At 37.3% G+C, this 67,604-nt stretch overlaps 2 protein-coding genes, 1 long non-coding RNA gene and 1 other non-coding gene across 5 annotated transcripts; 1 reads left to right on the top strand and 3 right to left on the bottom strand.

Annotated features, from left to right (window-relative positions):
- Window positions 1–1,350: 1,350 nt before the first annotated feature.
- On the bottom strand, window positions 1,351–8,515 carry LOC105039258 (CASP-like protein 2C1). The gene is made up of 3 exons (XM_010915345.4): window positions 8,284–8,515; window positions 8,049–8,187; window positions 1,351–1,858 (listed from the first exon to the last, which is right to left on the bottom strand). Exons 1-3 carry the CDS (start codon window positions 8,433–8,435, stop codon window positions 1,643–1,645), a joined length of 507 nt encoding a protein of 168 aa, XP_010913647.1. The 5' UTR covers window positions 8,436–8,515; the 3' UTR covers window positions 1,351–1,642.
- A 27,354-nt stretch (window positions 8,516–35,869) lies between these two features.
- TRNAR-UCU (transfer RNA arginine (anticodon UCU)) lies at window positions 35,870–35,942 on the top strand. The gene has a single exon. It is a non-coding gene; the product is annotated as a tRNA-Arg (tRNA).
- A 5,204-nt stretch (window positions 35,943–41,146) lies between these two features.
- LOC105039257 (uncharacterized) lies at window positions 41,147–62,865 on the bottom strand. 2 transcript variants are annotated; one of them, XR_012137951.1, is made up of 5 exons: window positions 62,626–62,865; window positions 62,356–62,531; window positions 62,169–62,239; window positions 44,481–44,567; window positions 41,147–41,451 (listed from the first exon to the last, which is right to left on the bottom strand). It is a non-coding gene; the product is annotated as an uncharacterized lncRNA (long non-coding RNA). The 2 variants fall into 2 exon arrangements; XR_012137952.1 differs by lacking the exon at window positions 44,481–44,567.
- Window positions 62,866–65,286: 2,421 nt separating this feature from the next.
- Window positions 65,287–66,370, bottom strand: LOC140854826 (uncharacterized). The gene is made up of 2 exons (XM_073250872.1): window positions 65,835–66,370; window positions 65,287–65,730 (listed from the first exon to the last, which is right to left on the bottom strand). Exons 1-2 carry the CDS (start codon window positions 65,907–65,909, stop codon window positions 65,320–65,322), a joined length of 486 nt encoding a protein of 161 aa, XP_073106973.1. The 5' UTR covers window positions 65,910–66,370; the 3' UTR covers window positions 65,287–65,319.
- Window positions 66,371–67,604: the final 1,234 nt, after the last annotated feature.

The raw sequence follows: 67,604 nt of genomic DNA, 5'->3' as shown, positions 1-67,604 counted from the left end.
GATTCAACTACCAAGATAGCTACTCCCTTCGCTCGAAGCCCAAAGGTCACTTCGAATTCGAGAGTATATATTGTAGAGGAGACCGATCGATCAGGACATCAAGACCAATCCTCTATAAGACACATCCAAGATAATATGGCAAAGTCACACCAAGTATGGATCAGGACCGCCAATTCTACTAGCTATGCAGGTGAAGCCTAGTAAAGCCTGTGCCTAATATCCAGACTAACAACCCAATTTAAAGGAAGTGGAAGAGATTTCTCCTCCAATGAAAAGTCAGTACATAGCCTAATGGCCTACAGAGCTAAGCTCAACAAACCCATAGATTCCAGCTATGAGCAGAACCTCCATATAATAAATGTACTAAAGAGACCCCTAGGTAAGGACAACCAACTAGGGAGAAGAGCAAACTCTAAGAGGAGGAAGGAGAACTCTCTCTCTTCGCTCTCGAGCTCTCACTATCTTTCTTTTCTCTTTACTATTCCTAAAGTTCTAGCTAACTTAAGCATTGGAGGGTCCCTTGCTGAAACACCCCCGACGAGTACGGATTTTCTTTGTATGTACTTTTGATATTGTGAATCTTGAAACGCATCTAGCTCCAGCCACTTCTGCACCTCCCTAGAGTTTTGTGGCAATAAAGCATACCCCAAATAATCATCCCTTTTGCTTAGCAATCAAATAATCTGTTTCTTGAACAATGCATTACTTCCTAAAAATCTAAACTAGAATAATCATAGTATGAAAGAGATAATTATATAATTATGTTTGATTTTTCATATGTATAATATATTCTCTTGATATCCATTTTTCTAGCATCAAATAATTATTTTTAGTGGTGTTCAATTTTTAAAGTCAATATCTTAATTTTTCTTTATAACATAACTAATCTATAAATATGTGCAATGCATATTCGATTTAAAATAGATATAAATAAATTTAACTTTAAAATTTATTTAAAAAATGAGAAAAGATGTAGAAATAAAGTATGTGAAGTAAGCGGCGGAATAAGTAGTTTATCGAATATTAAGATCAGGATAGAGTGCAATTTCTTACTTGGAGCTAAAAGAGGAGCCCCGTCTATGGAGGGATTATGATTATTTTAATAATTTTCTTGAAAATCATCTATATAATCTGAAAAAATTGATAACAATCGATTTGCTTTTGTACGGAGAAATTCAAAGGTTTTTAACCTTCTTCATTTTTTTGGTAAAATGGGATCTGAAATAATTAAAAGGATAGGAGAAATGTATGCAGAGCTGAACAAAAGTAATCAACCAGCGCGATGCCTTATAAAACAAAACAAATAAAAGAAGTTCGTAAATACAAATACGAAAATAACGAGCACGAAAATTGGCGCAGCAAAGATATAAATATAGATTGACCTAATCATTATAACAACCAAGCCAAGTAAACTTGGTTGCATCAGGGATGCCCAATTGTTGTTTAGAATCGATCCATTTTCCAACTCAGATTATTTAAGAACCCAAATACGATTTATCGTTCAACCAAGCCAACCATACTCCAGACCCACAGCACCAAACAAATTATGGTTTCCAACTACTTTATGTCTATGGAATCTGGGTCACATAATTAATGGACAAACGTCTCCGTGTCCATAGAGGGACCCAGGGGCGGAGGAAGGTTAGAGGCGGAAGAGGTGGTAGGCGGAGACGGAGGAGACGACGGCCATGGCGAGGGACGCAGCGATGCCGCAGATGAGGCCGGCGCCGATCTGGTCGCAAAACCGGGTGTAGATGTTGCATAGCTTCTCCCACTGGAGGGCGCGTATCCCCGTCACCGCGATCGTCGACGCCTGCAGCGCCGCCAGAATCCCCCCGAACGTCACATACGTCACCCCCTGCGCGCCCGAACGAACAAAAGGCAAGCCATGAAGGTAAACCGAGGGAGCGTGTAAATGGACGGTTAAATGAGTGACACGTCAGTGGGCCAGGTCCAGCCCATGAACAGTTAGACAGGCCATCCTAGGTGCTTAACCGTAAAGCATGGCCCGCTGACAACCCATTGCACCTTTAAATATTGTTGTGGTTACTTATTTTCCAGAAAATAAATACTTGGTGACAGCGCAAGCAGTTGGCTGTTTATAAAAACACTATGCTACATTTACCAGCAATTCTCAGTGTTAGATGCAAGCAATAGTGTTTACTTTAGAATGTCAAAAATTTTTGCCTATGTTCTCTATCCACTGCCCAGGCAGAAAACCTTCAGTTCCACTCAAGCCTTGGTTCTTTGTGTCTACATTTCTAGAACATATTTATTGGGAAAAAAAAAAAAAATCTAACCATGCACCAGTGGTAAAGCTTGACACGTTCACCATGTCATGGTGAGGGATGAAATAGCAGTCAAACAAAGGATCTGGTTTTGTATTCTCCTCCTTCACCAAAGGGTCCATTTGGTATTGCTGCAGATAATAGAGCTTTTATCGATAGGGATTTAGAAAAGAAAGCATTCACAAGCAAAATTTTATAGTAAAAAATTATTTCTTCTTTGGAAAGGGCCGTGGAACTTTGATATCTATTTGATATATAAGATGAGAAGGTATTTTTAGTTATAAATTATTTATTTTGATATTTTAATCTAAATACATAATAAATAATAATTTTTTTATTTATCATAAAAATAAAGCAATATTTCAGAATATTATTATATTATAATATTATGTATAGTAATATGATATTATTATTTTAACATAATATTACAATATCATTATAATAATCATGACAATAATATATGATTATTGTATTATATTATAAGATATTTTATGATATAATTATTATATTATGTTATTATAAATATTGTTAATATAAAAATTACTTTATATTTTATCTAAATAATATAATAAATAACAGTTATTTCTTTAGGTTGATTAATGACCAACAAAAAAATATCATAATATTAAAACTCAAAATGCTTAATTGCATGATTGTAGCATTAAATAAATATAAACTTAAGTCATTGTGGCAACAGACTACTTTAAATTAATTTTAAAAAAAAAACTCAATGCAGGGACGTGAACCTGGTTCTTTGGAGTAAGCATTTGCAAAAAATTTCTTAATACATCTTAAATAAAATTTTTATCCAAAAATTTCAAATTGAAACTTTTTCTAACAGACTTCTATAACTTTTGGAGAAAATGAATAATTGTTTTAAATTTTTATTAAACATTTCAAGATCACTCAAAAGAAATTCTAGTCTTCCAAAAAATAATTTTTGATCTCCAAGAAGTAATGTTAAATGAGGTCCTAACCTATTTTTCATTATAAGCTATACGTAAGAAATGTGTCTTTATTTAACATTCTCATTTTCAAAAGCTGTATCATGATTAAAGCACACATTGATCATTGAATGATAGCTAAGCTCTCAGTCCATCAGGTGAGTGATCGCATACACATCAGATGTGGATGGGCATTGTACTTTGAGAGGGTGTCTAATGGATTCCATGTCACGTATTGACAATGGGTATTATTACGGTCAAAAGTATGTGGCTTCAATGGATCGGTCTCTATTTTTGTATGTGTAAAATATCATCCCATATAAATCAGAATTCTTATTGACTCTTAATCAATGTAGGACTAATGATGTCCTCTCTTTTACATCACAATATAGCCTCACAGTTAGAGAGACTTTAAATAAGATTGTGGAAAGTATACCATAATCTGTCGAAGTATATTGGCCCCCTACTTGGTGCACCAATGTTGTGATCAAAGGTTTGTGGCTCGGACGGATTGGTTTTCGCTTTCGTATATGTGAAGTATTGTCCGTTTCAATCTCTGACCGTCATGGCATGAGACCTCATAGTTTTGTCCTTCAAAAAATATCTCATAGGAAAGAGAAGGTTCCATCTCATAATCTCATAGGAAAGAGAAGGTTCCATCTCATATAATCTAGTCTCTATTAACTTACAACCAATATGGAACTAATGATACTCTCTCTTATACCCATTATATATATATATATATATATATATATATATATATATATATATTAAGATCTAATTAGGGGTGCAAACGAGTTGAACTGCTCGCAAGCTACTCAAACTCGATTCAACTCAGTTATTATCGAGCTCCAATAGTTCGAATAATTTTTCAAATCGAGCTCGAATAATAAGATATTTTTGAAAGCTCGCGAATCTATTCAAATTTATATATTTTTTTAATAATATTATTTTTATTTATAATATATATTATAATATATATTATTAGTAAGTATTTAAAATTTAATTTCGAGTTTGAATATGTTTCGATTAATATTTGAGTCGAATCGAATCGAATTTTAATTTTATTTATTTTTCATCAAATCAAACTTGAGTTTGAAATATTGAGGCTCAATCAAGTCTGAATTGATTTTTGAATTCGAATATTTTAATTCTAGCCGAGTTTCGAACTATTTGATTCGATTTTGCTCAGCTGTACCCTCAGATCCAATCGTATCAAAGTTAATGAATAAACAGTGATCATACAGTAGTTTACCTAGATCTGACATCCTTAGACTTGCTAGAAGATGATACAGATGAAACAGTTGGGAAATAGGCTACAAACGAACGAATTTATAGCTATATTAAAACCATTACTTTCACTGTTGGATGAACTTAAAGCCACAGGTCCTCGCATTTATTTTGCTTACTTTCATTTATGTACGGAGTATTTATTGTTGATTAATGGACATGTTCATTTATTCATTGTAACATGTGAAATTTGAGCTACCACCAATATTTTATATCTGGCAGCGTTGCCGTTTGGCGAGTGATGGATTATTTAAATTTAGTGAAAATAAAAGGGTGGCCTTCATTTTTTTTTAATAATTAAAAAATATTTAGATATCCTATATAATCTTACTGAGGGTTCTGTATGATTCATGAATTAAACCGTTCATTTAAATAAAATAATATATCAACTAAATATCATCTAGTTCAAATTATATGGAGAGAGACAAAAAATAGATATCTATAGAATTTTTTTCTTAATGCAGTCTAAGGGATAGAATTTTTAGCTGGATTTGGATATATTTTTAGAACAAGATAAAGTGGATGGATCAACATATCCAATTCAGGGTTGGATTGGGCTAATACATGCTAAATAGACTCTTAAGGAATTTAAGATCCTTCCGAATACATACTAAACAGATTCTTACATTTCAATAAACTGTGAAACTGCTTCTACCAAAAAAAATAAACTGTGAAACTGATTAATAACTATTTTGGAACACTAACGAGAAAATTACTTAATCCTAATTTTGTATTGATGAAAATATCTTACAATATACTAATTTATATCAGTCAAGATAATAAGAAGAAAATTAGATTTTATATATCCCATCTGATTCAAGCTGATATCTCGGCTGAATTAGAACTTCGACTCAGATGACCTATTGAAAAATCCCCTAAAATAAAAACCTGAAAAAACAACCAAGTACCTCCAAACCAAAGCTGGCTTGATCCCACGCCGCAACCACTTGCGTTTTTTTCGCAAACAACCACTTGCGCTTTTAAAACATGCATGCAGCGTGGATAGGGAGCAGATGAATAAAATTGCACTGCCGTGCGACGCTAGCTCTCCATAATACGTGCATACAGAGCAATTTATACAGCTTGAGTTGTGCAACGTGAGGTAGATGAAAACCTTTAGAGTTATAGTTACAATCTTATCAAACAGAACCGGCTAATTAGCTAGTAGTTTGAGCTTGACTCAATTTAAAATATTCGAATCCAAAACTCAATTTTCAATCGGATGAATCTTGAATATCTAAATTTAAATTTTATTTAATTGAAAAAAATAATATTCAAAATTGACTCAACCCCACTTGCACGGCAATTGAACTATATCCAAGCTTATGTTTGAACTTTGATTGTAATAAAAAATATAATTATAATATATTATAATATAATATTTTATAATAATAGATTAATAATATACATTATAAATAAAATTAATATTATTAAAAATATTTATATTTGATGAGACCCATAAGATTTCGAATCGAATATTTTATTTTTTAAATTTAATTTAAAAATTTGTCCAATATGACTTTAGTGGCTCATATCTAAGGGTTAGATTTTTTCAGACCGAAAAATTTGGTAGATTTATTTATATATATATATATATATTTTTTTAAATTTTATTTAATATATAAAAAATAAAATATTAAAATTTAAAATTTATATATATATATATTTTTTTTTGATTTTATTTAATATATAAAAAATAAAATATTGGAGCTGGAGCTCAGTGATAACCAAACCAAGTTGAATTTGGATCTGCCAAAGAGCTGCAGGACTTATTTGCATCCCTACATCAGACATGAGAGTAGGGATTTTTTTTTTTTTAAAAAAATCTCAAAATTAATTTTGTGAGGGTCCAGATTGGAAAACCGGATCCAAACCCTTCTTCGATATCTCCGCATTTAAGACGCTGACAAAAATAGAATGGCCCCTCATAAAAGCCTGTCAGTAAGTCTGACCTCGCAATGAATGACTCGTTCTCCTCTGTGCGACCTTTCTTTATCAGTGAAATAAAAGACTGGTGTTTTCCACCTAACTTCCCCAATGTGTACAGAAGCTATATGGACATCTACAGTTGATCAAGTGGAGAAAATATGGTTCAAGTTACAAAACCTAAACAGCGGCAGCTTGCCGCCACTTGCGGGTGAATGGTGATGGAAGGGCTCATGCGCATGCACAGCTCTCTTTAAGCTTTTATCCATTCTTCCATATTTGACTAAGTCATGTTGTGTGTTAATGGAGCTGACATTGATGCATTCAGCATTTATCTATTTGGATGCAGTAGTATCACAAAGCACTCTAGTTTATTCTAGCAAAAAATTATTTCAATTTAAAGCAGTGACAAGCATCCAAAACAATATTGATGACAAATTTAGTTGGTTGTGCATAATCAAGCACTTGCTTGGGTAATTCACTCCTTAATACTTGCGCATGAGGTTAGAAGTTTGATTCCAATTAGACTCAGCCTCGGGATCGGATGGATATTAGATAGAAGATGTCTTTGAGCCCTTCCTAATCTCAACAAAGAGGAAAAAAAAATTGATTGTATGCTTTAAGATATACTTTAGTTCATTGACGGTTACGAAATGAATTATTAGTTAACATCTTTGATAGATGATCAGCAAGCAAACAATAACTTGGGAGGTATAAAATGCATAGGGTTTGAAGGCTAGAAAGTTAGGATAGAGATGAATGTCCATCCCCATAAAAATAAACCTTTCCATTAGGTCTTCTTCTAAGAAATCTGCCTTTTTGAAAATAATTCGATATTTGCCAAAATTTTGCACAAAGGATTAAAAGACTTATAAGATTTTTCTTGTAATATGTAATAAATATAACTTTAAAATTACACATTTAATTTCAGTAAACATGAACATATGTTTAAATATTGATTAAATATGTCTAATGTTGTATCATTGTTGTATTATGATGGAAAATATAAACATATGTATCAACTTTCTTGATTTGATACACAAAGTTGTAGTAGGTAGAAAAATATTGATTTAGAAGTCTCTCTCTCTCTCTCTCTCTCTCTCTCTCTCTCTCTGTGTGTGTGTGTGTGTGTGTGTGTAGATAAGAAAAACGATGGTAGGATATTTGTTATCATAGCTTTGATTATCATGAACTCGCATTATGGACCAAATGGAACAACCCAACGATGTGTACGTATGTCTTCCCTCCATGTATCCTACTTCATGGACATAATTCGAAGACTGAGAGCTCTTTATCAGAAATGATTAAACAAAATAGGATATTCATCATCTTGCTTGATTTCTTTGAGAAGTACCTCTAACTTTCTTAAGAGCAGAAAAATCAGCATGTAATTAATAATTACCGAAAGCAGACTCCCAAAGTCTACCTGTCCTATGAGAAGTCCACTAAATCTACTAAGATAGAGTACTAAACTAATTCTTTTATTCATAACTAAAACGATATTGACCGTCTAAGCATCTGACCGTCTAAGCATCTTCTGATATATACGCATATATAAACCTCTTCCATGGATAATAAAAGAAATCACGATTAATTTTACCTGGTCTAACAAAAAACTAGCCCATGCCATAAACTTGTTGCTCCAACATGGATTCTTCATGAGCCAAGCAAAGACCAAGCACCTGCAGAACTGAAGAAGATGATAACCAGCTGCTACAGAAGTAATGATGGTGGAGATCCTACAAAGAAACACCGATCACAACACGGTTAGATCGTGAGTGAACTTGAAGAGAAGCACAACAAGTAGAACAACCAAATCTTGGCCGATGACCTACCACAGAGCTTCTAGATCCTTAACGGTTGCCTTTCTCCTCACGAAGAAGACTGTTTTAGTCTGTGTATCCATACCAATAAGAATAGCTGCCATGGAAGCCAACACCAAGCAGAATACCCTTAGAAGACTCTCACCTTTCAATAACTTATTCATTCTCAAGAGATCTCAGAGGCAACTCTCTCTCTTTCTCTCTCTCTCTCTCTCTCTCTCTCTCTCTCTCGCTCTTCCGAGATTAATTAGGGGGTGTTTTATAAAGGGAAGATGGAAACGGAGAAGTTGACAGCATTAATTTTTTTTGTTGATAATGAGTTAGGGAAGACCTAACTTAGGACGCTTCCATCAATATAGATAAGGGTACAGTAAATAGTCTATTTTAAGATAGGTGCTGGGAAGAAGTAAAAAAAAATACAGAGCTCTGAAGAGAGCTGAATCTTCAGAGTTTAATACAGGTGATATAAATACGATGAGCTCTCTTGATCGTCTATCTTCCATTTTCCCGTTTGTTTGGCGGTGTAAGGAGCAGATCTCCATCGATAACGTCTGCCCTGCATTCTACCTAGGACAAATATAGGTTAACAACTTGCTTGGTCACAAATTTGAGCTGATATGCATGGAATTCAAAGCATCGTTTATTACGCTCTTTCCAAAGTATCCATTGGGCTGCAGTGATTAGGATATCTAAACCTATCCGTAGAGGGCGAGTGCTTTCATCTGATCGTCATGAGCTCCACAGCTTGAATTGGCTTTGAGGGAGATCTTTAAGATGTAGGTTTTGCGCAAGTGTTGTCCAGACTGATCTCGAGAATGGGCATTGAAGAAGCAGGTGCTCAACCGTTTCAGAATTTGATCCACAAAGAACACAGATGTCCTTACCTTTCCAACCTCGTTTGATAAGATTTGCTTTGGTTAAAATTCTGTCATGGAAATAGAGATAGGCAAAGTATTTGACTTTCTCAGGGACCCTGATTTTCCATACAATGCTGCTGAAAAATGGCCTGATTCCCCCATCTGAAAGAAAATGGTAACATTGTTTTGGAGGGAATGTTCGACTTGGAAACCATTTCCATTCTATTGTGTCAGGTCTGTCCGAAATCTCCAAGGTTGACATGGCTTGCCGCAGTTGTTGTAGCCTCATGTCATAGTGTGTTGGTGCTGAAAGAGGCCAGCAGTCATGATTATAATATAAAATGTAAACTTCTGCTATAGAGATATCCTTTAAACAGCAGAGGTTAAATAAAGAGGGGAACCTATCTTCTTTGGGTTCCAGAAACTGCCACGAGTCTTTTCAAAACGAAGTGTTCAAACCATCATCTAATCGGAATTTGACCAAAGCTTGAAACAGAGGTTTAACCGTCTGAATCGCCTTCCAAAGGGCCGACTGCTGTTATTGCTGGGAGATGCTTAGTGTGAAAGGCCTATGTTGCTGATAGGTTGCTGCGGCTAATGAGTTCCAGATACTGCATGGATTTTTGAACAAATTCCACCACCATTTACGTTGCAACACCTCATTGAGCATGGCAAGATTAGTAATTCCCATGCCTCCTAGTTCCTTAGGCCTACATATCAGGTTCCAACTTAACAAGCATTTGCCATTTTTGGTCGTACCATCATCTGACCATAAAAATGCCCTTCGTATTCTATCTATTCTTCTAATAGTGCAAGATGGTATGCTAAAGTTGGACATCCAGAATGAAATAACTGGTGAAATTACTGAAATAATGCTGCGAAGTTGACAGCATTTATGTAGTAGATCAATTCTCTCAACCACCTACTGCTTCATCTGGTGTCGATTTACCCGGTGAATCTAGCTTGATTTTTAGCTCATCTAACAAGCTTGCTTATCATTGTTTACTTGTTATACTTCCTGCTGCAGCTAACTCCTTATCGCCTGTCACCGGTGAAGAGCACCTACAAAATCAAGTCTTCACAAATCGGAGTTGTGTCCGGCGGAGACCCTCCGATGTCTAAGTCAGAGAGAAGTTGGTGAACAGTAAATAAAATGAGTAGCAGAGTCTTGACCCAAAAATTATCCTTACTCGTTGCTGCTCACTTACCCCCCCTTTTATAGATAATTCTGATGTAACCATCGAGCACGTGGTCCTACTTTTTATGGCACTAAATTATAGAGCTATTATTGTGGAGTTAGTGGGTCGTTAATTTCACTAATTGCCGTGATATGTAGTTGATAACCGTCCACAATGGTTAGGATGTGTTGAACAGATAAGCTGACTATATATCGGTAATACTGATAAGTCAGTAAAAAATCCGAATGTTCATCAGCTGATAACTTTGATATGTCGATGGTTTTCGGTCAAAAGCTTACTAAATCATCAATTGTTGGTCAGTAATAACCGACTTTCGGTCGGTCAACCGATTGTAAGTCGGTGTAGTGTGTTCATTTGGCCGATGTAAAGTCGGAGTCAGAGATCGGTTGTATTGTCCCAACAGTTGCCCCCACTCCCAAATCTAAGGTAGCCTGACATGTATTTCATCACATGGCCAGTCATATTGGATGAAAGGAGTTGTCACATATCATCTCGAGTCCCGACTTGGCTGCAAAATCACTTGAGTACGAGGGTTCTTCGGCCATTTTATCGTTTCTATGGCTACAAAATCATTATTGGACTATTACGTCGATAGGACAATTTGGTACTAGATGTCTGTATCGGACGTCATTTCAGGAAAATGATTCCGCATGGGACGATATGACTCTGATAAGTAGATTTCGGCCACGTGTCCGAATGTCACTGGGTCGGAGCTGTTCACACAGATAATGGTGAGGTGGCACGATTTGGGACAGATGCATCGAACCATCCGATCAATGGTCGGTTCGGATGTTGCCACATATCGTCATCTGATGAGACCCCGATTTGATCGCTTCCATTCTGGTCGTTGAGGGATCCTATATATAGGGTCACTTTCGGTCAGCTTTTCACTTTTCATTTTGTCTTCTTTACCGCAGAAACTCTATCGGAAGATCGCCCCAGCGCCAGACCTTTTTGTTTTTAGCTTTCAGGTTAAGTGTCCTTCCTTCTTGGGTTCTTTTTATTTTCTTTAGTCTTCTTCTCTCGTAGCTAGGACTTCTTCCTCTCGGGATGGTCAGTCGGAGAATTCGGCTAACGACTCCCCCTCGGGTCTGGAAGTGGAGGCTTCTTCATTTTCATAACCGAATGTTGAGTGGCTCCGAAAATAATATCGTATCCCGGAGCAATATCAACTTTTTGTGCCTGGTGCCGATGGTCGGGTAAACTCTCCTCCTTCGGACCAGGTGGCCTTCTATGCTGAGGACCTCCGAGCAGGTCTTCGCTTTTCGATTTTGAAGTTTGTTCGAAATATTTTAGATTATTATAGTCTTTGTCCTGTCCAGCTGGCACCGAATTCGATTCGACTAATAATCAGCTTTGCTTTGTTGTGTCGGTTAGTACCGACTGAACCTCATCCCTCCCTTTTTCGTTGCTTTTCTGTTCTCTGTCCTCACCCAAAGGCCAAAGATTGGTGATTTTTCAACCCAAGGAAGGGTCTATCTTTCATTACCAGTCTTCCATCGTCTATCCATGGATGGAAGAACCAGCTTTTTTTTGTTTCTTCTTCTCTTCCATAGGGCTTCCCATCCCACTGGGGCGATCTAAGGATCGGCCCAAACGATAACAGCCGGATGGAGGCCGGCGATCGAAAAGATTTCCATCGGTTGAAGGATATGACTGTCCCGTCGCAGAGAAAGCTAATGACCAAACAAGTTCTCTACGACGTCGGCCTCAGCTCGGTCACTTCTCTAGGTATAGCACATAGTCGGTCAGTTTCTTTTGATTTTGTTCATTTCTGAACTGTGCTAACCTTTTATTCTGATTGTAGGATGCAGCCGAGGGCGTAAGTATCGACTGTCGATATTTGTCAACATGCTGTCAAGAAGAGAGCAATGGTGTCCGAAGCTGGACCCTCCCGACCATCGAAGAAGGGTCGGGCATCTACATCGATTTTCGAGCCAGTTCTGGCGCTGTTGGCTCTAACAGTGCTTTCCAATGTGCCGTCTGCTGAAGAAAGGGCGGCGAGAGAAGATGGAGCTGCCGCAACAACATCGATAGCTCCACCAACTGAGGTTCGAGCTGAGATGGAGGCCGTGGCCGAACTTGAACAGTTTGCAGTTACGTCGGTCACTCCTTCAGCGGGAGTTTCTTTGGCACAATCAAGTTCAAGCTTCCCTGCAGTTTCAAATGTAGGACCGCCGACAGGAGACTGGGGAAAGGTGCCGATGATGTCGGTGGATGATGCAATATCTGCGGGTCAAACAATTCATTTTGACATCCGACTTTCTGAGGATGAGTCGGCTTTGGCCAATCCGATGTTGGCCAGGTGGCTCATCCAAACCGCTCTTCTCCCGACTGATTAGGAGAACCGAAAGAATAGAACTATGGCCGAGATGTTCTCTTCTGTCTTTGCATTTTGACTTCTTTCTACCCCGACGTTCTCTTCTTTCTACCTGGCGGCTCATCCAATGTCTGCGGGTAAGTCTTCCTTTGCATTTTTCTTTTGATCTGATCCGACTTGTTTTCTGCTTGCAGTTGGTGTATGATATGTTTGACCTGGAGACCGACTATGGGAAGGTTGCTGACTTTCGTCAGACATGGATGAATAAGATGGCGGCCGTCAATGTTGAGAAGGTGGCTGCCCTTAAGCAACTTTGGGCAGCGACCGAGCGGGAGGCAAAGCTTCTGAAGGAAGTCTCTCGCCTGTCCATCGACCTTCAACTATCTGGAGCCAAACTTGATTCGGCTCGTCAAAACATCTCGACTCTTGAATTGCGGATCAAGAGTAAAAAACATTCCATTTACCGGCTTCGACAAGAAAGAGACGGATGCATCCTTGAACTTGAAGCCGAACGTAAATGATATCGGACCAGCCTGAAAAGGTTGGCACTGGCCAATAAAAAATCATCTTCCATAAGAGCCAGTGTAGAATTGGCGAGAGCGGAGGCAGAGTCGGCGAGGGAGGCCCTAAACCGAGCAATCGAGGACTTCAAGAATTCGAAGGAGTTCAAAGAAGAGATCCTCGAAGGTGGATTTACCTCCTACTGCGTCGGATACGAGGACAGTCGGGATGCGATCAGAAAATTATACCCGGATCTTGACTTGAGCAGCATTGTCCCTCCAGCGCCAGAAGATGGAGCTGCCGAAAAAAATATGATGCCGACTCAAGAGAGGACACCGACAGCACCGGAAGTCATCCAAGTCTTTGATGCCACACCAGAACAAGGAGACAAAGATGGCGACCGATGATCGGTGTAATTTTTGCTTTCTTTTTGTAATCAAATATTTGTAATCAAACTTCAGTTCACTTTTGTAATCCTTCTTTTCAATGAAATGAATATAATTTTTTCTAAGTACCAACTCTCTTTTTGTGTGTATAATGTTGTAGAGTAGTTGAATATCGATCGGTAAACCAAACATTCGACAGTAGTTGAGTAATTGTTTAACTTCTGAACATCGATCGATAAGCCGAACATTCGATAGTAGTTGTAGAATCATCAGTTAATCACATATCTATTTGACATACTTGTACGTATTAGGATAAACGGTCATAAGCCGAATACCCTGAGTCTAACTTTCGTCGAGTTAGTACGTCAAGTTATTTGATAATCGATGGCAAGCCAAATATCCTTCGATCGATCGTAGTCGAGTCGGTATAATTTCAATCTAACCTTGATCATATTGGCATAGCATTTCGCTTAGTTAATATTAAGTCAGCATAATAGTCATTCGACTATGATCGGCTTTTACAGTGAAAAATTGAGATATGTTTGGTATAGAGACAGTTGGTATTGTCGCTTTTACAGTGAAAGTCAAAATATAGTCGATGTGTCAGTTTTTACTGTGAAAAATCAAACTATAGTCGATAGTTGATGAATTGACCGTCTATTCATCGATCCATTACTACTTCACAATTGACTGAAACTTGTGATTCTGAAATACAATGTTTCATTTCGAATAGTATACATACAGACAACTTTATTAATAATATATTTTTAAATTATCAACATTTCATGTTCGAAGAATAGCTGATCCTTCAAGAGTTTTCAGCTGATATGTTTTCAGTTGCAATGTCTCGATTATTCTATAAGGTCCTTCCCAGTTCAGAGATAACTTTTCTTGATCGAAAGATCTTGAAACTTCTGCTTTCTTTAAGACCAAATCTCTAGGATAGAAGACCTTTGGTTTAACTTTTGCATTATAATACCGGGCTACTCTTTGTCGATAGGCTGCCATCTGAACTTGAACTTCCTGTTAGACTTCTGGAAGTAGATCTAAATCGGCTCTTCGATATTCTGAATTGCTCGGCTCACAGTATTATTCCACCCTTACTGATGGTAATCTGATCTCGAGTGGGATCATCGCTTCTGTTTCATAAATCAATTTAAATGACAATTCTCCTGTTGGTATGCGAGGAGTCATTCGGTATGCCCATAAGATCGGATATAGCTCTTCCACTCAGAGGCCTTTAGCTTCATTCAGTCTGATTTTGAGTCCATGTAAAATCATTCAGTTGGTCACCTCCACCTCTCCATTGGACTGTGGATGGCCGACTGATGTGAGTTTGTGCATAATATAAAATTTCATATAGAACTCTTTAAAGCTCTGATTGTCGAATTACCGATTATTGTCTGTGATAATGGTGTATGGCAAACCAAATTTATATATGATCGATTTCTGAATGAAGTCTTCCATCTTACTCTCAATAATTTGTGCCAGAGATTCAGCTTCCACCCACTTAGTGAAGTAATCGATGGTGACCACTATGAACTTTCTCTGACTAGATGTCAGAGGAAAATGATCGAGTATGTCGATTCTCCATTGTGCGAAGGACCATGATGCAATAATTGATGTCAACTAACTTGTCGGTTGGTGTTGTATATTTGCATATCTCTAACATGGTTCACACCTTCGAACAAGTTCAGTTGCACCTTTCTTCATGATAGGCCAATAGTATCCTTGTCGTAGAATCTTGTAAGCTAGAGATTTATCCCTTAAATGATTTTTACAAATCCCTTCGTGAACCTCTCTGAGTGCATAGTCGGCATCTGTTGGCCCTAAACACTTCAGTAAGGGAAGAGAGAATGACCTCTTATATAAATGACCATTTATTAAAATGTATTGAAAGGCCATCCATCTGAGTTGCTTGGCTTCTGAGGAATCTATAGAAAGGTTTCATCAGTCAAGTACTGGATGATCGGATCCATCCAGCTTGATTCATCAGAGAGTTGTAGCACTTCCTCAACTTTATCAATGCTCGACTGTTCAAGACATTCGGTGAATGTCCGACCTAATGAGTTGAAAGAAGAGGTTGCGAGTCATGAAAGTACATCGACTCGAGCATTCTCTGTCTTTGGTATATGAAAGATTTTAAAATATTTTAATGTTGAAGTTAGATTTTTCATTTTCTGAAGATACTTTATCATAATAGGGTCTCGGGCTTCAAATTCATCCTTGATCTGTCCAGCAATTAATTGTGAGTCGATGAAGACCCTCAGACTGTCGATATCAAGCTTCTTGATAATTTGTAAGCCGACTAAGAGTGCTTCATATTCGGCTTGATTATTGGAAGCTTTGAAATTGAACCAAAGGGTATATTCAGATATAACCCCTTCGGAGTTGGTGAGGATGAGATCAGTTCCACTACCTTGCATATTTGATGCTCCATCGATATGTAGCACCCATGCCGACGTCAAGTCGGGTTCAAAAGTCGTGGCCTATTTTATTCTGTCATTAGCTTCATCCTCGGATTTATTGTCTGATACTGTACATTCGACGACGAAGTCGACTAGAACTTACACCTTCATTGATGGATGTGGACGATATTGTATATCAAATTCATCAAGTTTTATCGTCCACTTTATCATTTGACTCGATGTGTCGGGTCGGTGCAAGATCACCTTCAATGGTTGGTCTGTCAGGACGATAATTGGATGTGCTTGAAAATACGGACGAAACCATTGTGATGATATAATTAGAGCATAGATTATTTTCTCCGCTCTTGAATACCTCATTTCGGCATTGTGAAGCACCTTGCTGGTGTAGTAGATCGATCGTTGAATTTAATTTTCATCCTCTTGGACAAGCATTGAACTCACTGCCTCCGTTAATGTCACCAAGTAGAGATATAGATTTTGTCCGACCTTTGGTTTTGTAAGCAGAGGTGGAGATGCCAAGTATTTTTTCAAGTCCTCGAAAAACTGTTGGCACTCATCCGACTATATGAAGTCATTTGATTGCCTCAAGGTCTTGAAGAAAGATAAGTATCTTTCTGTCGAACTTGATATAAATCGGCTGAGTGCAGCGATCCTTCTGTTAAGCCACTGTATTTCTTTCTTGGAAGTAAGATGCTTCATGTTGATGATAGTCTTTATTTTCTCAGAATTGACCTCGATTCTTCATTGTGATATAAGAAAATTGAAAAAATTTTTAGAAGTTACTCCGAATGCACACATTGTCGAATTCAACTTCATCTGATGTCGTCGAAGGATGCCGAAGGCTTCTTCTAGGTCCCGAACATAGTTAGTTATTTAAGGACTTTTCAATAGTATGTCATCCACATACACTTTCATATTTTGCCCAATCTGTGTCTTGAAAATTTTGTTGACAAGCCGTTGGTAAATGGCTCCAGTATTTTTCAAACCGAAAGGCATTACTTTATAGTAATAGACGCCTTTGTCGATTACGAAGGCTGTATGCTCTTTATCTTCAAGTGCCATCTGAATCTGATTGTAGTCTATAAAGGCATCCATGAAGCTTAAGAGTCGGTGCCCCGAAGTCGCATCAATCAGTTAATCAATTTTTTATAAGAAAAAACTATCCTTCAGATAAGCTTCATTCAGATTTGTATAGTCGATGCAGATTTTCTATTTTCTATTGGCTTTTCTCACCATCCCAATATTAACGAGCCAATCAAGATAAGTAGCTTCTCTGATGAAGTCAGCTACGAGGAGCTTGTCGACTTCTTTGTCAATGACCTTCTGTCTTTCAGAAGCAAAAAGTTTTTTCTTCTATCTTACCGGTTTGACCTTCAGGCCAATATTGAGCCGATGAGTTATTACTTTCGAAAAAATTTTCGACATATCCGTTGCCAACCAAGCAAAAATATCGATATTTGCTTTGAGTAGATTTATTAATTGTTGTCACTCCGGATCAGGCAACTGTGACCCAATTTGGACCGTCTTCTCAGGGTCTTTTTCTTTTAACGGGATGGAAATCAATTGTTTGGTTGGTTCACCTCTCTCCTCATTCTCTTTTTGGTCCAATTTATCGACGAACAATCTTCAGATTTATTATTTTGTGTAGAAACTAGGAAGCAGCATCGGACAAGTTATTGATCTCCATGCATCTCTCCGACTAGGTCGTCAAAGCCACTGCCCTTAAAGCATTAAGACTAGGTCGTCCGAGTATGACATTATAAGCCAAGGGAACTCGGACAATCGTGAATGTCATAAGAACAGTATTTTGTTGTGGTTCAATTCTTGCAGTTAAGGAGAGTGATTTTTTCTTCCACATTAACAGCATCTCTAGTGAAACTGACCAATGGTGTCGAGACTCTTCTGAGTCGATCGATCAGTAGTCGCATTCGAAAGAAAATCGAATAAAATAAAATATTTGTTGAGCTTCCATTATTTATAAAATTTTTTTTACAACATAATTAGCTATCATCATAGAGGCAACGACAACATCATCATGGAGAGTTTAAATTCTCCGAACATCTTCTTTCGAGAAAGTAATTATATTATCGAGTCATTATTTTTTTACCGACTCTTCTTCGAAAGTTGCCCCCCAATTTGGTCGCTCAAAGATCATGTTGATTACTCCTGCAGTCGATCGATTGTTGATAGTCTCCTCAGTTTGCGGTTGAGATTGTCGGTCAACAGGAGGTTGAGTCGGTTGATCCCTTCAGAACTTTTCAAGATAGCCTCGTCGGATCAGGACTTCTATATCATCCCTGAGCTAGATGCTCTGTTCGATATCGTGATCGTGATCATGATGGAACCGACAGTACTTCTTATCTCAGCTTCTCGATGGTGCTTTCATTGGTGGGGAGTATCATAAGTATTTTGCTTCTTCGATCTCCATCAGGATCTACGCACGAGGAGCAGTGAGAGGAGCATAGGAGTCATACCTACCATAGTTCGACATCGGACTCCATCGTTGGAGTGAAACTCGCTTATTGACAGTCGGCCTACTTAATTCGACTAGAGCTTCATTTTTTTTTGTTTCTTCTTCTGATCTTTTTTATCTGTTTAGCGTCGGTCAGAAGCAGCTTCGTCCTTACGAATGTACTTGTACGCATGTTTCAAAAGTTCAGCATAGGTCCGAAGGAGAGTTTTATCAAGAGAGTAAGTAAATCTGAATCCCCTCAGATCCCTTTTCATGGTCGATATAGCCATGTCTTCGTTGAGATCTCTGGCCTTAAGTATGGTCGCATTGAAATAGACTATAAAATTTTTTAGTGTCTTTGTCTCATCTTGCTTGATTAAGAAGAGACTGTCGGGTGTTCGTGGTGGTCTTCGACTTATGTTGAAGTGGGCCACAAAGGAATATTCGAGCTGTTCGAAAGAATTGATGCTTTCCGACTAAAGCCCAGAATACCAGGCTCGAGCAGCCTTCCGAAGAGTCTCGAAAAATCAATGCATAAGAGAATGTCGGTTGCCTCCTAGATCATCATGAGAGCTTTATAGCTCTCCAAGTGGTCGATGGGGTTGGTGGAGCCATCGTATGACTCCACTTGCGGCATCTTGAATTGAGAAAGAATCGTTTCATCGAGGATGCACCAAGAGAGAGGCTGGGCAGTGTGGAAGTCATAGTCGTTGGAAGAGTTCTGACCTTCCATCTGAAGTCAGGTGAGCTGACGATCAATTTTTTGAAACTTATGTTTATAATCGTTCAGTCGTCGTTGCTGAGAAACTTCAAGGGTAGAACCCTCTGAAGAATTCGAAGAGAAGCAGAAGGCATCCGTGGTCGTTTCTCCTTCTTGATGCTGTATGCACGAGAAGAAAAGGAGAACACCGCAAATAGTGAGTGGCATGATGAGAGTACCGAGAACGTGGTTGTCCGTCTCAATGAAAGTGTCGAGACAGTCACTCCGGAGACGAGGAGGGAGAGCGCTGTGGAGGATAGCAGTTGTGCCTAGACGACACCGACTGAGCCACCGGTTGCTCCACTGCTGCTGCTGTTGTTGGGTTTGTTGCTGCTGGAGGCTTTTGACTACCTCCGTCAACACGTTCATCTGCTACATGAGTGTAGCAATCTGCGCATCCGTGGTGACTACAAGATGCGAGAAACTAGGCTCTGCTACCGAAGGTGGGGGAGGAATATTTTTTTGATGGAAAGAGTGCCTCTCGATCCAGTTGAATGCTGGGCTCTAGTTTTCGGCACGGTTGATCGTATAGTTTCTACTCCCCTTCTTGATGCATCAATCTGTTGCAGCCAACTCCTTATTGTCTGTCGCTAGTGAAGAGCACTTGCAAAATCAAGTCCTCACAAACCAAAGTTGTGTCCGACAGAGACCCTCCGATGCCTAAGTCAGAGAGGAGTTGGTGAACAATAGATAAAATGAGTAGTAGAGTCTTGGCCCAGAAATTGTCCTTACCCGGTGCTGCTCACTTACCCTCCTTTTATAGATAATTCTGATGTAACCGTCAAGCACGTGGTCTCATTTTTTATGACACTAAATTATCGAGCCATTATTGTAGAGTTAGTAAGTCGTTAATTTTCACTAATTGCCTTGACACGTAGTTGATAACTATTCAGAACGGTTAAGATGTGTTGAACAGATAAGCTGACTGTATGTCAGTAATATTGATAAGTCGGTAAAAGATCCGAATGTCCATCGGCTGGTAACTCTGATATACCGATGGTCTTCAGTCGAAGGCTTATTAAGTCATCAGTTGTTGGTCAGTAATAACCGACTCTCGATCGATCAACCGATTGTATGTCGGTGTAGTATGTTCATTCGGTCGATATAGAGTTGGAGTCGGGGGTCCGTTGTATTGTCCCAACACCTCCCATATCTATGGGTAGGTCAATCCTATTGATCCAATCCAAAGAATACCAGTACTCTTCGCGGATAAATTTGGCCATCTTGTTCACAAGCCCTATAAGCCTGTTGGCAATTAGTGCCATATGTAAGGTTAGATGGGTGTCAACAAGTGCGGTGTAGGTTCACTTTGGGCATGCCACGAGTCCCACATCATAAGCCCATTTTCTCCCGTGGAAATCCACTGATTATTATCTGAAAAAATATTTAAAATATTAAAAAAAATTCAACATGCTTTGCAATATATTTTAATATTTTATTACATGCATCGGGAATATTAGGAATATCGATTTTACTATAGTGTTACGGCATTCTCTTTTTTTTTCTTTTTTGGTACAAACGGACAGTCACATTAATCTTGTACGAGAGCAGTCCAATAGGTCAAGATACATAAAATCCCATACAGTCTGTGAACAGGCTTCGTCCTGTCTCCACAGCCAGTTGCCGGAGTGCTCAGCAATAAAAGTCGACACCCAATCAGCTACAGTGTTTGTTTCTCTATAGACATGCCAAACTCTTACTGCAACAGTTTGACAAAGGAAGATTTTGACATCCTGGATAAATGGATGACCATCTAGCTGCCTGGCCTCCCCCTAAATCCATGAAATGATAGTAAAAGAGTCACCTTCTAGGAAAATTCTCCCTATATGAAGCTATTGTCTGGCAAAGATGATACCTGCCCAAGTAGTATGAAGCTCAATAGTCGAGACCGAAAACTCAAAGAGAGAAACCTATCTTCTATGGGTTCCAGAAACAGCCAAAACTCTTTCCAAAACGAAGTGACCATTATCTAGGAGATTTAACCGTTTGAATCGCCTTCCAAAGAGCCGACTGTTATTGCCAGGAGATGCTTAGTGTGAAAGGCCTATGTTGCTGATAGATTGTTGTGGCTAATGAGTTCCAGATACTGCATGGATTTTTGAACAGATTCCACCACCATTTACATTGCAACACCTTATTGAGCAAGATTAGTAATTCCCATGCCTCCTAGTTCCTTAGGCCTGCATACAAGGTTCCACCTGAACAAGCATTTGCTATTTTTGATTGTACCCTTATCTGACCATAAAAATGCCCTTTGTATTCTATCTATTCTTCTAATAATGTAAGATGGTATGCTGAAGTTGGACATCCAGAATGCAATAATGGGCGAAGTTACTGAAATAATGCTGAGAAGTTGACAGCATTGATGTAGTAGATCAATTCTCTCAACAACCCACTGCTTCATCTGGTGTTGAATTGCCTGGTGAATCTAGCTTGATTTTTACCTCATCTAACAAGCTCGCTCATCATTGTTTACTTCTTATACTTCCCATGTCTACGGGCAGGTCAATCCTGTTGATCCAATCCAAAGAATACTGGTACTCTTCACGGATAAATTTGGCCATCTTGTTCACAAGCCCTATGAGCCTGTTGGCAATTAGTGCCATACGTAAGGTTAGATGGGTGTCAGCAGGTGCGGTGTAGGTTCACTTTGGGCATGCCACGAGTCCCATATCATGAGCCCATTTTCTCCGGCGGAAATCCATGCATTATTATTTGAAAAAATATTAAAAACATTAAAAAAATTTCAACAGGCATGCAATATATTTTAATTTTTTATTATATATGCCGGGAATACTAGAAATATCGATTTTACTAGAGTGTCACGGCGTTTTTTTTTTGTTTTTATTTTTTTTTTTGAAAACGAACGATCACACTAATTTTATGCGAGAACAGCCTAATAGATCAAGATACACAAAATCTGCAGACGGACGTCATCCTCTCCATAGCTAGTTGTCGGAGTGCTCTATAACAAAAGTTGTCACACAATCAGCTGCAGTGTTCATCTTTCTATAGACATGTCAGACATCCCGGATAAGTGGATGACCATTTAACTGTCTGGCCTCCCTCTGGATCCATGAAATGACAGCAAAGAGTCATCTTTCAAAAAAATTCTTTCCGCATGAAGTTATTGTTTGGCAAAAGTGACACCTGCCCAAACGGCATGAAGCTCCGCAGTCGATATCGAAAGTTCAAAGAGATGGAAACCACCAGCAGCTAAAAGTCTCTCATCTGGACTATGGATGACAAAGTCTCTCATCGGAGATGAGTATCATTAGTGATTCAAAAAGCTGAAAAACTCACTTGAATTATATAAATCCTGTTTCTGGGGAAAAACTCAATTGCTATCTGATTTGCACCAATTTTTTCTATTTTTATATATCTCTAAAAGAAGAAGAAAGAAGACCGTTATACTTCAATTTTGCCCCTTTTGTGTGTGTGTGTGTGACATACTTCAATTTTTACCAACCAGCCAACGAGAGTGGTATTTGTGCATGGGTTCGCCAAGAATTCTGACCCAGAACGCAATTAACAAAGTCTTATTGCTAATAGTCCACAATATTCATCGTAATCTGTATCTCTTAAATCCTAGAGATTAAAACACATTTCATTTTTGGCATTTGAAGAATCATGAATCATGAGCAGATGAAATCTTCCATAATAATTTGTAGACTTCACCCCTTTTTGTGTGTGTGTGTGTGTGTGACGTACTTTAATTTTTACCAACCAGCCAACGGGAGTGGTATTTGTGCATGGGTTCGCCAGGAATTCTGACCCAGAACGCAGTTAACAAAGTCTTATTCATCGTAATCTGTATCTCTTAAATCCTAGAGATTAAAACACATTTCATTTTTGGCATTTCAAGAATCGTGAATCATGAGCAGATGAAAGCTTCAATAATAATTTGTAGACTCAATGGACAGTATCTATCTACCATGAAGGTTTCATACACAACCAGAATTAGCAAAACATTAGGTGAATTAAAACAAAACTTAAATAGGTGGCTTTCAAGGTTCTTGCTGGTTCCTCAATTAAAGCTCTGTTATCTTCTACATCGCCGTCATGCAGGCTTTAATACAGCTTCTGTTGCTGGACCTTTTACTTTGATCATTTTTTACTGTAGAGTTGATCTATCCAGATACATTTCCAGAGCAAACTCTGCTGCTTCAGAAAAATAGAACGTAAACCACATGGTCAGCAGAGCTTTGTCGGTTCATTGTCCACCGTCTTATCCATAGGGTCGGATATATTGGTAGTACAACAACAACAACAACAAGAACAACAATAGTAGTAATAGTAATAATACTAGTATTAATGATAGTATTGGTGCTAATAATAATAGTAGTTGTGTGTTTACTCATAGGGAAACCTTTCTAATCACGATATCTTCATGATGTCTAGTCTCTATCGTTTCATAATTATTCTAAATAAATAGTGGGTCAAATCTCATAGAGCGGAAAGCTCTCGAGTTCCCATCGATATCTTGTTTATGCACCGTAAACAGCGTGAAATACATGTAAATGACGTAATTTCTGCAGTGAAGTCCACTCCCAATATCCTTTATATAACGTAAACATGGAGAGAACCATCATATAATCCTAATAATCTAGCAGCATTTGCAAATATGCCTCTAATATACATCCTCCCGTCGGTTCCTGTCATAACTTGCTTGCGTCTTTGACATCAAGAACCAAGGATCTCCTTTGAATTATATCTTCATGATAATAATGAACCCATAATTGCGACGTTGCAAATGGTCTCTTTTTCTTTTTTTTGGATACAAATGGATACTCACATTGATCTAGCATGAGTGCACCCCAGAAGATCAAAGAACAAAATATCCTACAGGGCTTAGAGGTAGGTTTGGCTTTGACGCTAGGTCCAGTCACCAATATGCTCGACCACAAAAAAAGCGACCCAATCAGCGGTACTGTTCGTCTTTCGAAAAACATACTGAATAGAAACTGCAATGAGACACGAAAATAACGTCGAATATCATGGAGAAGTGGATGGGCCTCGAACTGTGATGTGTCGCTCCGAATCCAACCTATCACGGTAGCCGAGTCTCCCTCAATCATGATTCTCTCTACTCGCAGCTTCTACCAAGCACAGATAATGCCTGTCCAAGCAACACGAAGCTTAGCAGTTGGGATGGAAGGCTCCAATAGAGGTGATCTCCTTGCCGTCAGCAACCGAGCATTAGGTACACGGATGATAAAGCAAGTATCATCCCTGCCATCTTTAACACTGCCATCAAAATTTATCTTGACACATCCCAAAAGAGGGGGTTCCCAGGAAATGAATATAACCCTCCGGATCATTGTAGGAGCAGCATGGGAGCCCCAGAAGTCGAATGTATTAAGGCGCAGGCCGACAGCATCAAAGTGGCCATACTTGGCGGCCAAGTAGTAGGCCCTCTCTAGCACACGATGAACAGGAGTCACCTCAACATCAAACACCAGACTGTTTCTGGAGAGCTAGATCTGGTAGGTGACATACACCATCCTACCTCCCCGAATATAGGTAGACCTCTCTGCTGTGCTCCGACAGATCGCATCCAGAAAATGGTCCAACCAAGGACCACCGCTCGCCTCCCATAATTGACCACCCACACTCCTCCATATCATTCTCGCTCTCGGGCATCGCAGGAGAGAATGCTTCGTCAACTCATTGTCCAACCCACATTCTGGGTAGGACATCTTGAGCTCCATTCCTCTATCTCAGAGTAAAGTGCATGTCGAAAGATAGTTCCAGACAATCTCCCAGAGAGAGTCGTACCTTAGGGTAGGCTACTACCCTTCAGATTTAGGCAGCCTCAATCCTGGCACTCGCCACAGGCTTGTAGATCTCAAGCAGATCTCTTAAGGGGGCTCTTGGGCAACAAGATCGGCTCCACACCCTCACGTCATGGTTGCGATGGATAGGAATCGAGATGGTGAGAATCCGATCTGCGAGCAGGCCACCAAATAGATGGATGATATCCTGAGCTCTCCAGCTCCTACCGTCAATAGTAATCAGATCATAGAAGCCAAGCTGGTCATCCATCTTAGTGCTGACAAAAATTGGCCACCAGACAAGGGGCAAGCTAAAAATCCAGACATCTTGGCTCACATCCACTAGCCTCCCATTCCAATCAACCATCTGACCTAAGCTAAGGCCACTGAAGCACGAGCATAAATATCCTTTCAAATTAAAGAGCAGCCACGAGTAGCCCGAACCTCAGACCCCTAACTCCATGACCCATATGGAGCCCTCATCACCCTGCTCCACAAACCATCCGATTGAAAAAAAAATCTAATAGCATGCTTGATAAACAGAGCCTCCCTCCTGACAAATAGAGACTGAATCCCAAGGCCTCCATCCTCGACGACGGACAGACCATCTCCTAGGATAGCAAGTGGATTCTATGACTATCGCACCTTGAGCCCCAAAAGAACTATCGGAAGAGCTGCTCCAGTCACCTCAGATAAGAGCTCGACACAATCATGATCGTTAGAAGGTAAATAGGTGCGGTACTCAGGACCGATCTCACGAGCATCGTCCTACCCATTATAGAGAGGGCATTGGCATGCCAACCCTTGAGACGATCGTGGATCCACTGCTCTGTGGGCCTGTGTCAGCCCTCCGAAGGTGCCGCCCAGTGAGAGGAGCACCCAGATAGGTCAAAGCTCCAGTCTGATCCTGGATCCCCAATCTCTTTTGGATCACCTGCTTCACCTGGTTCTTCATCTTGGGATTGAAAATGACCGTGGATTTTTGTAGGTTCACTAACTTGCTCGAAGTTTGATAGTAGGCCTCTACGATAGAGACAAAACACCTCGCATTCTGATTCATAGCCCACCCAATCAAGAGATAGTCATCTGCAAAAAGGAGATGCAATAGATGCTGGACCCTAGGGGCAAACCAGTAGAGCTTTAGCTCCAGCCTTTGAACCGCCATCCTTAATGCTCGAGACAGAGTATCAGCATATAAAATAGCAAATAAGGAGAAAGAGGGCAACCTTGTCGTAACCCAACCGTCGAGTAAAAGAACTTTATTGGAGTACTGTTGATCAAAATGGCAAAACTCGGATGTTCCACACAGTCCATGAATCAATTGATCCATCTATCCTGAAAGTCGAGCTCCTGAAATGTCTGTCGTAGGAAGTGTCAGCTCATCCGGTCATATGCCCGCTCCATGTAGAGCTTGATCGTTGTATGACTTTGGTGATCGGAGCCACGTTGGAGGTAATGCATAAACTTATGGACGATCAGGATGTTGTCTGAGATGCACCAGCCACTGATCAGGATGTTGTCTGAGATGCACCAGCCACTAACAAAGGCTCCCTGTAAGAGGTATCCCAGACAACATCCTGATAGTGCACCGGCCACTAATAAAGGCTCCCTACAAGAGGTATCTCAAACAATCAGCTTCAGCCGTTTGACCAAAATCTTAGCACACACTTTATAAAAAGTATTGTAAAGGCTGATCAGTCTGAAGTACCTCAGATTGGATGCATCAGGATATTTTAGAATGAGAGTAATCAAGATCTTCTTCCACTTAGCCGAGATACCTCTGGAATTGAAGACCGTCTGCACAGCCTCCACCATCTCCCCCTAGACGAGAGGCCAATAAGAGAGGGGGAGGGACCATCCAGCCCAAGGGATTTATACTCCCCTAAAGACTAAAGGGCTTTCCGAACCTCCTCAGTGGTCACGGGACAAGTCAGAGCCTTATTCTCCTGATCGGAGATAAGAACCATAGGATGGGATCCCTGGAAGGGTGTGCCGTCGCCCAAAGATGCCATCCATCATACTCTAAACAACTAGAAGATCTACTCTCTGATTTCTTCACTATCATCTATCAGTCTATCATCGCTCTCTCTGAGCTGCCTAATGCGACTGACAAACCTCTGAATCATTGTGGACTGATGAAAGAATTTGATATTTCTATTATCCTCCTTGATTCATTGCACTCTAGACTTTTGCCTCCACAGTATTTTCTACAGTCTCTATAAAGAATGGTGCTCCGAGAGCCTCAGATGAAGCTCCCTCAAATCAAACTCCTGAAAACCTCCCTCCTGATCCTCTCTTCTCTGCAACTCTACAATATCTACTCCACCCCCTCAATCCACTTAAAAATGTCACCGACCTCATGCCTGTTCCACCAAAGGAGTCTGCATCTGGCAAGCTCCAGCCTTCGGGACACTCGATACCATGCATCCCCATGAACTGGCATCCTCCAAACCTCCCGAACCAACTCCCACAACCTCAGATTGAGGGTCTAAAACTTCTTAAAATGAACGGGCCCTTCAAAATACGCGGGCCATCCGTGGTAATGAGAATTGGATAATGATCAGATGCAATCCTCGGTAGGTGCTGAATCCGATGCTCCAAAAAATGCTAGATCCAGTCAGTAATGGCAACAGCCCGATCAATTCTCTCCTAAACCCTAATCATCCAATATCGATTGTTGCACCAGGTAAATTTAGGATCAGAGTAGCCAAAATCAATCAGGCCTGCATCACCGATGAACTCCCTAAACTCCCTGGACTCAATGCTGTCAACATACCGTCTACTATCCATTTTCTCATAGGGCCCCATAATGCAGTTGAAGTCTCTAGCAACAAGAGAGGGCAAACCCTATGACACCATCTTGAAAATCTTGGACCATAGCTCCCTCCACTCTCTGTACTCGGTGCTCGCATACACATTGGACAGAAGCCATGATCCTCCGATCGACTCGGATATGATTAAGGTCACCTGTTGCTCACATCTATAGAAAGCATCTATCCTAACCGAACCTTGCCTCCACATCACCAGGATCCCTCTCAACAAGCCTCTAGACTCCACCTCGTATGTGCTTTATGCCACCAAAATCTACCGTTTAGCATGAGCAAGACTCAGCCCAGACAGCCGTTTCTCAAGTAAGATACACATGTCCAGGCCATGCTGCTGAATCAATCTGTCAAAGGTTGATCGGAAGAAGGATTTTCTCGCCCCCTGAATATTTCAAATCAGCAACCGCATCAAGCATCTAATGGGAAAGAGAGTCCGCACCAGGACCCCCCTCAGTTTGAGCAACATCCTCCAATCCAGCTACCACCAACTCCATCACAGATGGGCTCACTCCCTCCACCTGGATGGCCTGTCATAGCCAGACAATAGCCTCCTCATGATCTCGGATCAGGCTTCCCCCCGCCACATCCATGTGCACTGGAATCTCTCCTCTGGAGTGCATCAAATCATGCTCCATCAGAGGCCTTGGTCCCTGATCTGAATGCCTCTCCTCAGTAGGAGTCTCCGGGTCAGACACCACCTCCTCCGATTGGATCAAGGCCCTCTCATTCTTGCCTGGGGTCGAGACCGAGAAAAGGAAGACCCCAGGGTCTCCAACACCATTTGCCAACTCCATACGGGCCTCCGAAAAGGCCAAGGCCTAATCTTTCGCCTTACTTGAGTTGATAGGCCCTTTTTTGGACCTACTGGGCCTAGAACTCCACTCACCTGGCATTAAGGGAGCCCGACCTGCATCAAAATCAGAGGGCTAGGCTCTTTTATGCTGGGAAGGGCCTGCTCCAAAAAAGCCCGCCTGCGTGCCTCTATTGGGCCTCGATAGGCCTTTGCCCATGTCATGGCCCAATGCTAGTAGAACAAAGCGGTTCACAGGCCCGCCTGCATGCGGGCTAAGGCCTGGGGGAGCTTCAGCACAAATCTCAGTGCCCATCTCGTCCGCTCCGATCGTTGGATCTGGCCTTGAGTGGACGGGTGATCGATGCCGTGCAAATTTCGAGGGCTTCATCCAGTTGTCCGCACTCGAGTCAGTCCGGCCTGAGTCCATCTGAGTCACGTTTGAATCGGACTCTGGAGGCTGGGTTGACTCAGCCTTCTTCTTCGTTGGGTCATCCAGCCTCGCCGACCCAGGCTGCCACCATGGACCACCACCATCCATGGTCCCAAACATGGATCAGCCGCCGCCGCATCCCCCTCAACCCCTTCTACCGGTGCACCCGAAGCAACCCCTTCCCCATCGACTGGACACATCTCCACTGGCTCGGCCGCAGCGAAGATAGAGGCCTATCAAGGCCCTCGTTAACGAAGCATTGCCAAAGAGACCCTCCAGGCCCATGATCTGAGCTCTCGGTCTCAACGACAGGGAGAGATCCTCCATGACGCATTTTCGGACAAACCCAACCCTCCACCTCTTCGTCGTGCACTCGTCCATAGAGGAGAACTCGCCAGTCGTTTGTAGGAGCCTCCGCAGTGCTGCCTCGCCCTAGTATTCTATTGGGAGCTGCGGTAGCCTGATCCAAACAAAGGTAGAGCTTATCGCCCCCTCCGATGAGAAGAACCTCGGGCGCCAGGCTTCCACCGCCACCACCTACCTAGCCACCACCCATGGCCAATTAAGGACCTTGTCACGCTCCCTAGCTTCATAGAACTTGAAGAGGAAGAACCCTCTCTCCAGCCCATGCCCCACCACCTCGCCCTTCAACTCCGCTCGCAGTGGGAATTCCCTCGCGACTGCCTCCGCCGCCACCCACTGACCAAAGCACTAAGCCACCATAGCCATAGCCATCCAGCTCGTTGCTTCCTCCCTAAGTGCCTCCTCCGGGAAGCAGATCACCTTCGGAAACCACCTGAGGAGGTTCTCCACCTCCTCCGGTGATGGTTTCGGTGAGATCCACACCGGACGGCCATCTACTGCCCCTCTCCAGTTCAAATCCGACCTTGCTCTCACCTTCGAGCTCTTCGGATGGTTCGTAAGGGTGCCCACCATGTTTCTCCGATGGCCAAGCATGCTACGGCCGGAAGGATCGCAGGCAATCAAAGAAACGATAGCTGCAGCAGGAATCTCAATGCACTACGGGAAGTTCCAAACGGTCACTCGCAAATGGTCTGTTTCGAGCTACTGTTTGATATTATTCCAAAGAAGAGGAAAGGTAGCAGGACGCAAGAGCACCAATTAATTCCTTAAATGCGGTGGCCCACAATCAAAAGCGTGAGGAAAAAGGCAGAAAACAGAAGAAACAGGGAAAGAGATCTCATAATATTACAAAAAGGAGCATTTCTTACTGGAAGAGTTGCTTGTTTTTCCACTGTTATGCCTCTCCATACCCAGCATTGCATCTTAATTGTACTATTTTGCTTACAATTTGTTCATCAAGGACTTTCCTTCTTCATTCGCATTTTGAGAAACCTTGGAGACCTGCATCTTGATAACTGGAATTAAAGTGCATAACTGAAAAGTACATCACCTTTCAAGAAGCTAGCTCTTGTATCATAGAAGGCCCCTCATTTGCCCATGTCACCTTGGCTCGGAGTTCCAAACCAGTTTGATTGGTAAAACCATGGACCGGCTAGCAATTGCCTTATTAGATTTCCTGTGCCATCAAAAGTCTTGAGTGGCACGTGTAAAGGTCCATAGAGAACTGCTTGTCATGTCGATGCAAAAGGATATGGCTTGTGGGCTTTGGCGGATGCAAGTGATTAAATATGGAATCAATTAATCCTACAAAAAAATAAAAAAATATTATATATATATATATATATATATATATATATATAAAAGTAGAAAATATTAAAGTTGACTCTACTAATTTTATAGATTAATCTCATATTTTATGTAAAATTAAAAAAAAAAAAAAACTACATTAAAAAAGTAATTATGATATGCATTCTTCTTCTTTAATAAGTCACATGTCTTATCTCTCTCCTCCTCTCCTTCTCTTATACCACTTTGATCTCTCTCCCTCTCTCTTTCTCTTTCTTTCTCTTTTTTATTAATTATTTTTTATTTATTTTTAATATCATATTTCAATTCTATTCATCCATTTTTTATATTTAAAAGTATGAATTCTCTATCATGTATCATCTAATGTGGTGCACAGCACGCACCATCCATCGCACAATGGATGGCCATGCAGGGCTGCATTGGGCCTCGTGGGCCTGCATGTTGTTTGAAGCACACTGCATCTGGCCACGTGCAGCTGTCCATCGTGCGATGGACGGTACATACGATGCTCCTTGATAATATTTTATTATAAAGGAGATTTAAGATATTACGCATTATCATTTTTTTATAATTTTTATTATTTTAAAAGTAATATTTTATTATTATTTTTTTATAATTTTTTTATTTTTTTTATTATATTGATCTTATAAAGTAAAATTTTTGAATCTGCCACTGCTTGTAGGAGATTAAACGCTGGACCTCTGGACTGTAATTTTCCGAACTTCAGTTGTTTGCAATTAACTATCATTTAGGGCATGCCAACATGGTTTTGGTCATAGCCATTAGCCCATGAAATATATAGCTCTTTGCCTCTCTCTTCTTGTTCATAACCTTGTCCCATGCCAACATCCGCATACTATCCTCACTCATGTCCACAAATTTTTAAAAAAAATTGATTTAACAACGACTTAATTATTTCACCGAGTCTAACCAAACTTCTATAAGTTCGTGGGAGAACTACTTGGACCACTTAAACCAACTCGTTGAGTCCATCAGGTGATTAAACATGGGCTTAGCCCTTGAAGTGCATCAAACTATTTAAAGAATCTAGAAATCCTCACAAGCTTCTAAACAGCAGTATGGACTTACCCATTGAACATTGTGCTCTGAATCTCTAAGTTCCATAATTTGAGCAGATTGCAATGAAGTTTTTGATTTCTATCAACTAAATTATCGTGGACTTGGTCATCTAAGTCCATCAAACCAAAAAAAAAAATGAAGCACAAAGTCTTCCTTCAGAGTTCTAAGACCAAAATTGGAGTAGCTCCTTTGAGTCTATTCTCCCATGAGTACATCAGTTTAACCAAACTGGAGTTTGTGCTCCAAAACAATAAAAGTAAATCAGCATGCACATAGTCCACTGAGCGCAGTAAACTGAATGATGAAGCTAGGAGTCCCTGTATACTCTGAAATTATATTGGATTTTCCTCTGAGACGGCTAAGCCGATGAACAATCTAAACTACCAGTCAGATTAAAGGACAATTTGGATTAATCCTTGATTGCTTTTGCTTAATGAGCGTGGTTTTAGTCCTCTGACCACTCAATCAAACAGAATTGGTGCACATCAAGAGTATATTCCTTTGAACGACCGTGTAATATGGCTAACGTTTCATAAGATCTTCAACTGTACTCATGTGAATAGTCTTAGAACTTTTATTTAGGTGACCTAAATAGGTACACAAAAGAAAAACAATAAAAGAAAAAGAAAGAGAATTTCGCTAGTAAGATGGTCATCATCTCCCCAAACATAATATATTCTTGAGTTTGACAAAAACCATAACCCATGTATGGGAAGCCCTCTCTATTAGGGTGAATTTGAAGAAGCTAAACCACAAATCAACCATTTTCCATATGATTCCACAATAATAACTCATCAAACAATCTAGGGTATTATGGTTTCAACTCTTAAGCATTTGGATATGAGTCCAGGTCCGGCAGCGTAAATTATCTCTTGTGTCATTGTTGGGAAACACATCATAAGTTCTTTGAGCAATATTCAGAGCATTATCAGAAAACAAATATTGGTTCAAAAAAGAGAGAAGCCTTTCAAGTTTTTAAGCTACCACAAGGAAAGCAGAAGACTGAAGGTCATTATCAACTAAAGAGCCAAGATTATTATATGCTATTATCACAAATAGAATATATACCACGTAAATCACGCAATATATATGTCAAGGAAATGAAGAAAGATGTAAAAGAAGAAGACAGCGGCTTTTCAGTTTTACTTTTCACCAAAAAAAAAAACTGCAGTAATTTCTGAAAACCAGAAAACATGGTGCAGTATGTTTAAATTGTATCATGAAGAATGGATCATGTTTATTGAATTTGCTTATTGAACAGTGGTGGCAGTAACAAACTCACACTTTGACAATAGGAAGACGCATTTTCTAATACTTGAGAACACGAATGGAGTGGTAGTCTGAAAGAACGTTGTTGCATGGCATGACCTCTCAGGAAAACATGTTTTGTTTCCTATTTATAGATGCACCAATCCCGCCTTCCCCCATGAGAAAAAGAAAAACCAATGAACCACGAACACCAGCATGCATGATCAATAACAGTTTATCGATTACCAAAATGAAATAGTACTACTTGCTGAAATAACAATTTCACCATCAAAACACATATAATTAGATTGAAGTAATTCATTCAATTAGAATGCAAGTTTGTGAAATGTATAATATATAGCAAAATTAGAATTTATCAAGATTGACAAGTTGAGCCAAACGATTCCACGAAGAAAGGGATGAAAATAAAAAGCTCATACCTCAAAGGCGAGATAGGCCGGAGATAATTCATCGAAGCTTCTGCTTTGGGGTCGGTGTTGACAACTCATTACAAAGTTTGATATACCTCTAACAATAATTTCTATTGTAGAGAAGGCATGTGTCTCGTTACATTCTTACACGATATCCCTTTATAGCTGAAGAAAGTAAATGCCTTCTCATGATTAAAAAATATGTAAAATTGATAAACTTATCCATCAATTTAGGGGGGACAATTGGATGAGGTCGGATCGGATACGGATCAATACAGATCGAATTAAAAAATTATCAATTCAAATCCGACCTATTTATTAAATAAATCAAAAATTTAGATCTGAATATGATCTGTTTATTAAATAGGTAATCCGACTCAATTCATTTAATTAGTTTATTAAACAGATTAAATTAAGTTAAATGGATTAAACAGATTAAACAAGTTGAGTCAAATGGATCAAAAATAGACTAAACAGATTTAAACAGATTAAACATATCTTAAATAGATTAAATAAGTTATCTGACTCAATCCAATCTGAATATTAAACAGATTAAATAGGTTAGATATCTGAAATTTAAATTCAATCTAAATATTAAATAAATTAAATAGATCAATTTATTTATTATTCAAATCCATTTAGTCTAAATCCATATCTGTTTATGATGGATCGAATATGAATCGAATTAGTGGAATAAAATCATATTTTGCCAATTCTATCCATAATGTAAAACTTGCACCTTGGAATGCCCAAAGCTTACGTCCTGTCCTTTTAGGTTGAACTGCTTCCCTAATGCCTTTGGCCTTTTAAATCTCCAAATCTCACTTCATTGAGTATAACCATGTGTCCATATAATGCAACTACCCGTGAGAACAATCCTTACATCCTATTTATTTCACCCAAGAGTTCAGATGATAGCAAGTAATATACCGAATGCTTCCAAGTTCCAAAACAAAGTAATGAAAATGAAAGAACCAACTGCAAACAAAGTTGTTCACACACAAAGTAAGCTACGTAACTACTGAAGAATATCTCCAGGACAACCCCTCGCCCAAGCAGTTGGCAGCTTTCACCACATACATGCAAATATTTAATTCCCACGAGAAAATTATAGTACACAGATCGATGGGTTTTCTTAGTAACTGCGAGCGACTGAAGACTGATTTGATTTTTTAAGTGGTAAAGATACGAGACCTATTAGTGGACCTAAATGATAGATACATTATAAAGACCAGCATGTATGCTTTTAGGATGCATTTAATTACACTTGTTAATTTTTAAAAAATATTTTTTTATTTTTTTAAATTTTTATTATTAAATAAAAATAAAAAAATATATTTAATAACTATGTTACTATAAAGCAAAAGATAATATTTGAAGATGATAGGTGAAGAACTCGACGAAGGAGAAGAATTTAGACAGAAAAAAAAAGAAAATAAAGAGGTGAAGAGTTCGACGAAAGAGAAGGATTCGAACTCTTTACTTTTTGATGTGACGTTTTAAACGTGTGAAAATAAAAAAAGTAAAAATTAAATTTTAAAAAATAAAAAATTTTTATTTTATATATAAAATAATTATTTTAATTTTTTTATTTTTATTTTTTACTTTTCATGATGTTATCAAATATTATTTTTAAATTTTTATTTTTTAAAAATTAAAAAAAAAAAAAATTTAATGACTAACCAAATGCATCCTTAGAAAATTGATTGGACCTTACAATTAAGGATGCTATTTGTAACATAAAAAATAAGAGCACGTTTGTTTGGCGATATATTTGTTCGTGATCAAAATTAAAATTAATTTTATAATTGAAACAAAAAATTTAAATAATTATATTTTTTAATATATTTGATTCATAATTAAAATTAAAATTAATATTAAAATAAAATTTTTATCAAAAAAATATTGAAATGAGATTTGAAAGTCAGAAAAGTGTAAGAATTGAATTTTAGAGAATTGTGGCATTTCCATTCCTCTTCGAATCGGAATGGAAACGGAAACTTCCTAATGAAACTAAACATCTCTTAAACAGAATCAAAATCAAAATTTGCAATCTAAATCCCAATATAAAAGTAAAAACTTCATCCCCCATGAGATGAAGATCACATGTGGACATTAGAACGAGAGTTGGAAGAGCGAAAGAATGACCTTTTACTGGTGGATGGTGCCGGATAAGCCTTCACCACCAGTGATCTGGATGCCTCTGGAATTGGTTCTGCGAAGAGGCTTTTAACCTCAACCTGGGGAAGGAGAACTGTGTCATATATTAGATAAAAATGGAAGAGAGAGGGGAGAAAGGAGGCGAAATGGGGTTTCTTTGTCCCAGTATCATGAGAAGAATCGCGGAGGTTCCGGCGACGACGCAGCCGCCACCATCGCACTGTCTCGCGAGAGCCTTCCTTGATTTATCTAAATTGATAAGAAGCCCAACATGCGTCCTCTGCGCCTATGGCCTAATGGATAAGGCGTCTGACTTCTAATCAGGCGATTGTGGGTTCGAGTCCCACTGGGCGTGTTTGCGGTACTCTGTCCCACCGATCACCCCTTAATTTTCTACTTGATAAGTATTTTATAATATGTTTTAAATTTTTGACAGCATTGTTATCTGTCTGCCTTGTCTTTTTTATCCATCACTCGACAAGGTCGAGTTAATAAGTTTAATTTTCTCCAGTACGTGCGTCCCTTTAATTTTCCACATGATAAGTATTTTATAATATGTTTTAAATTATTGACAGCATTGTTATCACGTTTCACTACCGTACAGTTGGTAATTTGCAAGGAGGAATTTCGTGGGTTTAGTGCATTGGACAATGCTTGCCTCGAGGTTTAGCAACTGTGGTTGCAAAATTTCAGAAAAATTATGGTTTGGCGTGGAAATGGTTTTGGCAATTCAATGTTAAAAAGATTGACTTCCTTTTTTTTTTTTTTTTTTTTGATAGAAGTTAAAAAGATTGACTTTGCTTCGAACCAGGTGTGTCATCCGTATGGGTCAAGTAACATGAACAATCAAGCAAATAGTTTGTGTTAAGAATTTTATTTTGTTCAAAATCATGCAATTCCTTTTATTCTCTACTTGGCAAATGTTCTATGATAGATTTTTTTTATTATTTCCAAAAACGCTGGTGTTGTCATGTTTCAGCCAGGAGCTTTGTAGATGTGATGCACAAAGGTCCAAAGGACAATGGTCATCATCACAAATTTAAACAAAAACAATATGATATATAATATACAATCGATGCTAAAAAAGTAGGAAAATTCACCAAAGTAACAAGCATGGGCTAGCCCAGCCTAGCCTGCTTATTTCGATGCGCAAAACGCAAAAGAATCGTATTAATTGTAGCAGCTGCTGCAGGCATCTTAAAAACAATGCATGATATTTTCTATTCCATCACGATCAAAGCCCCAATCGTGCCCTTCCCTACAAAGCCTGCCAAAGCCATTGCCCTTGTTCCCACCATGCTAGACTTGTCTCCCATCTCTCTCACACCCATGTCTCGCTAGATCTCCCTTGTCTACACCTACGTAGACCTAACCCGACTTCCGCCCACGTCTTTCCCGACCTCGATAGCTCGCTCACACCTCGCCAGGCTTACCCAAACCTCCCCCTTAATTTGTCACTCCCTCTTGCCTCCCTTGCCCCTCACTCCCCGACGCCTGAGGCTAAGCCTCCACCCGGCTATGGCTGCCCTCTCCTCTCCTTGCTCAACCCATCCTCCCTTTCATCCCTCCCCCTCCACCCACTCCCCATTGATTATATCTGTCCAAATAGGAGATATAGGGCCCTCTAGATGGAGCTGCACTATACAGCTCTATATCTAAGGGCTCCAAGTAACCCCTAAGGTTGCGTTTGATTATATTTTTTTATTTTTTACTTTTATTTTTTAAAAAATATTTATTATTTTTTTAATCTTTTGCTATAAAATAAAAATAAAAAAATAAAAAATATATTTGATAATTAGTTGCTTTGGCTGATTATCTAATTTTTAAAAAAATTATATAACTTTAAAAAAAAATAAGTGACTGATTAACTACATATCTCTTTGTCGGATATTGCTTTGGCTGTTACCATACTCTGTATTTTTATCGATTTTCTAAACCATCACTCAGATGTTGTCAGCAGCTGAATCAAACTCCTCCTCTGATGCCGGTTCCACTTCCAGTTGCCCTCCTTCTAATCCCCACCAACACACGAGCCACATTTTAGAAGGGAACCCATGTTTGAATCCAAACCCGAGCTCCATATCATCCGCCTTGGATCCTTCTCTGATCATCTCTCGATGCCGCCACTCCACCACCGATGCAAAATTAGGGTTGGAGTTCCCCTCGACAAGCTCCAATAGATGAGTGTTGGGCTTCTATGGGTTGTCCTGAAATGAGAAGATAGTAGGATTTCAGATAATGATCGAACCTACAAAGTCGTTAGAAAGACGGAGTTTCTTTCACATTCGAAAGATAGCATAGAGGGGGAAGGGATCGGGATGGGGACATGAAGAAGAGGTGGGAGAGGCGATCCATGGTAGCGGAGGCAACGACGAAGGCAGCGGAGGACTCCTAGAGGGCGATCTGGGTGGCGAAGGGGGCGAGACAGACAAGTACTTGGGAGGAGGAGGGATCATAGGGTCGTAGTGGAGGAAGAAGATGCGAGATTTTTCACTCATTTTTTTAAAATAAAAATAAATTTTAAAAAGTAAAATAATTTTGTTTCTCTCAAAAAGTAATTATTTTTATTTTTTGATTTTTATCTTTTGCTTTTTGTGGTGTCACCAAATATTAATTTTTTATTTTTATTTTTCAAAAATTAAAAAATAAAAAAACATTTTTTTTATGATTAACCAAATGCACCCTAAGGTAACAACTGATTGCTCTTCAAAGGCCATGAGAGCCACATAGAAACAGCTCGTCGTATAGAAAACCAGATTTGAGAAGCTGGCATCGGCCTATTCAAGGTCTTCCATTTCTATTTTTCCTCCAATTTTTGTCCCTGAGCTTGAATGAGAGTGAAACCCACGTTCTCTTAGAGATATCACTTGATTTATGGGTCGTACCATAGATGCTTGGATTGAGGATATACAAACGTATTAATTAATTAAAAAAATAATGATATTCATTCAACAACAATAAAACTTTTATGAACTTAACCTAACATAATTTCTTTGCAGGGGGGAAAGACATCATGATTCTATATAATAGGAAGTGACGATAATATCAAATTAAGTTTCTTTATCGATTAGCCTAAAATAAGTGACAAAAAAAAAATTTCTTATTGCTCGCACAATCTCTAATCCTAACTTTCTCAAGATTAATTTTGATAGCAATGAATTGGATGGTGATGTGGATAAAGGAGTTAACTCTGTCATTCTTAATCAAGGATTAGATTTGGTGGCAGCCGAAGGATGTCATCTCTGTGACATTATAATTCCACTTGTGGAGTTGAAAGGAGCCTAGTGTCATAGTCTTATATTGCCTAATAAAAAAGGTGCTAGATATTTTTATTAGCCCGAGTGGTCTTTCCAACAACTTAAGCTTTTACATATATAAACTAACAAAGAAGTACATATCCAGTCAAAAATGATAAAACTTTTATGAACTTGATCTAACATAATCTTTTGGCAGAACAATGACACCATCATTATATATAATAAAAATTGCTAGCAAAATTAAATTGAATTTTTTTGTTGATTAACCAAAAGGATTTAGGAAATTAAATTCTTGCAACTAGCACAAATTCAGTGTGATACCAGAGACTCATCCTTGAATGCTAGAGGATCTTCTCCAGCTCAAAACTGAATTGGAGAGATCTATCTTGCAATCATCATAGTCCATATATTGCATGATGGTCAGGATTGCATAGGCTTTGCAAGAAACATGGGATAGAGTGTTGCATGCACCATGATCATAACTACCATGAAATATACCATGGTTGTGATTAAAAATTGAATCTCTCCTATTTAAACCTAAAATGGAAATGGAGAGGATCTTCTTGACCCAATGCACCAAACTTAGCACCAGATTAATTAGTGTGCAACACCTACAATGGTAATGTGGAACCACATGCAATATGTTCGTAGCTTTAATTAAATCAATGGATCGGGGAGGCTGAGATAGCTTATTTTGGCATTTCACATATTCAATGTCATTCAATTTGCATTACAGAGCAACTGAGTTGCACACATATAACCTATTCAACTCGCTTGCTACTTCTGTTTGGAGTGAGTCTTTTTGGTAAGACTCGAGTTGACGTTGCACTCAAAGATCACCAACAAGACCTAGGTTGAGCTGATCTTAAACCCAACAAAATTGACAAATAATCCAAACTCAATCCATTCTGGCCCAGGGTTTCACCCGGAGATTGATCATGTGGGTAAATTATGACCTTGTACCGCACGATCATGTTGGGTGAGTAATAACTACTTCATTACAGTACTAACTTATAGGCTGGGCGCACATGGACACATATATATACGTGTAGGTGATGTGTATGTGTGTATTTGTTGTGTGCATATTTAAATTATATTGGGTGTAATTTTTATAGCAGTTACATCTTTTTTAAATTGGATCGTGGGATCCTAAATTAATAGTTCAAATCATTGGATATAATTTATCATCTTTTAATTGTTTGCATCTATTAATAAACAATAACATAATTTAAATAGTATGAAAAATTAACCATTTGATACATAGATTAATAGTCTCTAAATTATATAATTTTTTATATATTAATAATTTAAAAATAATAAATTATATCCAACAATTTGAAACATTGATATTGTACCCTTAACATCTAATTCAAAAAAAGATGTAAATCTGAGGTGTAACTTATATGTGTGTGTGTGTGTGTGTGTGTTTATGTGCATATATGTGTAGATACATTCATACATAAATATATGCATATATTTATATATACATATATACATACTACATGTATCCCCAAACAAATATATATACATACCCATAAACATACAGACATGTGTATGTGCATACACGCGTGGAGAGAGCTTTTTTTTTAGAAAATGGGAAGACCATTCTACTGAAAAAATAAAATTCAAGAACTATGCCCGAAATTTCAGAAAAACTTATATATACAGAATTACGTTGGGATTCTTTTAAGAGCATTTATCTCACAATACTTCCTAAAGGAAATCAATGAAAGGCCTATAAAAATGAAAATTGACACTATTAGTCATGATCTAAGATGTATAAAACATTTAGGCATTAAACATCATTTATTTTGGAGCTCTCTTACGTATTCATCTAATCAACAAAAATTGAATTATGGCAATATAGCTAGTGACCAAAACTATAATATAAATATTTAATTTTCAATTCCAAATCAACAATATTTATCTAAATATTTTAAAACATACTTGAATTAAATTTCACCTATATTTTTTAAGAAGATCAAACTTAATTATGATATCATACTTTTGAAGCAACTTTGTTTTCATTTGATACATGACTAAATACTTTAGAAATTTGCTTCTTTTTATTTTAATTTCTGATTTATATATCACAGATCATGGCTTACCACGTTGATTTGAATTCTAAAAAATCCTTGACAAATTTTTATGAGGAAGCATTTAGAGCCAAATGCTCTAAAAAGCATCTCAGCTTAACTCTACACATATACAAACACGTACTTACATATTTCATTTAAATATATTTTGTAAAAGTATTATATCTAGACATTTGACAAAATTCCAAAATCTTGAAGAATTTCACATATAAATACAAAAAAACATGACATGTACAGGGTGCAAGATGGCTATATTACACTCATTTTTTAATTAACCAAAAAAATAAAAATATTATTATAATTTAGCCACACATCAAATGTATCCATAAAGTAAATTGCATGGACAACAGTGTGCCATGCTCTCCATTGCAACATCCAAAACAACTCCCCTGGTGGCTGGAGACCTTCCATTACCCGTCAACCTCTAGCATGGTCGTCAGAGAAGCACCAGCATGCTCCACCTCTAAGCTGTCAACGACCTTTGCATGTGCCCTCCTTCTTCATTAATGTTCTATTAGCAAGTAATCCACGCAGTGGACTCTATTTAAATAATATTTAAAAAATAATAAAATACAATAATAATAATAATAACTCAATATTTTTTTGAAGCATATAATTTGTTTTCTAAAAAATTATATTGATTCTATTTGTACTCTCTAAAATATAAAATCAAAATAATTAGTACTTAATAATAATATAACAAACAGCTACATACATCATGAATAAGACATCAGGTATCATCCTTATCTAAAACTTTATTTTTAATTTTATAATTTTATTTAAAATTAACATCAAAACAGTAATAATTTTTAAAATTACTAAATGATAGTAAATAAATAATCTATGAAAAGTAATATATTTCAATAAATTTCATTAAGCGAGGGAGAAAGAGTTATCTCAGCCACTCCAAACTTCCTATCCGATTGAGATGGATCTAAATTTTCCTATTCAGCTGCTCCAAACCTCCCACCAAATTGAAACTCTTACGAATAGAAAAAATAAAAAAAAAATGTAAAAAATTAATAAAAATAAAAACAAACTTCCTATCCGATTGAGATGAATCTAAACTTTCTTATTCAATTGCTCTAAATCTCCCACCAATTTGAAGCTCGAATGGAAAAAGTAAAGGAAAAACAGGGATAAACATGTAAAAAAATCAATGAAAATAAAGAAAAAATGAAAAAATAAAAAGGCAAGATCTTTTCTTGCATTGATTTAAAATTTATTTTAATACAAACCAAATGCTATAAAAATAGTGACGTATTGAAACATAATAAAAAATTAATAATAAAAAAAAAAGAGATTCACAATCTTACCTGCTGAGTGCGATCGATAACTTCATTATATTATATTAAACCTCAATTTTGTATATTCATTTAAGTAATTCTAGTTTTTTGATAATTTCTTTCTGACAAAATTTCAACAATGTTCATTTATACAACTATAATTAAGAAAAAAATTAAATAATTTATAAAAAAATTAGACAACTAATTGAAAATAAATCTTAAATGTATTTTAAAATATTTATAGGGCTATGAAGCTAGAATCACTAAAAATATATTAAAAAATTTTTAAAATTTGATATATTTTTTTTAAACCTACCTAACATCATATACATCATGTCTCTTTAGAATAATATTTTATCTTGATCTAAAAATTTATTTAAATAGATTTAAAAAGTTAAATATAATAGAAGAAAAAGAACCATCTAAATAATCAAATACTCTCCAATTAAATGATATGAGCAAACATAACTAAATCAACAAAATCATAAATATAGAAAAAAAATCACTCAATTAACTTACACCAATAACAAATAATATAATAAAATAAATTTTAATAAAATAAAGATTAAAAATCTTATATTTTTTTGTTTATCAATAAACTAATATAGAGCAAAATATAATGAATATCTTTTTAAAGATATCTACTCAATACATGGATCCGAAAGTATAAAATAATCAATAAAAAAAGACAGCTATATATAACCTACTTCTTTTCTAACAAGAAAAAAAATATCTATATCATAAATATTATTTTCATTGTTGAAAAATCAATTAACATAGTAAAAAAAATCTATAATTTTTAAATTAAATTTATATTAATAATTTTTTAATTATCATTTAATTACCTTCAAACTGTCCAATCTTAAAATTGAATTAACATCAAGACAATAATAATTTTTTAAATTATCAAATAATAGTAACAAAATAATCTATAAAAAAAATATTTCAATAATTTTTTTTGAAAGGGAGAGAGAGAATTACCTCGTTTGCTCCAAACCTCCAATCCAATTGAGATGGATCTAAACTTTTCAATTCGATCGCTTCGAGCCTGCCATCCGATTAAGACTCCTAAGAACAATGAAAGTAAAAGAAAAATCAAAAAAAATATAGAAAAAATCAATAAAGACAAAAAAAATATGGAAAAATTAAAAGCCAAGATCTTTTCTCGTATAGATTTAAAATTTATTTTTCAATAAGCCAAAAGCTATAAAAATAATAATGTATTCTTGAAATATAATAAAAAATTAATAAAAAATGATAATGAGATTTACAATCTTATCAGTTGAGTGCGGTCGATAACTTCGTTATGTAGTATTAAACCTCAAATTCATATATTAAGTTAAGCAATCCTAGTTTTTTGATAATTTCTTCCAAATTTTTTTCTTAACGAAATTTCATCAATATCCATTTATGCGGTTATAATTAAAAGAAAGATTAAATATTTATAAAAAAATTTAAATAATTAAAAATAAATCTTAAATATATTTTAAAATATTTATAGGATGAACAGATGTAGTTAGGACTATGAAGCTAGAATTATTAAAAATATCTTGCTAAAAATTTAAAATTTGGTATATTTTTTTCTTAAACCTACTTAACATCATATATATCATATCTCTTTAGAATAATATTTCATCTTAACCTAAAAATCCATTTAAGTTGACTGAAAAAGTTAAATATAATAAGAGAAAAAAAACCATCTAAATGGTCAAATATTCCATAGTTAAGCAATGCGAGCAAATATAACTAAATCAACAAAATCGCATGAAAATATGGAAAGAAAAATCACTCGATTAACTTACTCCAATAATAGATAACATAATAAAATAAATTTTAATAAAATAAAAATAAAAATCTTATAATTTTTTATTTATTAATAAATTAATAAGAAATAAGATATAATAAATACTTTTTAAAGATATCTACTTAATAGATGGATCCGAAACTACAAATCAACCATAAAAAAATAGATAGTTATAACTCATTTTCCTTTTTAAAAAAATATATCTATATCATAAATATTATTTTTATTATTAGAAAGTCCATTGAGATAGTAGGAAAATCTATTATTTTTAAATTAAATTTATACTAATAAATTTTTTCATCATTTAATTATCTTTAAGCTATCTAATCTTGAAATCAAATTAATATCAAAACAATAATAAATTTTTTAAACTACAAATAACAGTAAAAAATAATTTATAAAAAATAATAGATTTTTATAAATTTTATTGAGAAGAAAATAAAGTGCTACCTCATCTGCTCCAAGCCTCCGAACCGATTGAGATGCATCTAAACTTTTTTATTCGACTGCTCCAAGTCTCCCATCCGACTGAGACTCCTACAAACGAAAAAAATAAATTAAAAAAAAATATATAATAAAATTATCTAAAATATTTATCCTCAAGTAATCAACATAAAAGTACCTCAATAAACCTTGCAATTAGATGATCAATATTTATAAAAACTATACATAATATTGAATAGGCCCAGAGGTAAAAGGATAGTGCCACATGTGACTCATCAGAGCATTAGCACGTTATTGCCAATGGATGGCAGCCATCATGGAGAAATGCATCATCATCTAAGAGAGAGAAGAGAAAGCATTGCTACAGTGAAACATCCAATGCAATAGCTGTGAGAACCGATCCCTTTGGATCTGATTCACCTTGAAGCTGATGTTCTTCGCCGACTTCAAAAAAAAAAAAAAATACATGCGAGGGGGGGTAGGGAGAGAAGACAAGTTAAAATGAAATGGGAGAACCCTATTCTGAGCTTATCTATGGTGGGGGATGACTTTAGATAAACTCTGATCTATAGATGAGTTTATCTATGCCAGCAAAATCCGACCTCATCCGAGAAGGATTGACCCTATCCTCTCAAATCCCTAATCTATTTAAACCCCCCACCTCTCGATTGAAACCCTCACTAAAATCCCCATCGTCCTCCTCCTTCCCCATCTTCGACGGTCACTGTGCCATCGAGCCGAGTGCCACCACTTCCCTAAAAATCTTAACCCTTCTCCCTAAATAGCCAACATACCTATTCTAAGAGTCTTCAAGTGTGAGATCCATCGAAACCGCTCTGTCTGCTGTCATTGCCGCCATCACCATCATTTCCAATAAGCCCCTCTTCTTCCCTTTTCCCTTCTAGCCTAGGAATCATTGCCTTGGCGTGAAGGGAAGACCTCTTTTGCTCTCTTACCTTCAGACCTCCTATGGTCGTCAGGCCGAACCATCACCCCCAACATCGCCATGCCAGTCGCCAACCATTTTGGTCGCATCACAGCTGATCCCACCATCCAGTCGCCCTAAAACCTGAGAGGTTTTGGGTTCGGCCAAGAGAGAAAAGTAAAAAACAAAAGAGAAAAAGAGAGAGGAAGAGAGATGGATGTAATATTTTGGTTAACCTAACATTTTTACTGGACCCAATTCAACTGAGTCTAGGTCAAATCAAGTTGATAGATTTGACTCAAATCTAGACCTAAACCCGGGCCAGACTGAGAGAGCCTTTCTATTCATCTCAATTTCTTTTGAATTGAAGGTTAATTAAATTTATTATTTATTTGTATTAGAGCCTTCATCGTCAGAAGAACACCAAATCTAGAGATGAAACTAAGAAGATCATAAAATTTTGTATCTGATCAATGATAAATTTTTTCTTATCTCTGGATTTATTTTTATACATATTCATGTCTTTAAAAATAAATTTTATAAATAAAATATTAAAAAATTATGAAATTTGAAAGTATGTATTTATACATGAAAAAAATAATTTAAAAAGTTGGATAAAGCATGATGTCATCTTTGCATGATATAAATTTTTGAAAAGAGAAGATTTTCTTATATTAATATTGTATAATTTTTGAAAAAAAATTAGACATGTTTATCTATGCATGAAATTTTAAATAAAAATTATTTTATTGCTCTTTTAAAAAATATAAAAATTTGAGTTGATATTGTTACAAAAATAAGTATGCTTATTTATAAAAAAAAAATTATGATAAAATCATAAAAAAACTCTCTAATTAGACTATGATCTGGATCTAGCCAACGGGACTAATTATTGGCCATACGTCAAAAATGCATTTCTTTTGGACCTAACTAGTCGGGACTGATCGCTGGCAGAGTTAGTCCTTCTGGGTCTAACCAATCATGGCTGATTGTTGGCACACGTCGATGCATTCGCATATTTATTTTCAAGACTAATCTCTTTATTTTGTCACAAGATAAATCATTGCCATATGAATCAGAGTTAGTTTCCTTCTGGGCCTAACTAGTGGAGCTGATCACTGGTACACACTGATGGATTGGATGTTCTATATTCAAGGACTACTCTTTTCTGAACCTTATCACGAAATTGATCGTGGTCATAGTCACCGAAGATAGAGAAAATTTGAAATCTTAAATGTGATACATGACATGCTTTGAAGATCAAAACTATGTTGATTTATACACTTATTATAAACTATTGTTGATTGAAAAAAAATTTACAATTATACTTGATCCCTCAGAGATATTAGTAACTTATTAAGCCTGTAAAGCTCACTTTCTTTTTCTTATTTTTTTCAAATATAGAAGATCCTATGGGTTGGGAACCAATCAGTGAGAAGCATATTAGACAGTTATTTGCTTAGTTATATTCAAATAGTTTTATTTTAAAAATATTAATTAGATTTCATTGGATATTTATTTGGTTTGTTATCAGTCATGGAGACTTTACTTTTCTATTAAATAAACATATTAGAGAATTTGCTTTTACCACTGTCTGAGTTTAATTGAGATGATTATGTTTTGGCGAAAGGCAAGACTTGCATATTCGAAGAGATTAAATCCTAAGAATGTACAGCCATCTGTCACGTGCCCAACTTGGATCATCAGGTCATGGCGTGACAGATTAAGTGGTATCAGAGCATAGGTTAAAAGATCCTATAATATGAGTTAGTTAGTGAGAGTGGGACAGAATTTAGGATGTAATTGGATGACTATAATCATTGATAATTGATAATTATATTAAAATTGATTCTTTCTTTCTAAATAGGTCGTGATGGCTCATAACCACCCTGGATGCTATCTGATACCGCAGAGGACTCTCGTACGGCAAGTAGACATCGTACTTATCAGAATGGATATGCCTCTCGAACCACTAGTATCTTCTAAACTCATGGTGTCTTTCGAACAGCTAATGCTTCTCAAGCTAATGCCACCTCTCGAGTAGCCAAAGCATCTAGATCTGCTTGTAGTCCATCAGAATAGGATGAGAGCCGAACTACTAACCCTCCCCGTCAATAGAATGATGCCCAAAATGACAATCTAAGGGCAACTAATTCTGATGGTCCAATGACAAATCATATACAAGCCCTGATCAGACTAGTGCAGCAGATGGAATGGCAAAAAAATAGAAGTGGCCAATCATCAAGGACTGAACGAGGAATAGAAGAGTTTAAAAAATTGGCACCACCTACTTTTGAAGGCTCCACTAATCCGACCGAGTCATTAAAGTGGCTTTAAGAGATGAAAAAAGCATTTGCTAGTGTGGAATGCACCGATCAAGAAAAAGTCCGCTTCGCTGCCTATTAGTTCCAAGGTGAAGCATTTGAATGGTGGAAAACCATCAAGCGACAGCGAGGGACTGATGGGCCAATTACTTAGGACATTTTTCGTCAGAAGTTTATGAACATGTATTTCCCTAAGAGCCTCAAATTTAAGAAAGAAAGTAAATTTACCAGATTGATTTAAGAGAATATGACAATGGCCCGATATGAGATCAAATTTACTGAATTGTCCCACTTTGCTGCAGACCTTGTGGCAATTGACAATATTAAAGCCCGAAGATTTGAGAAAGGGTTAAAGCCCAGAATTCATGTTAGAGTGAGACTGATGCAGTTGGTCTCTTATCGAAAGGTTGTCAACCAAACGAAAATTGTGGAGTAGAAAAATGATAACATACAACAGGAAAGGGAGCGACAATAGAAAAAGAGGTCCAGATTTGATGGATACCCTAGCAAATAGTCAAAGTACTAAGAAACTCAGTAGAAAGATGGCAGAGAACAATCAAAGAAAGAACCTCGATATGGCCGATGTGGAGGAATCCATATGGAGCAGAATTGTCATTGGTTCTCAAGAGCCTATTTTAGCTATGGTCAGCAAGGCCATTAGACGACGAACTGTCCTCACCATCAAAACTCTGGATATTAGCAACCCTTCCAGAATGCACCCAGACTACATACCTACTTTGGGAGCACCGACCTCTTATCCAGACCAACCCTCAACACAAGGATAAGGAAGACCTCTAAAGCAAAAGATCTAGACCTGTGTCTACGCTATAACTCAACAAGATGTGGAGACATCAAATGCTGTAGTGGTAAATACTCCAAAACTCGTTCCAACTTAGTTTAATTTAAAGGTTTTAACAATCTTATGTGTTGAGAGTTATGCTTGACAATAATAGTAAAACTTTAATTCATGATAGGTATTATCAAAGTAGCATCCGCACATACTTATGTTTTATTTGATCCTGGAGCAACCCATTCTTTTATTTCATCTCAATTTGCTAGAAGGGTTGGCCTTAGGCTTATGCCCTTGGAAGAAAAGATGTGTGTCTCTACTATGAATGGGAGCATCATCGTAGTTGATATAATTTGCCCCTCTTGTACTTTGAGCATTGGAGAACATGATCTTATATCTGATCTGATAATTCTAGAGATAAGAGATTTTGATGTCATCCTAAGGATGAACTGGCTTGTCTCATACTATGCCACGGTGGACTGTTTCAGGAAGAGAGTGACCATCCAAATTTCAGGACAGGCACCGTTTAATTTCTCTGACAAAGGAATAAATATCCCTGTCAAAATTATATCATCCATGCAAGCTCGTAGAATATTAAGGAAGGGTTATACAGAATACTTGACAAGTGTTGTAGATACACAGCAGGAGGAGATCATCAAGATAGAAAATATTTTTATAATAATTTTTTTTTGATGTATTTCTAAAGGATCTTTTAGGATTGCCTCCTAATAGAGAGATAGAGTTTTCAATTGATTTGGCATCCGGTGCTGGACCTACCTCTAAAGCCCCCTATCGAATGACTCCAGCTGAGTTAAAGGAGCTTAAGAAACAATTCCAAAAACTTCTTGATAAGGGCTTTATCAGGCTCAGTGTCTCTCCATGGGGTGCTATGGTACTTTTTGTTAAGAAAAAGGATGGGAGCATGAGATTATACATTGACTACAGAGAGTTGAATAAGTTGACAATTTAGAATAAATATCCTCTGCCAAGGATAGATGACCTTTTCGATCAATTTTAGGGTATCCAAATATTTTTAAAAATTAATCTTCGATCTGAATATCACCAATTGAAAATCAAGGCAGATGATATATCCAAAATAGCTTTTCAGACTAGATACGGATACTATGAATTTTTGATCATGCCATTTGGATTGACAAATGCTTCCCAACCTTCATGGACATGATGATCAGAGTATTCAAATCTTATTTGAATCAGTGTGTGATAGTATGTACAGATGATATTCTGGTGTATTCTAAGAGTCAAGAGGATCATAAAAGGCATCTGAGGATAGTATTACTAACATTAAGGAAACAGAAATTATATGCAAAGCTGAAAAGTGTCAAGTTTAGCTTCAGAGTATCTTCTTCTTCGGGTACATAATCTCTAAAAAAGGCATATCTGTGGACCCAACGAAGGTAGAGGCAATTGTAAATTGGAAGCAACCTACCAGCATAATAGAAGTCCATAATTTTCTTGGATTAGCTGGATATTATATAATATTTATGGAGGAATTTTCTAACATAGCAGTACCTCTGACCCAGTTGACTCATAAAGGAACCAAATTTGAATGGACAAAAGAATGTGAGAAGAACTTCTAGGAACTAAAGAGGTGTTTGGTTCAGCTCTTATCCTTACCCTACAATCTGGGAGTGGAGGTTTTACTATCAATAGTGATGCCTCCAAAAAAGTATTAGGATGTGTTCTTATGCAAAACGGAAAGGTAGTAGCCTATGCATCAAGACAGCTTAAACCATATGAGCAAAACTACCCAACCCATGATAGCTGGCAGTAGTAGTTTTTGCCTTGAAGATTTGGAAGTACTAGTTGTATGGAGTACCACGTGAATTTTTTACAGATCACAAGAGTTTCAAATATATCTTCACACAAAAGGAGTTGAATCTAAAACAGAGAAGATGGTTAGAGCTGATCAAGAACTATGATTTTACCATTAATTATCATCTGGATAAAGCAAATGTAGTGGCAGATGCTTTAAGCATAAAGTCTGGATAATAGCTCTATAATCACTTCCCAAGAGCACATCCTTCAGGATCTAGAAAAATTGAATATTGAGATATGGTTACACGATTCTGAAGTTCTGCTCACAGCTTTTAGTGTACAACCTACCTTAATTAATAGAATGAAAGCATCTCAGATGAATGATCCGAAACTGCAAAATATCAGAGATAAAGTACGATCTAATATGGCATCTGAGTTCAAAATTCATGATGATGGATCTTTGAGATTTGGTGATAGATTATGTGTTCTAAATAATGTAGAACTAAAAAGAGAAATCATAATGGAAGCTCACCACTCCTTCTACATAGTACACCCTGGAGGTACAAAAATGTATAGAGATCTTAGGAAAAATTTTTGGAGTAAAATAAAAAAAAAATAGCTCAGTATGTACCTCGATATTTGATATGTTAGTGGGTGAAAACTGAGCATCAGAGGCCTACAGGACCATTGCAATCTCTTGCAATTCTAGTTTGGAAGTAGGAACACATAACAATAGATTTTGTTACAGGGCTACCAAAAACTCTTAGAGGATATGATGCTATTTGGATAATTATAGACCAATTAATCAAATCATCACATTTCTTATCCATAAAAGTCAGATTTTCTTTGAAAAGACTAGCCAAGTACATAGATAAAATTGTGAGACTTTATAGTACTCAAATATCCATTATGTCTGATCGAAATACAAGATTTATTTTTTAATTTTGAAAAAATTTGCATTAGACCATGAAGACTAAGTTAGAGTTCAGTACAGCCTTCCATCCTCAGATAGATGGTCAATCCGAAAGAATAATTCAAACTTTAGAAGATATATTGAAGGCATGTATAATAGACTTAAAAGGATCTTAGGATGAATATTTATTCCTAATGGAGTTTACATATAATAACAGCTATCTAGCTAGCATCCAGATGGCTCCCTTGGAAGCTTTGTATGGAAGAAGATGTAGGACCCTTGTATGTTGGGATGATATCGATGAGAGAAGACTATTAGGACATGATATTATTCTATAAACAGTAGATAAGATCTAGCTTATCAGGAAGCGAATTCACTCAATTCAGAGCCGATAGAAGAATTATACTGATAATAGAAGGAGAGAACTGAAATTCCAAGTGAGAGATCATGTGTCCTTTAAGGTGTCCCCCACTAAAGGTGATGAGATTTGGAGTTCATAAAAAGATAAATTCTAGATATGTGGATCCCTTTGAAATCTTGAAAAAGGTTAGAGTGGTAGCCTACGGTCTTACTTTACGTCCTCTTTTGTCAGAGTACACAATATTTTTCATGTCTCTATGTTGAGAAAATATATACTTGATTCTAACCATATGGTATGGTTTGGACCACTTCAGCTCAGAAAAGACTTATCTTATGAGGAGTGGCCAATACGAGTTGTTGATAGAAAGAATCCAATTTTGAAATGACACACCAATCCTTATGTCAAAGTTCAATGGAGCAATCATTGTGAATGAGAAGCAATATGGAAACTTGAAGAAGAAATACGTGCCAAATACCCTCAACTACTTTTTGACTCGGGTACATCAATTTTGAGGATGAAATTTTCTTTTTAACGGAGAGAGAATGTGAGAACCAAGTCCAAAAGAACTAGTCCCTTTGGACCCAGTTCATCTTGAAGCTAGCATTCCCTGCCGACTCCACTGAAACCCAAAAAAAAAAGGATGCACGAAGGGGGGGGGGGAGAAGACGAGATTGAATCAAACAGGAGAACCCTATTCCAAGTTGATCCATGATGGGGGAGGAGTTTAGATAGGTCATGCTGACAAAATCCTACCTTATCCGAGGATGATTGATCATATCTTCTCAAATTCTTAATCTATATAATGTTGGAAAAAATACCTTGAATTCAATCCACAGGAGCGAAAATCCAGATGCAGAGAATTTCGACTCGAAGAGCACGTCGCGGGGAGCACAAAAATATGAAGTGATAGTACCTGCATAATGCGAACCAGCAGGGCCTGCAGCACGTAGAGCAAAAAGGAGGAAAGGCGGCCCAACAGCCAAGCCCAGCCCGAGTCAGCACGTGGGCCGACCCAAGCATGTGCGGGCACGCATGGGCGAGCCACGAGCATGTGGCCTAGCACTCGAGCATGTGTGGGCTGGCACGAGCGCGGCCCATACAAGATTTTTCATGTGGTCCATGCGTGGTGCATGGACCGACGGTCCATGGAAGGCCACGTGGACCAGAAAGGTGTTTTCTCTGAGTTTCGTGCAGCCCACGATGGATCAATGCCATTTTCCAAGGGGTTTCTCGCAATCTACCACGATCCACGACCCTGATTTACTTGCGAATGTGCGATCGGGTGGCTGCGAGTGCTCGCAGTCACGATCGGACGGGTCAGGGAGTTTTTGTAGTCCTGATTGAAGTGTAATTCTGATTTGAGCTCAAATTTAAGATTTTAAGAGGTCTTGTGGCAACAAAACCGTGTGTGCTTGACAGCAGCCGAGAAAAAGTTTGATGAGCATCGAGATGGAGCCATGGTAAAGTAGACACAGGCAGAGCACCAACAGGAGGTCGAGAGCAGAGGAAAGCGTCAGATAGAGCACGGTGAGACATGATATAGCGATTTGCTCTACAGGAAGCATCTAGAGGCATCGAGGATCCTCATATCGGCAGGACTATAAAAGGATTTCCTTGAGAGATTTGAGAGAGCTTTTGCGAGGATAGTTTTTAGTTGAGAGAGATTTGTTATTGTGCAGGATTCGATACCATATGGTGCAGTAGAAAGAAAGAAGAAACAAAATAAGAAACACAATACAAATATATAGATCAGCCTTAAGCCTACCTCTACGGGGCGTGCAAACTTCACTATAAGAGAATAAAACAAAACCAATACAAGAGGAACTCACTACTCAACCCTTGTACAAGAGTCTCTCAATAAGAAGCTCCAAAACCCTCACAAAAGCTCTTTGAAACAACTCTTGAAGCATTTTTACACCTCCAGGACGTCACCAGCTATCCAATACAACAAACGGCTCATCAATCGAAGCTATATAAACTCTAGAATCTCAAAAATACTGTTACAGTAAAAATACTAAGTCCCAATTAACCCTAGAACTATCCATGACCGTCTGATCGTGACCAACTCGCACCAGCACCGTCCGATCGTGCACTATAGCCTTTGATCATGTCTGATCATGCCCGGAGTCATCCTCAACTGTCTGATCATGAACGGCTCACTCCAGAACCATCGGATCGTGCAAAAACATCCTTGGACCACGTATGGACCGCGTGATCAGTCCACGCGGCCTCCATGGACCGCCCAGCACCCTGTGGTCCATGGTGGACCACGCAGGGCATTGGGCTTGGGCGCCCGCACGCATTAGGCCGGCCCGCACGCGTGCCCGTGCTGGGCCCGCCCACACGGTGGGCCATGGGCATGCATCTGTCGGGCCCCGACTACACCGCCATCGACCTCCGTCGTCTCGTGCACCGTGCCACATACTCCGAACTTCTTTCGCGTATATCTTCACTGTCTGAACTCCGTTTGGCCTGTTCTTAGGCTCATTGGACTCCGTTCGTCATCTTGAACCTCACTGTGGGCTCAGTATGGATCGAATTTTGAGGCATCAAATCTCAACAATCTCCATCTTGACTCGATATTCGATCTCCATGTCTCAAAAAGCCTGTGATCTGTCTCACCCCCACGTCCTGAGGCATGCCTGCTGTCTCATAAATGGACAAATATGGTAGTCGAGTCAGACCACTCGATCCCACCATCATGAGCTATGTTCACTCTGACCAAAGACCTGTTTGGAGAAGTCTCTTGCGGCAATAGAAACCTCACTCTGCGATGTCGCCTCTCGTCCACTCGAGTCTTCCGTCTAGTACTCGATCTACCTCCACCTGAAGCTCCACCTCGCTCTGGACTCCTCTTGGCTCCTGAAGCTCCACCTCGCACTAGGCTCCTCACCAGGTAGTAATATCCTCTCTTCCTCTTTTTCTCCTTCAGAATAACCCTATCGTCATGCAACACATTCAGGATTCCTCCACCAACTACTATCTTGTAGCCTCTCGAATTCAGTCTACTTAGTGATATAAGATTTCACCTGAAATCGGATATGTATCAGACCTCTTCCAATCTCCTTACTACACCATCATGTGTCCTCTGGTTGACCGTCCCGATGCCTCTGATCGCACAGCTCGATCCATCTGACAGATAAACAATGCCCTCACTATTTTCTAAAAAGTCAAACTGCTCCTCTTTGCAACATATATGATAGGTGCATGCAAAATCTAAAATCTACTGCTAGGAAGAAGTAGATACTTCATCAGATATCTCTCAGACATTATCTTCTGACTCACTACTAACCGTCGCTACAGTAGCCCTCATTCGATCCATCAGTTGAGGACAATCTCAGACTAGATGCCTCAATTCGTCACATCGATAACATCTGATCTTACTCAGATCTCTTATCCTAGACTTGGATCGCCCTCATCACGATCTCCTGCCACTTTATTTACCGCCTTCTACTCCTCCAGAAACCACCAAAGCTGAACTGCCATCTAAGCTCGAAGCTAAATTCTCCCTCCTGAAAACTTCATTCTCGAGAATCACCATGATGACCTCATCCATCTTAATGGTACTCTTCTCTATTAGAAGAGCGGTTACCAAAGACTCATATGAAGAGGGAAGCGATGCTAGCAAGACCAACATCTTGATCTTCTCCTCAATTTTTCGCCAACACTGAAGAGATCGGTAAGAATCTTCTAGAAGTAGCTTAGATATTACTGCATGCTGTCCCTCGGTCATCCACAGTTGATAAAACTACCTCCAGAAGAAAAGGATATTGGTGAGAGACTTCGCCATGTATAACTCCTCGAATTTCAATCAAAGTATCGTCAGAAAAGTCTCATCAAGCACATGGATTACGATCTCATCCATTAGGTACAAACGGATAGTACTCACTGCTTGCATCTGGAGCCATCTCCAATCTTGTACCTCCATGGTAGTCGGCTTCTCCGTGCATAAGAGAGCATCGATCAATCTTTGCTAAATGAGCACTTCTTTTATCCTCACCTGCCACAAGAAGAAATTACTCTTTTCATCAAACCTGTTGATCTCCATCTTAATTGAGCTTGTCTTCTCCATCTTCTATCTCGGTCACCACCACCACAACCTTTGCTCTGATACCATCTTGCTTTGATACCAATTGTTGTGCAGGATCCGATACCACACAGTGCAGCAGGAAGAAAGAAGAAACAAAATAAGAAATACAATACAAATACGTGGATCAGCCTCAAGCCTATTTTCACGGAACGTGCAAGCTTCACTATGAGAGAATAAAATAAAACCAATACAACAGAAACTCACCACTCAGCTCTTGTACAAAAATCTTTCAGTAAGAAACTCCAAAACCCTTACAAAAGCTCTCTGAAACATCTCTTGAAGTCTTTCTACACCTCTAAGATGTCACCAGCTATCCAACGCAACAAACAGCTCGTCAATTAGAGCTATATAGGCTCTAGAATCTTAAAAAAACTGTTACAGTAGGAATACTGAGTTCCAATCAATCCTAGAACCATCTGTGGCCATCCGATCATGACCGACTCGCACCAAAGTCGTTCGATCGCACACTACAGTCTCTGATCACGCCTGATCACGTCCGAAGTCATCCTTAGTCATCCGATCGTGAATGGCTCACTTCAGAGCCGTCAGATCACGCAAAAACGTCCATGGACCGCATGATCGATCCACATGGCCTCCATAGACCGCCCAGCACCCTACGGTCCACGGAGGACCGCGTAAGATGCTGGGCCTGGGTGCTTGCATGCACGCTAGGTCGGCTCGTGCGTGCATCCACACTGGGCTCGCCCGTGCGCTGGGCTTATATTTGTCGAGCCCCAACTGCGCCGCCACTGACCTTCGTCGTCTCATGCATCGTACCACCTACTCCGAGCTTCTTTCATGCGTATCTTCGTCGTCTAAACTCCGTTTGGACTGTTCTTGGGCTCGTTGGACTTTGTTCGTCATCCTGAACCTCGATATAGGCTCAATATGGATCAAATCTCGAGGCATCAAATCTCAATATTTGTGTACGAAGAGTTGAGAGTGTGAAGATCTCCTCTTGTACTTATTTTTTCTTTCATAGTAAAGCTTACATGCCCCATAAAAATGCACTTGGACTATTCCACATACTTGATTATGTATTTCTGTTTTATTTCTTCTTTCTTCCTGTTGCAATGAGTGGTACCGGATCTACAAGAAATGATATCAGAGCAAGTGATATCACAACAATTGATATCAAAATCGCATTGGTACCGAAGTACAGGTTGCGGTGATGGTGATCAAGATTGAAAATGAAGAAGACAGACGCAATTAAGATGGAGATCAACCATGAAAAATTGATCGATGCTCTCTTGTGCAAAGTGCCGTCTATATGGAGGATGCCAGCGGAAGCCCAATGCGAGGTAGAGCTTCAGGTGGAGATGGATCGGACACAAGACAAGAGACTCGAGAGGATGATGAGCGATATTGCGAGGAGGCTACTCCAAGCAGATCTCAGGTCAGAAGGTGCACAATATATGATGGAGATGGGATCAAGTGCTTTGGCTTGACTCTCATATTTGTCCATTCATAAGTAGCAGACGTTTGCCCTAAAACATTGGGGTGAGGAGATCCAAAAACTCTCAAAGTCAGATGGAGACCGAATGTTAAGTCGAGATAGAGATTGTTGAAAAAAATATCTCGAATTTTATCCACAAGAGTGAAAAGCTAGATACGGAGAAGTCCAGCTCGAAGAGCACGTCGTGAGAAGCTCGAAAATATAGAGTGATGGGATCTGCAATGCGCGGATCAGCGGGACCTGCAGCGCATAGGCCAGAAGGGAGGAAAGGCGGCCCAGCAGCCAAGCCCGGCCTAGGCCAGCGCGCGGGCTAACCCAGGTGCATGCGAGCTGGCCACAGTGCGCGGGCACGCACAGGTGCGGCCCGCAGCAGATTTTTCACACGATCCACGTGCGGTGCATGGACTGGCAATCCATGGAAGGCCACATGGACCAGGAGGCATTTTCCCTGGATTTCGCACGGTCCATGATGGACCGACGCCATTTCTCAAGGGATTTCTCACGATCTACTGCAATCCACGGCTCTGATTTACATGCAGATGCGTGATCGGATGGCTGTGGGTGCTCGCAGTCATCATTGGATGGGTCAGGGAGTTTTCGTAGTCCTGATTGAAATGCAATTCTGATCTGAGCTCGGATTTAGGGTTTTAAGAAGCCCCGTGGCAACAGAACCATGTGTGTACTTGACAGCAGCCAAGATAAAGTTCGATGAGCACTGAGATCGAGCCGTCGGTAGAGTAAATGTAGGCAAAGCACTAACAGGGGGTCACAGGCAAAGTAGAGCGTCAGATAGAGTACGATGAGGCATGATATAGCGATTTGCTCCACAAAAAGCATCTAGAAGCGTCAAGGACCCTGATACTAGCAGACCTATGAGAAAATCTCCTTGAGGGATTTGAGAGAGCTTTTGTAAGGGTAGCTTCTAGTTGAGAGAGATTTGTATACGAAGAGTTGAAAGTGTGAGGATCTTTTTTTGTACTTATTTTCTCTTTCATAGTAAAGCTTGCATGCCCCGTGGAAGTAGTACTTAGACTATTCTACGTACTTAGATTATATATTTCTATTTTATTTCTTCTTTTTTCCTACTGCAATAGGTGGTATCAAATCTGTAACAAGTGGTATCAGAGTTAGTGACATCACAACATTTAAACCCCCCACCTCTCAATCGAAACCCTCACTGAAATCCCCAACATCCTCCTCCTCCTTCTCCCCCATCTCCGACGGTCATTGTGCTGCCATGCCGAGCACCGCCACTTCCTTAAAAATCCTAACTGTTCTCCCTAAAAACTCAACATACCTATTTCGAGAGTCTTCAAATGTGAGATCCGTCAAAACCACTCCGTCGACTGCTGTCATCACCACCGCCAGCATCATTTTCGATAAGCCCCTCTTCTTTCCTTTTCCCTTCCGACCCTAGGAATCATCACCTTGGTGTGAAGGGTAGAGCCTTTTTTCTCCCTTATCTTCAGACCTCCTGTGGTCATCAAGCCAGAACGTCACCCCCAATGTTGCCGTGCCAACCATCAGTCATTTTGATCGCATCACAACCGATCTCACCCTCCGATCACCCTAAAACCCAAGAAGTTTTGGGTTGGGCCAAGAGAGAAAAGAAAGAAACAAGAGAGAGAAAGAGAGAGAGAGAGATGGATGTAATATTTTGATTAACCTAGCCTTTTTACTGGATCCAATTCAATTGAGTCTAGATCAAATTAAGTTGATAGATTTGACTCAAGAATTGATCCAAATCTAGACCTAAACCCAGACCAGACTAAGAGAGTCTTTCTATTCATCTCAATTTTCTCTGAATTGAAGGTTAATTAAACCTATTATTTATTTATGTTAGAGCCTTCATCATCGAAAAAACACTAGATTTAGAGATCAGACTAAAAAGATCATAAAATTTTGGATCTGATCAACGATAAATTTTCTCATCTCTGAATTTATATTTGTACATATTTATGTCTTTAAAAATAGATTTTGTATATAAAATATTATGAAATTATTAAAGTTAGAAAGTATGTATTTATGTATGAAAAAAATAATTTAAAAAATTGGATCAAGTATGATGTCACCTTTATATGGTACAAATTTTTGGAAAGAAATGATTTGCTTGTATTAATATTGTATGATTTCTGAAAAGAAAATTATACATATTTATTTATGCATGAAATTTTAAATAAAAATTATTTTATTGCTCTCTTAAAAAATATCAAAATTTGAGTTGATATTGTTACAAAAATAAGTATGATTATTTATAAAAAATTAATTATCATAAAATTATGAAAAAAATTCTCTAGTTAGATTATGATCTAGATCTAGCCAATAGGATTGATTATTAACCGTATGTCAAAAATGTGTTTCTTCTGAACCTATCCAGTCGGGACTGATTGCTGGTAAAATTAATCCTTCTGGACCTAACCAATCGGGACTGATATGTTGATGCATTCACATATTTATTTTCAAGACTAATCTCTTTATCTTGTCATGAAACAAATCATGATCGTGTGAATCAAAACTAGTTTCCTTCTGCACCTAATCAATAGGGCTAATCACTAGCACACACCGATGAATCAGATGTCTATATTCAGAGACTAGTCTCTTCTGAACTTTGTCACGGGGCTGATCATAGCCATAATTACCGAAGACTGAGAGAAGATTTGAAATCTTAAATGTGATGCATGTCAAAACTATGTTGATTTATACACTTACTATTATAAATTATTGTTGATTGGAAAAGAATTTACAATTACCCTTGATCCCTCAAAGATATTGATAACTTACTGAACCAGTAAAACTCACTCTTTTTTATTTTATTTTTCAGATCCAAAAGATCCTACGAGGTTGAAGATCGATTAGTGAGGAATATAGAACTTAAGCAGTTATTTGCTTAACTACATTCAAATAATTTTATTTTAAAGATATTATTTGAATTTCATTAGATTTTTATTTGATTTGTTATCGATCATGAAAATTTTATTTTTTTATTAAATAAAGATATTAAAAAATTTATTTTTATCACTGCATGAGTTTAATTGAGATAATTATATTTTGGTGAAAGACAGACATTACATATTTGAAGAGATTAAATCTTAAAAATATACGATCGTCTGTCACGTATCTGACTTGGGTTATCGAATCGGGATATGACAATAGCAAAAAAAGAAAAGAAAAGAAAAAAAAAACATAAAATAAAATAAGGTGGAACATTGAACAACCAAGGCATATCACTGTTGCTCAGCATTAATTTGGATTTGAACCCCAACAGTATCCCTCACCATCGGATTGAATATTCTTTTACTCTAAATTTTTTATATAGCTCTTGAAAAAACACCCCATTCACCATTTCACTACCTCTCCCATTAGATTTTTTTCTGATTTATTTTTTTTTGATAAACCAACAATAATCCAAGAATATAGCTACTATTTTTTTAAATACATAACTAAAAAAATAAAATATTTTTATTTACTAATTTTATTATAATTATTTTGCAAAAGTCAAAATGTATTTTTCGGAAATCCAGAGGTTTTCTTAAAAAAAAACATCTGGAGTTTTCTAAAAATTCAGCATAAATATTTTTTATTCATTCATTTCATTATTAATCTTTTTTTCTTGTACTGAAAACATAGTGTTAGAAAGTTGGAGACCTTTGTGAAAAATACATATTAAGGAGGTTTTTTGCAAAATTATCCATTTCCTCTTTTTTTTCTTTTTTTTTTTTCCATCATTTTTTTTCTCCCATCTTCTAGACTCTTCTCCACTTTTTTCCAATCCATTCCTCCACCGAAACCCATCCTCCTTTCCGATTATTTCGTCCTCTTCTTCCTAAAAGCTCCTACGTTCCTCTTCTTCCCAAAAACTCCGACCAAGATCCGGCAATGAGATCAAAACAGCTTTTGTTCCCCACTCCATGGATCGCACACCCTGAGGTGTATTTTTTGTTCCTCTTCACACCATCCACAGATTTTGAACCTGCCCCCACGACTTCCAGCCATGTTTTCAGATGGGAAATTGGATGGAGGCCAAACCATATTCACCCACCCTCGGTCCATGGAAAGATAGCTTCAGCCAATGTTTATCCTTTGATCTCATTTTTTTTCCACAGATCATAAGCTACATGCTCTATTCTTTCTTGTTGGGGGATACCGATCCCGCTCACGACGGCTCATGGTCGGACATACCCGACCGACCGCCCGACCGCCCGACCGTTCAACCGACGGACCGATCGGACACCATCACCGGCCGATTAACGGCCCTTTACCGACTGAGGATATGTCGGTCGGACAGACCTTTCCCACTCTCCCGACCGACAGAACCGGAGAGTCCGATGGCCGACTCTCGCAACATGCCCGACTGATTATCAAAGGGGCCCGAATCTTCGCCCGACGCCACACAAATGGCCACCGACCTAAGGTCGGTCGACTCCTCCGATCGCCGTACAGCTGCCAGAGACTGTCAGCTCTGACAGCAACATGCGGCACTGCCACCTAAAGACATTATCCCACCTAGGACATTGTCAACCCTAGTGATTTGACAGCCCCATGACGATGTGACACTTTCACGGCGACTCTGACAGTCTACAATGAGTTGACAATTCCTCAATTGTCCGCGCCATTAATGACGGCGCCATACCACGCTCCACTATATATATCGGGGAAGGCAACAATACAGAGAGCCCCCGGAAAAAAAAGCAACAGGCTTGCTCCCTCTAACTCTCTCTTTCTCTCTCTCGATTGCGCTCTCTGTCTTCATTTCACTGTTGCCCAGTCACCTCCCTGACTTGACCGTCGGAGGATCCCCACCGGAGTCACCACCGATCTGTGTGGACTTCCTTTTTTGCAGGCGCTCATTCCCGACGATCAGGCGACGAGGAGATTGGTAGCAACACTTCTTATGTTCCCAAATCGGTCCATTCACTCTTCCTTTCCTCGTTAAATCCCCAATCGCCCCAATCCACCTCGTATGATGCCACGTTGGTTGATCATGGTTGCCATGCACTGGCAGCAAGACGCCAATGCTCTGATAAATCAAAAAAAAAAAATCAAACAAATGGAGGCTTACCTTATCAACGCAAAAACTGATCCCTTCTAACTCAGATGATGTGAAATGGGAAAAGAAATACTGCAAAGTCCCTGCAACAACCTCCCGTTAGTTTCATTGATGAGTGCTTAAACGATCAAGGCGTAAGAAGCTCACCTTGATCATGGTCAAGAATGAGACACAGGAAGATAAAATCTTAGAAGCACACCTGATCCCACCTTACATGGTTGGGCCATGCTGAAATGATCAGTGGCTGTCAATCATCCGGCGCACCCCATCCCTTCTCCATCTCCATCGCATCTAAACTATTCCTTCCAACCTAATATCATATCTGGACTATCCCTTCCAACCTGATATCCCGATTTCCTGAATCTCCACTTAAATCTGATGCATTAATTTGATTTTGAATCGGCTGTTGACCGGGGTAAAAAACAACATCAACATTAATTGGATTTTGAATGCCAATAACATCCCTTACCGTCGGATTGAATATTCATTCACTCTGCATCTTTTATACAGGCTCCCAGCAAACACCCAGTTCACTGTTCCGCGGCCTTCCCCGTTAAATTGGATGGTAACGGACACTGACGTTAAATAAAAAAAAGTCTCCATCACTGGCTTTTTTTTTTTTTTTTCAATTTTTTTAAACTCTTCCATGTCAATTTTTTTTTTTTTTTATTACTGGGTTGGTTTTGATGACCGGCATATAGGAAGCATCCCTCACGAGCTCTTTTCTCGAATAATACAAAAAAAAAACTTTTTTACCAAAATATATTCAAACCAAACTTATTTACCAAAGTGATGTAAGAGGGAAAAACGCCATTTTGAATGGCGTTTTTTCCCCTGCCACGTCACCCCCCATTTCCACGGTGGCATCGTCCCAAAAAAAAAAAAAATAAACGCCATTCGGAATGGCGCTTTTAAAAACGCCATTCCAAATGGCGCTTTTAAAAACGCCATTTTCAATGGCGTTTTTAAAAACGCCATTCAAAATGGCGTTTTCCAATTTTCCCACCCAAAAATAAAGGAAAAAATCGTGGGAAAATGAAAAATTATGTTTTTTTAAATTTGAAATTAGTAAATAAATTAAAAATTTTAATTTTGATTGAATTTTAAAATATAAAGATTTGAATTTGTAATTCATTAAAAAAATTAATTTAGATTTTTTATTTCAAATTTTTTTTAAAAGATGTCCAAAAAAATCTTAAGAAATTAAAAAAAAATTATCATAGAAAATAAAAAAAAGAAAAAAATATGAAAGAAAAAAAATTTGAAATTAAATTGAAAAACATCATTCGAAATACTTGTCTTCAAAATTTTTAAGAAAATTAAAAATTATAAAATTTTTAAAAAATAAAAAAAAAGAATTATAATGTAAAAATTAAAAAGAATAAAATTTTAAAGATAAATTGAAATTAAAATATTATTTCAAATTACTTTCTCAAATAAAAAATAATAAATTAAAAAAAGATTCAAAAAAATTTTAAAAATAGGCTAAAAAAATTTTATAAAAATAAAATAAGTCTTTAAAAACGCCATTTTGTAAATTGAACTTTAGAAAAAATAATAATTTTTTAATTAAAGAAAAAGAATACGTAATAGAATGCTAAAAAGAAAAAAATAGAAGAGAAATGAAATTATAATTTCAAATGATAACTATTTTAAAATAAATAAAAAAAAGTATCATAGGAAAATAAAAAAATAATAATAAAATAAGAATTATAATTATAAATTTTAAAGAAATTTAATTTTAATTTAAATTAAAAATTATCATTTAAATTATTATTTTCATTATTTCATTTAATTTATTTATTAAAAGATTACAAATACATAATATAAAAAATTGTAAGAAAAGTAGATTTATATTTTTTAGTCGACCCCATGAATCGACTCATGGCTAAAAGAGTTTAACGGCACGCAAAATTTTTGACTGCGACACTCTGTGAGTCGATCCCTTGACTTTCTTTCTGGTAATTTTTATTTTTTAAATTTTTTAAATAGAGGAAGAGAGAGGAAGAGGGAGAGAGGAGGCAGCTCACCGTCGTGCTGTCGGAGAGACGCCGGAGTAGGGAGAAAGAAGAAGAGGGAGAAGGAGAGAAGAAGGGGGGAAAGGAGAAAACGCCGTTTCCTTCGGTGTTTTTTTATTCTTTTTCTTTTTTCTAAATTTTTTAAATTTTTTTTCATAATTTGTTTAATTATTTTTTTTAATTTATTAAATTTTTTAATGAGGATAGTAATTTGAATGATAATTTTTAATTGAAATTAAAGATAATTTTTTGTTTTAAATTATAATTTCTATTTTATTACCATTTTTTATCTTTTATTTACTTTTTTTATGATATATTTTTTAATTTAATTTATAATTTTTATAATTTAAAAATATAAAATTAGTTTTCTTTCATTTTTATGATATATTATGTATTCTTTTCCTTTACTTAAATTTGTAAAGGAAGAAGGAGAAGATCGAGAAGGGAGAAGGAGAAGGGAGAAGGAGGGGAAAAAGGGGTTTGGGGAGGGGAGAGAATGACGTTTTCTCTTTTTTTTTATTTTTTATTTTTTTTAATATCTTTAGTTATCTATTTATAATTATTTAATAAATAAATTTAATTAAATAATAAAAATAATAATTTAAATGATATTTTCTAATATAAATTAAAATTAATTTTTTTTAAAATTTATAATTATAATTCTTATTTTATTATTATTTTAATAATTTTTTTATGATATTTTCTTTAAAATTTATTTTAAAAATTTTATCATTTCAAATTATAATTTCAGTTTTCTTTTATTTTTATCTTTTTAGCATTCTATTACGTATTCTTTTTTTTTACTTAAAAATAGACTTATTTTTTCTAAAATTCAATTCAAAGAGCAACATTTGATATATTATTATTTACGTTATAATTTTTATAACCCTTTCAGCATAACATTTTCTCTCCTAATATTCTGAGACACGTTCGAGTATGTGTATCTATATGCACCAATCATAATATCCAATCATTTAAAATTAAATAATATAAAATAAAATCAACATTTAATATTATTCAATAGAATAAAAATGTCAAACGTAAAAAAAAAAATACAACAAATATGAAAAAATACTAAATATAAATACAATAAAGACTAAGTCCCACAAGAACGTCGCGGCGCCCATGATCGTCTGTCGGATCATCTACGGACTGAGAGACCCGTTCAACTCTCTCATCTGGATACACGGATGGATGCCTCTCAAAAAAGTATCATACTCATGTGGCCAACTGGTATCCGGTGATGGCATCTGGGGGATGTACGAAGAAGAAGACGCTGTCATCTGTAGATGAAAAGGCGGTGGCATCTGTGCAGCATCAAATGATGACATATGCGGTGATGGCATATGTGAAGCATATGGTGACGGCGTATAACTCATATCTAGCGCCCGAACTGCTCCATACCAAAGCGCACAGGTATGTGCATCAACACCAATCGCCACAAATGTTCCGGAACCTGTTCTCTCCATCTCCCGCAGTATCTGAATCCGCTCGTCCTCATCAGTCGTAGATAAAGCACGACGAGCGTCCAACACGAGATCCGACATAGAATAAGTCTATAAAATAAAAATAGAACAGTTAGTATAAAACAATCAGTATAGTGTACAATATAAAACAAAAATATAACACAAATAACATGAAGTAATTTTCATAATCTTACCAAAAGACGTACAGTAGAACTCTCGCCCTCGTATCCAGAAACTGCATACTGAGACTGTCCAATGACTCGCACCATAATGCTAAAAAATCAAGTCATGTAGTCATCAGTATATGAACGACCTCTCAAAATAGGATCACCATGAACAATAAGATCTCGACGTGCATCCCAAATATCGATGTACTGTGCATGTCTGATACGCCAGTCGATACGAACTCTCCCTCGTCGATCAATACGATGAAGTCCCTAACTGGTATCAAACTGCTCTGGACCCACAACCAATCGAGACGGGACCCACCGCCGGAAGAGACGGGGGCTGAGGACCGCCGTCGGGGCGCGGGAGCCCGCCGCCGTGCCGCCGTGCCGTCGGAGAGACGCCGGAGAAGATCAAGAAGGGAGAAGGGAGAAGGGAGAAGGGAGAAGGGGAGAAGGAGAAGGGAGAAGGAAGAAGGAGAGGGGGGAAAAGGGATCTGGGAGGGGAAAACGCCATTCTCTATGGCGTTTTCCCCCTTTTTTTTTTATTTCTCGTAATTAAAAAAATATTTTCTTATGAATATCTTATTCCATATTTTTTCTCAATTTTTAACTTTACACTGTATTTTTTTTTATCAAATTTTAATTCTAATTAAATTTTAATTTTTCCACCCATTTTTTTTCCTTCATTTAAATTATTTTTTTAAATTATAATATTTAATTTTACTTATTAATTAAAATATTATTTTTAATTTCAATTACAATTTTAATTCTTATTTCTTATTTTTTTAAGTCACATTGATAAAATACCCTAACAAAGAAATTGTAATTAATTTATTTTTATTTTATTCTTTTATGATATATTTTTTCTAATCTAATTTATAATTTCTATATTTTTAAATTTTAATTTTAATTTTTTTTTATATTTTTTATATTCTACTAGTATTTTTTTTTCTTTTATTTAAAATAATTTTTAAAAATTTATATTTAAATTAATTTTGTTATTTAAAATATAATTTTTAATTTCATTTACAATTATAATTCTTATTTCTTAAAATTAAAAATTATAAACTTTGTTCTTCAATTACAATTATAATTTCTATTTTTTTTCAATTCTTTATATTTTTATAATATTTTTTAACCCTACTTTTAAAAATTTTTTGAATCTTTTTAATAAATTTACTTTTTAATTTTCGAAAGTAATTTTAAATAATATATTTATTTCAATTAATATTTAAAATTTTATTTCTTTTAAATTTTGAATTATAATGCTTGTTCTTTGATTATTTATAAATTTCTATTTTTTTCAATTCTTTATCTTTTTATGAAATTTTTTTAGGTCATTTTCAAATTTTATTTGAAAATTTTTTAAATTAAATTAATTTTATTCTTATAAAATATATTTAAAAAATATTTTTATTTCAATTAAACATTACATTTTTTTTGGTTATAAATTTATATTTGTTATTTTTGGTGACTTTTTAAAAATTTTCACTTTTCAACTTTTTAACTTTTCATAATTTTTTAACTTTTTAATGTATTTTTTTATCAAAATTTATTTCAAATTTACTTTTTTTAAGTCACATTTATAAAATACCCTAACAAAAAAATTGTAATTAATTCAATTTAATTTTATTATTTTATGATATATTTTTTCTAATCTACTTTATAATTTCTATATTTTTATATTTTAATTTTAATTTTTTTCCACTTTTATCTTTTTTATATTCTATTAGTATTTTTTTTCTTTTATTTAAAAAATACTTTAAAAATTTATATTTAAATTTATTTAGTTATTTA

This window comes from Elaeis guineensis, chromosome 1 (genome assembly GCF_000442705.2).
Source record: "Elaeis guineensis isolate ETL-2024a chromosome 1, EG11, whole genome shotgun sequence".
NCBI lineage: Eukaryota > Viridiplantae > Streptophyta > Magnoliopsida > Arecales > Arecaceae > Elaeis > Elaeis guineensis.
Note: the sequence above shows the minus strand (reverse complement) of the source record. Positions and strands in the feature narration are given on the sequence as shown.

Coding starts and splice junctions, on each gene's coding strand:
- LOC140854826 (XM_073250872.1), bottom strand. CDS start 65,909: ATGGTGCGAGTCATTGGACAGTCTCAGTATGCAGTTTCTGGATACGAG. Junction 65,731..65,834: donor GTTCTACTGTACGTCTTTTG/GTAAGATTATGA, acceptor TTTATTTTATAG/ACTTATTCTATGTCGGATCT.
- LOC105039258 (XM_010915345.4), bottom strand. CDS start 8,435: ATGAATAAGTTATTGAAAGGTGAGAGTCTTCTAAGGGTATTCTGCTTG. Junction 8,188..8,283: donor AAGGATCTAGAAGCTCTGTG/GTAGGTCATCGG, acceptor GTTTCTTTGTAG/GATCTCCACCATCATTACTT. Junction 1,859..8,048: donor CTAGTTTTTTGTTAGACCAG/GTAAAATTAATC, acceptor TCGGGCGCGCAG/GGGGTGACGTATGTGACGTT.